Source organism: Staurois parvus, unplaced genomic scaffold (assembly GCF_062004578.1).
Source record: "Staurois parvus isolate SC_StPar_1 unplaced genomic scaffold, SC_StPar_1.0 ptg000549l, whole genome shotgun sequence".
NCBI classification, from domain to species: Eukaryota; Metazoa; Chordata; class Amphibia; order Anura; family Ranidae; genus Staurois; species Staurois parvus.
In genome coordinates, this window is record NW_028318345.1 from 461,789 (window position 1) to 533,877 (window position 72,089).

Here is a 72,089-nt window from a genome sequence, read left to right on the forward strand (position 1 = left end):
TCATCATGCGATTGTAAAATCTCTGCAACCTAGGAACAGGGTCGGGTACGCCTGATCTTAGCAGGGACCTCTTCTCCATCATCTGGGCTATCTGTCAGGGTGCCGCTGCTATCTACAGGTCCGTATTCTGAGGCAGATTCTGTCAGTGAGGCTTCCCTTTCGCTATTATCTGACATGCTCAGAATCCTGTAGGCCTCTTCACTAGAGTACCTTTCATTGGACATTTTGGACTCTAAATTTACAGGTACCTAGTGCGTCTCACGGGAAAAAGAGCACTTGGCTGTCAGGGACTGCTTGAACCACTACAAAAAACCTGCAAACATTAGTAGAGATCAGGCCTGATTCTGTGAACACTGAGGTTTTGTGTGCAATGTATCAAGTGACAGTGATCTACTGACACTGCAGTTGCTGGGGGAGAAGCAGGGGTGGGTAAGCGTAGGGACTAAATGCAGGTGCTGAGTTTTTGGGGTCACTATACTATTGTGAACACTGGTATAGTTCTGATCCGATCAAAGATATTGATCTGTTCAGACAGTATACTAGCAATGGAGGTTTATTGTGTATGTGAGTGTGTTTCTGGCAATCAAAGGGTTAAATGTGATGACTAGTGTAGTGGTGGGCAATCTGACGGTATCTGGGAGGGATGCTAACTGACATTAACGCTGGCTGAAGTCGCCTATGACGCTAATACAGTGATCAGTAAAAAATGTGTACGCTGTACTAATGACACTGGTGACAGGGCAGTTAAGGGGTAACTGAGGGGGGCGGGGCGATCAGGGGGCTAAATGTGACCTATCAGTGCTTTTACTGTAAATGTGTGCTGTTTTTACTCACCTGGATCTGCTTTCTTCTCTTTCTGGGACGGAATGTGCCCAGAGAGAGAGAAGATTGCATAATTTCATGTACCTGTGTAAATGTAAAGACACGTACAGGAAGATCTGTGATAGGGCAGGGATCAATCAGCAGATCCAGTCCGAACATCACTGGCCTGAATCTGCTGATTGATCAGTCGGGCACCAAATAACGGCCCTGCTGGGCCGGCGTGCACCCCAGGCCTGTGATCACAGCGGGAGCGCGAATCACGTATATATATGTGATTTTGCACAGGGAGTCCGCCCTGTAGCAGTAATCCTGCTATAGTGAGGAGTTAAAGTGGTTAATTAAAATAATTACAGTGCCATCATCCACCCATAGAAAGAGAAGGGATAATGTCAATTAAACAATGGGGTTGATTTAATAAAGGCAAATAGTCTGTGCACTGCAAGTGCAGTTGCCCTAGATCTGAGGGGAACCTCTGCTGATTTCTATCATCCAATCTGTGCAAGCAAAAATTATTTTTTTATTCTCCTTGCATGTTCCCTCAAATCTAGAACAACCATCTGTAGTGAATCAACCCTTGTGTGTGCATAGTATCACTTTAAGAGTTTTCACCACAAATGTGTTTTTTTTTCTTTCTTAAAATTAGTGGACCTATACAATAAAAGGTAGTAGCCCCAGCTGTCCTGTGCAGATGATCAAATCTCTCAGTTACAAATAGAACATTGCTTATACGTTCAGAGAACTAAGAGCTATATTCAAGGAAAGTGAAACTTTTCCGCTCTACCTCTAGATGGCAGCAAAGACACGTCTCAAAGTTTGCACTTAGACGTGAAGAGTTGAATACAGAGATGCTGTCACAGCGATAGACTCGGGCAATCTATCCCCGATGTATCAGAGAGGGACACCAGTGAGGACATGTGACACGGTGTGCTCCGGAGACAATGTGGGCTGTGTGCAGGGCATTGAGAGCTCTCACTGGTGTTAGGCTGTCTGCAACTCAGCTGAGAGCCGTGAGCAGTGATTCCAGGCTGTGTGTAGCAGCGTGTGTGAGAGCCACATCCACAGTGAGTACATGACATGCCATACCTGCTCCATGATCTACAGGGGGCTTACAGGCTGACGATGTGCCACCGTATTAGGGTCACATGACTGGGCAGAGCCTGACTGCACTACATAGACCTCCTGTACTCTCTACTGCTGTTTCTATTCACCCCCACGACTCCTTTTATATTGTTTCTTCAAAATCTATCACACTCCTCCAAAAAGGATCACTTTGAAGACACATCAGATCTCGATGGGGAAAATCTCATGCTGGATATCTATACTGATATGGACTGGGTAATGTGTTAGGAATGTGAGGATGCCCCATCGTTTGATGGAAATGAAAATGATCAACCTACAGAGGACTGAATTCAAAGACACCCTGAAAATCAAAGTGAAAAAATGATGCATCAGGCTAGTCCATTTTACTGAAATTTCATTGCAGCAACTCAAAATGGTACTCAGTAGTTTGTATGGCCCCCATGTGCTTGTATACATGCCTGACAACATCAGGGCATACTCCTAATGGGATGACGGATGGTGTCCTGGGGTATTTCCTCCCAGATCTGGACCAGGGCATCACTGAGCTCCTGGACAGTCTGAGGTACGACCTGGCAGTGTCGGATGGATTGAAACATAATATCCCAGAGGTGTTCTTTTGGATTTAGGTCAGGCGAGTGTGGGGGCCATTCAATGGTATCAATTCCTTCATCATCCAGGAACTGCCTGCATACTCTCACCACATGAGGCCAGGCATTGTCGCTCACCAGGAGGAACCCAGGACCCACTGCACCAGTGTAGGGTCTGAAAATGGGTCCAAGGATTTCATCCTGATACCTAATGGCAGTTAGGGTGCCATTGTCTAGCCTTAGAGGTCTGTGCGTCCCTCCATGGATATGCCTCCACAGACCATCACTGACCCACCACCAAAACGGTCATGCGGAATGATGTTACAGGCAACATAACATTCTCCACAGCTTCTCCAGACCCTTTCACTTCGGTCACATGTGCTCAGGGTGAATCTGCTCTCATCTGTGAAAAGCACAGGGTGCCAGTGGCGGACCCGACAATTCTGGTGTTCAATGGAAAATGCCAATCGAGCTCTATGGTGCTGGGCAGTGAGCACAGGGCCTACTAGAGGACGTCAGGCCACCCTCATGAAGTCTGTTTCTGATTGTTTGGTCAGAGACATTCACACCAGTGGCCTGCTGGAGGTCATTGTGTAGGGCTCAGGCAGTGCTCATCCTGTTCCTCCTTGCACAAAGGAGTAGATACCGGTCCTGCTGATGGGTTAAGGACCTTCTACAGCTGTCCAGCTCTCCTAGAGTAACTGCCTGTCTCCTGGAATCTCCTCCATGCTCTGAAGACTGTGCTGGGAGACACAGCCAACCTTCTGCCAATGGCACGTATTGATGTGCCATCCTGGAGGAGTTGAAAGAAATGTCAGTGGCCTCCACCTGTAAAACCATTCCTGTTTTGGGGGTCGTCTCATTGTTGTCCATCTAGTGCACCTGTTGTTAATTTCATTAACACCAAAGCAGCTGAAATTGATTAAGAACCCCCTCTGCTACTTAACTGACCAGATCAATATCCCAGGAGTTTAATTGACTTAATGCTATTCTCTGACTAAAAAGTGTTCCTTTAACTCTTTTGAGCAGTGTATAGAATAGATATAAATCCTAAAGGGACAGTCATATCTCCCATTGCAATGTAAAAGTGTGTCCAGCAGCGATAACCACAGGTAATTGCAGACTGCGCGGCCACCACTGACCTGTCATTGAAGTGTACAGTGCTCAGCGGTCACAGCTAGTTGCTCACAGTTGGCAAAAACAGCTGCACAAATCAGATTTCTGCCACTGCCTTTCACAACGGCACTAGTCACCCATGAGATTTAGCTTTTAAAGCTCATTCACACTTGTGTGACATGTCATGCAACTTTGGGGTCCTGAGTCGCATCCCATGTTTCCCAATGAATACCATTCATATCTGTGCGATTTCAGAGTAGTTCCTGTACTACTTTGGTCCGACTTTCATGCAATTTGAGGGTCATAGACTTCAATGTAAACAATCCAAAGTCATATGAAAGTTGCACCTGAATGATATACATGCGACTTGTGTGTGACTTTGTAGAGCACAAACAGTCATCCTTGGTCAAAGCCAAAGTTACACTCATCCAAAGTCGCATCGACAATCACAAGATTTTGAAGTTTGAATGGAGCATAAAACGGAACTAAACCCATAGTCCCACACCAATCCGACTTTGAAATCATGCGACTTCCAGTGATGTCATTCCAACTTGAGGTGCGACTTGCAAAATAGCTGCGGCTTGCAAGACACAGATGCATGCACTACTTTAGAAATTAGTACGGCTCCAACCGAGTCGGAATCACCCCGATATGACCGCTTTAATTGTGGACAATAGGGTGCAACTTGACATGCGATTTGAAACTCGCATGGCAAGTCGCACACGGTATGACCGGGCACAAATTTAACTGTTTCCCAAAATGCATTCAAGGCATTTTTTTTTTTTTTTTTTTTTAAATCAAATATTTTATGGGGTATAATTTACCCTGTACTGCAACCCAGTGCAAAAAAAAATAGACCACATAACAATACAATCCAATTATACAATAAATCGCATTCACTCAGTGGGATGATGCGAAATGTGCAAATTAGGGAAAAATTATTTTTTTTGGTGACGGGTTCTCTTTAATGAGACACGCAGGGTTTAAAAAACCCTTCATGTCTCCCCTATCCACTGAATGTAATGGAGTGTGATCATATCACACTGCATTACATTCTTTCCTGGCCATGTTGGCCAGGGAAACTGTTAACAGGGACCCGAAAGTGATGTCATACACGTTGCCTCCGGTCCAGTCCAGTCTCCTCCCTCCCCTCTACTCTGCAGCACCCGCTATGCCGATAGGGGGCGTGCGCGGTAGGGGGGGAACATTACCCAACTGTGTGGAAGCACGGGTATGCTTTTGCCTAACAAGTGTAGAAAAAAACTACATGCCCGACGCCCAGAACTTAATTTCCTTGACATTGGGCAATACAAACTGCACATCCCTACAACAGTGAACAGACTGACAAAAGCCCAAGCTCCAAGATGCAATTTCTAGTCGCCATGACAACCTGGCCCCTGGCATTTGTTGAGCCCTGCTTTAGGATGTATATCTAGTTTATATTATATTTTGAATAAGTAATAGAAAAGGAGTAATGGGAAAACCCCGGGGTGAACAGAAGAGAAATCCAACTCAAATCAATATTTGGTGTGACCACCCTTTGCCTTCAAAACAGAATCAATTCTTCTAGGTACACTTGCAGACACTTTTGGAAAGAACTTGGCAGGTAGGTTGTTCTAAACATCTTGGAGAACTAACCAGAGATCGTCTGTGTATGTAGAGGCTGCCTCAAATCCTTCTGTTTGTTCATGTAATCCCAGACAGACTCCATGATGTTGAGATCAGGGCTCTGTGGGGGCCAGACCGTTACTTACAGGACTCCTTGGACTTTTTAACACAGAAGATAACTATCTTAATGACCTTGGTTGTATGTTTGGGGTCGCTATCCTGCTGCAGAATAAATTTGGGACCATTCACTCGACTCCCTGATGGTATGGCATGATGGATAAGTATCTGCCTGTATTTTTCAGCATTGAGGAGGGGGAGGAATTAATTATAGGAAGTTCAAGAAGGGGGTAAAGGTCCGCTTTAAGTATCTGTGTTGTCTAAAGCACCCAGTTGGATTACTTAATAACTTTTCAGGCTGCAGCAAAAAAGACAGCTGGAATCTGATTGGATGCTTTGAAAAGTCATATTACTTTCAGATACATTGTGCAGTTCTCCTTCCTTCCAAGATGCAAAGTTTTGACGTTTCCATTTATTGATGCCATACAAACAATTTCAAAATGTGTGCACTTCTGTTTTTCAGTTATTATAATGATACAGTTTGTTTATGTGGACACATGAAATCTGAATTGCACAGTTTATACATTTTTTACATTTGCAAAAGATGACAATTAAGAATATATAATTTACCATATGTATTTTTTTTTATTTCTAGGATAGATGTATATTGCCAAATCAACTAATAAAGAATATCTGCAGAAACATTCTATTATGCACTAGCAGGCGAGCAGGAACTTTGTCAAGCAGTAGGTAATATTTTCATACTGCTGTTTTTGTTTTTTATGTTTTTTCTTTTTACAAGATTTGTTTTACTTAAAATGGAAGTAGACCCAATTTTTTATCTTTTACCTACAGGTAAGTCTTTAATAAGGCTTACCTGTAGGTACTGTAAATATCTCCTAAACATGCACTCCTTAGCAGATATTTACCGTAGAGGTGCCGGTGATGTCACCAGGACATGCACACTGCGCTCTCAATGGATGGCCATCCATTAAGAGAGCTGTGCCGTGGCCGAAACTCCTGCACACATGCATGGGAGTGACAACATTGCTGCTCAGCCAGTCAGATGGCCGCAGCTCGCAAACCTGGAAGGAAAACCGGGTGAAGATGGAAGCTTCGGGGAGCCGTGACAGTGCTCCACTGGAGGGCTTCGTTTTTAGGTAAGTCTTTCATAATGTGATAGTATGCAATGCATACTAGCACATTATGTTCTTAATTTTCAGGGTGATTTTTTGGGGGGCAGTTTACTACCGCTTTAAAGCAGAGTTCCAATCGCTTTTGTGTTTACTAAAAGTCAGCAGGATCCAGCGATGTGCTCACCTGCTCCGTCCCTTCTCTCCCTGGCGCCAGCATCTCAGTGTGGGCACCCGGATGTGATAGCTTGCGGCTTCACAGCCAGGTGCCCACTGCACATGCGCGTGTCATGCTGCGCCTCCTGAATGGTCCTGCAGTCCAGAAAACTCAAGGGGGGTAAAGTTCCGGCTCAGTTCGCCTCAGTGAACTGAGCCTGAAGTGGGAAAAGGTACCTGTCAAACTCAAGTGTCCAATCATCCCTCTCCCCTAAAAAGTGCCAAATGTGGCACTAGAGGTGGAAAGGCGGCAGACAAGCCTCCCCTTTTGGGTGGAGCTCCCCTTTAGCTCTGCATGGCATCAGTGTAAAGAAATGACTGGAGAATGTAAATATGATTGCTTTTCCTATTTCAGAATGTCATGTCAAACTACTATTTATTTGTCTGGCAACTGAGCATATTTTTCATTTTATTTCATAGTGCATTAGATGAAACAACGTATGAAAGATTGGTAGCAGATACACTATATGCCCTTGCTGAGTTCTTTGAGGACCTGGCTGATCAACCTTTTACACCTGTTGATTATGATGTCTCTTTTGGGGTATGTTTCTTCTGTTCATTAAACATTTTCACGATATCCAAAATGTAGAGCATCTAAGAAGAAATCCTCAATAATGCTAAGAAAGTATTGTTCTTTGATAGTTAAAGGATACATGCTCATTAACCACTTCACCAAAGCATTTTTTTTAATTTTGTTTTGAATTTTTCAACATTATTTGGCTATAAAAGTATTTAACCCCCCCCCCCATACCACGGGAACATTTTAATATTTTCTGAAAGCAGAAGCCTTGTAGAATTAAAGATGGTAATTGTAGTTTTGTATGCTGCACGATATTTTGCAGCTCTTCAGTTTAGAGTTACCTGTATATGAGGGACCTAGTATTGTTGCTCTCGCTATGGCGTGTGCAACAATCACACATGTGGCGCAATCATTTGCATAAAATGGGGTGCTTTTACATTTGTTGTTGTTAAATGTTTCTATTCATTTTATTATATTTTGAATATTTTTATGTATTTATTTTACATCTACTTTCATTGCTGTCGGACGAGGGCTAATATGCCTCACATTTGATTGCACTGGGCAGGTGACAATATCTCTTTGTGGAGACAACAGGGGTGTATGAGATCCCTCTGCCCTCCACTCTAACCAATCCAGCACACACTGTTGCTTGATCTGATGTGTACCTGGCTTTCTAACCAGGGTTTTGGCAGCTTTGAGAGTGGACATTCCCAAAGCAAATAGCTTATGTGTTCACACTGCACAGAGGAGATTGGGGAATGGAGCAGTAGAGCCCAGGAACCACTGAGTGGGGGTTTTCAGGCTGTTCTGTTCTACAGCCATTCAGATCAGTGTTACAGATTAGCGCTGAGACAGCAGCACAATGTGGAAACAAGCTCACAGCTTCTATGTATGTCCAACCGATGCCGAACCAATTAACCTACTTACTACAACTACACCATATTGTTCAAATAAAAAGCAATAGAGTGGCGAATGTCTATTTTATCTCAGAAGATTGTTTTGAAAAAGAGAGCTGGGTGAATTCCTAAATGTACAAAATGTGACTGGTTAATAATATTTGTTTTTTATAACATCAGAGTCTCTTGACCCTGCCAAATCAAGCTCTGGTGTCCACTTCATTAGCCACTTTAAGACCAAGCCTTCTTCTGACACTTTTTGTGTACAAGTTAAAATCAGTATTTTTTGCTAAAAAAGTTACTGTGATCCCCCAAACATTATATATTATATTATAATATTTTTTTTCAGAGATCCTAGAGAATAAAATGCCAATCATTGCAGTTTTTTTTATGTCACATGGTATTTGCACAGCAGTTTTTCAAACACAATTTTTTGGGGGTAATTACTGTCAGCTCTCCCCACAAACCCAGATCTTTGATCATAAGTGATTGGCAAAATTCGTCCACAGCCAATTGCTATTTGCACCTCATCAGTGAAAACCTGACTACAGTCAAAATGTAAAGTCAGACAAGTTGTCACTAGGACAGGAAGTGAGTGTAAATCTGCCTTATGAGGAAACAGCAATATAAGCCCTTCCACCTTCTACTGGAAAATCTGTAGAGGTGATTTCTCCTCACTTCCTGTTCTATGCGTGTGAAGAGAAATCTTCCAAATGGGGATACTGATACCATTGGTGCAATGGGGCATCATTTTTCTCAGCTCACACAGGCTGGCCTCGTGTGACAAAACCTGGTGGTTGAAGCACATTTTTAAAGTGGTTGTAAACCCTTCCATATACCCAGTGAAGTGATTGGCCTCAGGTGATACACAGAGATTAAACAAATCCTTCTATATAAGTTGTACCTGTTTTCTGTAGCCCTCTTTCCCCTACATCCTTTCAAAGTGCAGAATTTACATAGAATCTCTCAGCTCTGAAAAGCAGGGGCTGAAGTTAAACTCTACGGAGATTAGTGAGGAGAGCTGCTCACAGGAACAGAGCTGAGGCTGTCAATCACAAGCTGTGTGCGGGGGGGACCCTCCCCTGTCACCATTTTTCTCTTGGTGTCAGGAAAACTTGTCAGAAGTGATTCATGCTCATAGTGTCATTTCTGTCTGTTGCCTCATTCCTCTGCTAAGTGCTCTGCATAGAAATAAGTATACACTATGCATTTTGCATTTGACAGGTGATACTGTCTGCCAGCGTCCTTCATAGACATGCATGGGGCTGCACTGCAACTGCGTCTAATAGACACCACTAGGGCATGGGTGTGTGGGAGGCGACATATTGCCTCCTGATCGCCTAACTGCGGGCCAGCCGCTGCTGACAAAGCTATCCACAGCAAATCTTGAATCAGCAGTGTTTCCCATTTGAAAGAAGCCTTAGGCTAAGTTCACACTTGCAAATAAATCTAGCGCTGACACTAAAGCGAACCAACACACCTATTGCATTAATGCGTGTTTTTGGTGCATTTAACGTGCATCAGAAACACAACCCAGACACCCTCCAAGTGATTTTTTTTTCCACTTCAGTTATCAAATGCTGCAGTTGCAATCCCATAGACTTGAATGAAAGGATTTGACAAGCTCCTACCAGACTCAACACACAGTTTCTTTTTTTTCAATGTAAAGCAACACAAGCGCTTTTTTTTTTTTTTTTCAAATGTGAACAGCTCTTTCTGCTATCTATATTTATCCATGGTATTTTAGGCATTCAGGGAGTGGCAAAAATATGCCTGTAATTCAATGTGAACTGGGCCTTAGCCCTGGTTCACATTGCTGTGACTTCAGGTGCGACATGCGGTTTACATTTTGCACCTGAAGTCTCACCTAATGTATTTCTATGGCACTGTCTTAATAGGTGCAATTTAGCGCAATTTGAAAAATAGTTCCTGCATTACTTTTTCACCACTTAATTTAACTCTCATAGCCTGTAAGGTAAATGGCACTGAAATTGCACCGGTGTCTATATCAGCGTTACTTTGAAATCGGTCTTTAAATGGGACCAAATTGCACCACTTTGAAATCACATTCGGTGTGAATCAGGGCTTAGTGTGTTAATGTATATTGTGTTGCAGCATATTGTGTTGCAGCACCCGTCTCTTCACAGGTGCGTTGGGGTACCATTTAGAATGAGGCCTTGTGCACACAAATGTGTTACAAATGCTGCTTTTAGAGGCAGCTAGCATTTTTTTTTGCCTTTTAAGGCAACATATGCGTTTTTGCCTCATTTCTGTGACAAAGGACATGTGACTCATAAAATGCACCAGACCACAGACACATTTTTTTGTGTTTTATGGGCTGGTTCACACCATGCCCACAGCTGAATTGCACAGGATTGCACTGTGCTCTCCTTTGTGATTCATATATGGTTCTGTGTGGTGCGATTTCAAACCCATTCATTTTGAATGGGCTAAAATCGCAGTGCACCAAAAGTAGGGGTGTTGTTAACTTTTTATTGGCACCCTCTGCAGATCACATATGTACTGTGTTTTGCATGTGGTTTGAATCACACACGGATGCACAGCACGTTCCTGTGTGATTCAGCTGCAGGCACGGTGTGAACATACCATTCATTCCAATGGGGAGGTACGCTATTGGTGCATTTTATTGGTTTGTTTTTATTTTGCTTGATTATTTTTACTGCATCAAATGTGCACCAAAATGCAGCTTGCAGGACTTTGAAAAATGCAACTGACCCACAACTGTTCAACGTGTAGAGTTCCATAGGATTTAACGGTCATGCGGTTTTCTTCCACTTTTTTAACACAAAAACGGAAAAAAGCTAATTCGTATGAAAGCATCCTAAATGCCTCTCCATGTTATCCTATGTGTCCAAGCAGACATAGGTGTTTAGAGGCAGAAAAAGCGTTTTAGCAGAAAAAAATGCTTGACGCATGTAAAGACGCGTTAATGCTAGGCGTGTCAAGTGCTTGACTGTTAATTATTTTCAATGGCCAGAATAAATTAATTCTGGCCATTGAAATGAATTAATGCTCTAGTGCTTGATGAGCCTAAATGTGTCTAGACACATTTACACACGTCAAGAGTTTTTCTGTAAAAAAGCTGCTGCCAGGGGGAAGGCATTTAGGAGAGCTGGGCAAACACCCTGTGTGCATAGGGCCTTAATCGTATCACACCAATGCATTTAACCTGCATTAATGCTGGTTTATCAGGACCCGTTCACATGGGGCGTATCACTGTGGGCAAGGATTGTCTTTGCCCACTTGGGATGCATCACCCCATTCATGTCAATTGGCACACAGTGACATCTCTCAAATGGGGAGATGGACAGCAATAAAAACACTTTTTTCAGACCACTGGTGTCCCAGAGGCCCACATTCCCCTCATATCCTGTTCTGGTGTCACTGAATCATACTACCCAATTATGTCACAGACAGCAATACAACTTCAGAAGTTCTAATCCTTTCCCACTGTTTCCAAAACTAAAAAATCCATTCTGTCTGGAGTTGGATACTGTTCAGAAAATTAACACCTTAGTCAGGTCTTTGTCCAGCATGATGTATGGAGTGCAGGGGTTAGGAGTAAGTAAAAAAACAAAACATGGAGTGCAGCAGTCAGGATGAGCATCACATTCGAGTCCTCACTTGCATCAAAGTCCCCAGCATTTCCCATATACTTATCAGAGTCCCCCCTTGCGTCAGGTCCAGCATACAGGCTGGGTTGATGTGAACGGAGTTTGTTTCTAAGATGCTATGGGCAAAGTGCACATTGTATAAACTCCAGTCTACCCCACTGACTGATATTACTAGAGTAATAGATTAAAGATTAGCAGTGGGACACTCGGACACTCCAGGGACACGCTCGGGAGAAGTGCTGTGTGGGGTCTGAGCTGAGGCCAGATCCCACAGCCAGGACTCCCGCTGAGTCCCTGTAGGCCTGCTGGAAAGCTGATCATTGTTGGTCCCCTGCTCGAGAAGAGAACGGCTGTGTGGGGTCTGAGTTGAGGCCAGATCTCACAGCTCAGACCACGCTGAGGGTCCCTGTCTGCTGATCGCTGTGTCCCTGGGAAGCTGCCTCTGCCTGCTGACCACTGTGTCCCTATAAGGGTGAGCACCGTGAGGGTCCCTGCCTGCTGACCGCTGTGTCCCTAGAAGGGTGAGCACCGTGAGGGTCCCTGTCTGCTGATCGCTGTGTCCCTGGGAAGCTGCCCCCTGCCTGCTGACCGCTGTGTCCCTAGAAGGGTAAGCACCGTGAGGGTCCCTGTCTGCTGATCGCTGTGTCCCTGGGAAGCTGCCCCTGCCTGCTGACCGCTGTATCCCTAGAAAACTGAACACCGTGAGGGTCCCTGTCTGCTGATCGCTGTGTCCCTGGGGAGCTGCCTGCTGCTGAGTGTCTGCAAGCCACCTATCGTGAGTGTTCCTGGAAGCTGCCTGCTGCTGAGTGTCTGCAAGCTGCCTATCGTGAGTGTCCCTGGAAGCCGCCTGCTGCTGAGTGTCCCTGGAAGCCGCCTGCTGCTGAGTGTCTGCAAGCCGCCTATCGTGAGTGTCCCTGGAAGCCTCCTGCTGCTGAGTGTCTGCAAGCCACCTACTGTGAGTGTCCCTGGAAGCCACCTGCCGTGAGTGTCCCTACAAGCCGCATGTTGTGGAGTGCCCTGAACTGCCCCTATTGTGTGCCCAGATTATTGCTGCCTGAACTGCCCCTATTGTGTGCCGGGACTAATAATTGCTCGGACTGCCTATTGCATGTCTGGAGTATCGTAGCTACCTGGACTGCCCCCCTGAGTGCTCGGGCCATCGCTACCCAAATCGCGTGGGCCAGATTATAACTGTTTGGACTCCTCCCCCGTCTTACCCCCTTTTTTGGGTACCTGGACACTATATTCCTACCCTGATTAAGTGCTTTCCATAGTTCAATAAAGCTTTGTGTGTTTACCATCTTCCGCGTGCGTTCTGTCCTGCCTACTCTTCCATCACAGGAGGATTTATTAGTCCTGCAAGGCTTGTGCAAACCAAGAGTTGTGACAGATTATAGTATGAGATTAATTCATAAACTCCCATTTATTGCTCTATGATGTAGAATCTGGAGGAAAGAAGGGAAAGGGGAAACATGATTTAAACCTTTTAATACATCAAGGGCGTAAATAAGGTTCAGGAGGGCAATATTTTGAACATGAAACCAAAATCAAGAACACGGGGACATGACTTTAAACTAACTGGAGGAAAGTTCAAAACTAATCTCAGAAAGTACTATTTTACTGAAAGAGTAGTTGATGCTTGGAATAAACTTCCAGTAGAGGTAGTGAGCCAGTCAACAGTAAATAGGGCAGCACAGTGGCTAAATGGTTAGCACTTCTGCCTGGCAGTACTAGGGTTGTTAGTTTGAATCCCAGCCATGGCACCACCTTCCTGGAGTTTGCATGTTCTCCCTGTGCCTGCGTGGGTTTCCTTCGGGTACTCCGGTTTCCTCCCAGACTCCAAAGACATGCTGGTAGGTAAATTGGCTCCTGTCGAAGTTGTCCCTAGTATGTGTATGTATGAATGTGAGTTAAGGGACCTTAGATTGTACACCCCTTGAGGGTTAGGGACTGATGTGAATGTACAATATATATGTAAAGCGCTGCGTAAAATTAACGGCACAATATAAGTACCTGAGACAAATAAATAAATAGCCTCAAACATGCTTGGGACAAGCAAAAATCTCTACTCAGACAAAAAAGTTAACAAAGAAAAAAAAAAGAAAAAAAACATACACCCCCCCCCCCCCCCAAATAAAAAACAACAACAAACGGGCAAACTCGATGGACCACTCGGTCTTTTTCTGCCGTCACTTTTCTATGTTTCTATGACAGCATTGCACCAACATAAAATATGACCCTGTCAACTTCTTAATTTTGTGTGTTTTAAGTGAAAATATATTCCATCTTTATTAGACTGTCACTGGTGGCTGCCTGGTGTTGCAAGTACAGTCATAGAAAATACACTCATGTCCTTAGAGAAATCAGATGTTTGCTGATTCGCATTAGATAAATGATCTCTGTAGGGGCAAGTGACCAGAAGGAATTTGTATGTCAATGACTTAAATAAATCTGGATATAAAGCAGTGAGCTTGGCTTGCTCTACAATATTCGTCTTTCAGTGACAGTTTTTTTTGTAAATCCTGTGCTTGAGACCGGATACTTTGTAGTGTAGCGATAAGCTCATTGAGGTGTCAGTGTATTGTAAGACATTTCATATAGCTGCAGTTCCAGAATTCACCAAGTGGAGGCACTCTTACATAGTGTTGCAGAGTTGCAAAATGTTCTTTATTTTTACATTTCTGTGTAACTTGTGTTTATGTTTTCGCACAGATATTTTGGAATTGTTTAATTTGTACAGATAGTTTACTGCTATATTAAGATAAATGCCCTTATAATGGAAATGCTGTTATTTGTCCTTGTAACCTCTTTTCTATGACATTGACTTGTCATTTTTTCCATTCTACAAAACAATGAGGCTGATTATTACTAAATTGGATATACTGTTGTATTTCATTCAGTTCAGTCCACTGTTGGTTCAGTGAGCAAATGAAACAATAAAGATAACTGACCTTGGAATACTCCTTCATGGATATTCTAACATAGTTGTTCAGTAGTATCCAATATTACAGGAGTGCAGAGGGATGGGGGGAACAGTTCTGAATGTTATAACATTCTAGATAAGTAGAAGATACATGTTCAGTATATATTTGGAAAGTACATTTTGCCATTTAACCCCTTCATGACTAGGGTCAAAACAAACCTTAAAGTGATTCTAAAGGTTATGTTTCGTTTATTTGTTTTTTTTCTGTTAAATAAACCTGTTATACTTACCTGCTGTGTGCTCTTCTCGGATCCCCCGCAGGCTCTCCTGTCTCCTCCTTCCCGTCAGGTGCCCCACAGCAAGCAGCTTTCTATGGGGGTACCCACTGCTCTGTGTGTCTATTCACACATGAATCCGCAGCTTTGTGCTGCCCCTTGCCCACTTGGTGCTGCCCCTCTCCTCATTGGCTGACTGGCTGTGATTGATAGCAGCAGGAGCTGTCTCAGCCAATGAGGAGGCAGAGACACGGGGTAGCCAAGGTTGTCATGCACATCGCTGGATCTTGATGGGGCTCAGGTAAGTATTGAGGGTGCTGGGGGGGGGGCACTGCTGTACACAGAAGGTTTTTTACCTTTATGCATTGAATACAGGAAAATAAACAAAACCAGTGCTCAAATCTTCATGCAGACTAGGATAACTGCAATTGCTATGCGTTGAGGTGCAACCCTTAGAAGATCGGGAAATCTTGGTACTGGTAAACAAAAGCAAAACAGGGCGCACTCTCTTCGTGCATTACCGTGGTGAAACATAAATTTATTTAAAAGCATATACATGCATACGCACAAACCAAAGGGGGATAACAACAGAGAAGAAGAGTCCGTAATAACAGTCCAAAGTAATGCGTTTCGGGAGACATACGCCCTTCTTCAGAGCTATGAAGAAGGGAGTACGTCTCCTGAAACGCGTTGCCTACCTCACCAAGGGTCTACTGTCACTTTGGACTGTTATTACGGACTCTTCTCTGTTTGTTTTTATCCCTCTTTGGTTTGTGAGTATGCGGTAATGCACCAAGAGAGTGCGCCCTGTTATGCTTTTGTTTAATAGAAATACATGAAGGTAAAAAACCTTGAGCCTTTACAACCACTTTAAGGCCCAAGCCCAATTTTTAAACTTGGACATGTGTTAGTAAAACTGTACATATCATCACAAATACTTAGTGTATCCAAGTGGATTATGCGTTCTCTTTTTTCAGGACAGAATGGGCTTTCATTTGGGGCAAATGATAATGCCTCGGGTAACCATTATTACTGGTTGGTGTTACCAATGTAGGGGACTTTGTCTGGAGTTATTGTCTCTTATTGCATTATAGAAAAAAAAGAGCAACACAGGCAAATCAATCTAAAGTTTGTGAAACCCACAAGCAGATGTTTATTTGCTTTAGTGATTTTCATATTAATCTAGTTACAGCCATTTCTGTTTTTGTTTTTTTTCACTTCTAACATGGCAACTAAGTGCACAGTGATTTGTACTGGGTTAGCTGGGGTCCCAGAGACTTGCAACAAGCTAGCAATGATCAATCTGACTATCTCCCTAATACATCATTATTATGATTGTGTGCTATTAGTTTTGCTTGGTACTGAAATCAATACCTTCCTTTGTTTTGTTTATAGCATCAGATGGTCTTTAACTGTGTTACTGTAAGGATGTGTGTTTTGCCAATTGCATTATAAGCCTTGAGTCATAGAACAGAAGCGTTGTGTTTAGCTGGTTATTACTAGCCTCAGATTACTTTATGGAAATATTAGATCATCAACAGAGAGGATATTGTGTTCTTAAGTTGTATACTTCTGGGCTACCTTTCCAGTCTTGCTTCAGATACAAGGAACTCTGTCATACTGAATAAAGTCAATGAGTACATTATACTTGACATATTAGCTTTTTCTGCATATTCTGATCTAGTGTTCTACACTTTTTGGGGTTTGGATGCTACAGAAAATAATGTTCTTGGTACAATTTTTCTGTTGGAGCAGAAAATGCAAGAATAGGAAGTCAGTTTTCCCATTAATATTTTACATTTTTACTAAATTGACCTAAAAGTCTGCCCTGAGGGCCAAGTTCTTGCTGAGAAATAATTTTAAATGGGGCAGCACAGTGGCTAAATGGTTAGCACTTCTGCCTGGCAGTACTAGGGTCGTTGGTTGAAATCCCAACCACGGCACCACCTGCCTGGAGTTTGCATGTTCTCCCTGTGCCTGCGTGGGTTTCCTCCGGGTACTCCTTTTTCCTCCCACACTCCAAAGACATGCTGGTAGGTTAATTGGATCCTGTCTAAATTGGCGTATGTATGGATGTAAGTTAGGGACCTTAGATTGTACACCCCTTGAGGGTTAGGGACTGATGTGAATGTACAATATATATGTAAAAGTGCTGCGTAAATTGACGGCGATATATAAGTACCTGAAATAAATAAAATAAATAAATAGGAACTGAACTCTTGAAGCTGTGCCCAAAAAAAGGCAAGCCAAGGGCAATGGACCAGTCACCAGTATTGTATGTAGTCTCCCTATGCTGTCAATTCCAAGCTCTGTGCCATGGCTATGACTCCTCAATGCAGGTGCTGGAGTAATCGCGGCCCGGCTATTCAAACTTCCGAAGCCTGTGAACCTGGAAGACTGGGTGAAGGTGGAAGCCTCGTCCTAGTGTCTTACTGAATTGTATGACAATACTGTAAATGTATAGCACAGTTGGTCCAGTATAGAGTAGTATATACTGTATAACATAATTCAGCAATGATCTGCTTACAATTATAATAGGAAAGATTAACTAATACAGTTCTCCTGCTTGTGCACCCCCTATAGACCCAAGCAATTTTTACAATTCTGTCTTGTTGTTTTGGCAATAACTGTGTCATTACTTGAGATAACAAAATAATACATATATCATTTTTTGGGAAGAAATAGGCATTCCTGTGGTGGTATTGTCTTGCAACAATGTTTACATTTTTATGCAATTGATAGACAAAATAGTAGATTTTGTTTCATTTTTTTTTTTTATTGCAACACAAAAAATGCTAAAAAGAAAAATTGAAATGAAAAAAGACTTCTTTTTTTCACACCTCAGGTTGCTTTAACTGACATCATGTGCAGGTGGAAGCTCATCCCTTTGATCCTCAGTGGAAACTAATAAAGAATCAGAATGAAACTAATTAAATACAAAAGTAATAATGTTACTTTGTAGCTCTGTTCCTCATGCCTGAATAGTTTTTACAAGCAGTGTGCTGGAATGTTTTGTTTTAACAGTGGTAAGGGTGTAATAGCCTTTGTATTTACACAGCAACTCCTGACTGTCAAAAAGACAGCTGGGGATTGGAGGCAAGTGTGATGAGGGAGTGGCAGTGGGGCAGAAGGACAAGGTACACTACACTCATTCTGTCTAGTTTAACCGCTTCCACTCCGCCCTAGAGCAAAAATACTGCTACAGGGCAGCAGGGGTGCGCAAAATCACGTATATATACATGATTTTGCATTTCCGGGTATGGGACACGTGCAAGCCCTACCCGCGCCACTATTCGCGGCCTCGGCTGTCAACCACCAGGTCCCAGCCAAAGATTACTCGCCGGCACCCAGTGATCACTGAGCATTACAATAACAATACAGTTATCTCTCCTGTCGGCTCCTGCACACTGCTTTGTATGGCTTTGCATAGCACAGCCATACAAATCAGTGTGCTTACAGCTGAAAGCACTAACACAGCACACAGTTAACCCTTTGAGCGCCCCACATGTTTGCCCCTTCCTGCCCAGTGCCATTAGTACAGTGTCAGTGCTTTTTATTAGCACTGATCATTGATCACTGTATTGGTGTCACTGGGGATATCAGTGACACCAAATCAGTTCCCCCCAGTGTCAGAATGCCCACCATTACTAGTAAAAAAAAAAATTCCAGTATCTATACCGCCATTTGTAAATGCTACAACTTTCACATAAACCAATTAATTTATGTGTATTGGGATTTTTTTTACTGGACATGTTTAATAGCAAAAAGTCAAAAATATAGTTTTTTTTTCTCAGACTTGTTCTTTTTTTTTTTTTTTTTTTTTTTTATAGCGCAAAAAAAAAACGCACAGGTGATGAAATCCCTCCAAAAGAAGCTTTATTTGTAGGAAAAAAATAATTTCATTTGGGTACAGCGTTGCATGACCGCGCAATTGTCAGTTAAATTGACGCAGTGCCGTATCGCAAAAAATGGCCTGGTCAAGAAGGGGGGTAAATCCTCTGGAGGGCAAGTGGTTAATTCATTTTTTTGAAGCATGTGTGATGAGCATGTTTGATGCTCCTTAAATGTCAGACACCTCTGGCACCAAAAGATCTGTCTTTTCTTGTGTATATACTACAAAAAAACAAGTGGGATAATGTGAAGTAAGTTTTCTCTGGTTTTATCCTGTGTTTCTAAGCCTCGAGTTGTCAGTAAAATCAAGAACAGCATTGTCATCTTTTAATTTACAGTAAATATTATTACAGTGTTATATTTTGGCAGTTTATTCAGGTATACAACCATATTTTGTTTTTGTAATTTTATCACTAGAATGGTGTTCTTACAGTAAAAGTCGGCAGTGACGTTGGAACCTATGTGATCAATAAACAGACACCAAACAGACAGATCTGGCTATCATCTCCCTCAAGGTATGTTAAAGATCAGCTGTCTGTATTAATGACAGTCTGCAGTGTGTTTTAACCACTACCCGTCCAGCCCATGTATATAAACAGCCAGACAGGAGCAGTGCAGGAGTGGGTGGCCGTTTATAAATGTCCTCCCACTTCCCTGTCTGTGCGCGCTCCCTGGGAGTGTGGGTGGCACCACGATCCGGTGCCCGCTGTGTCCGGAGGACACAGCGGAACACCAATTGCTTTACAGGACCTCTGTGTGAGGTCCTGATCATGTGATCACCGATTGGCCAATCAGTGATCACATGAATAGTAGTAAGCAAGATGTCACTTCTGACATCATTGCTTACTACGTGTGAAATCTGTGAATGATCACACAGGTCACATGGTACAAGGCTATTCACCACAGCCTTGTACCATGTGACAAGCTGTGACCAATCACAGCTCTCACAGTATTTCTCAATGGCTGCAAGAATGCAGCCAGAGAGAAGGAGAAATTATTGCTTTTGCAGCCTTTATGGGTGTAAAAGCAATCAGTGTAAAAAAAAAAATGTTCATCACCCCGCACAAGTAGTACAGTGTGGTGACACTGTACTGCTAGGGTGACAGTATGTTGAAAAAACAAAACATTATAAACAAGATTGACACAATTCGCAAGGACATCACCGCAGCTCCCTCAACACAATCTGCAGAGACTCCTTCGATGCTCAAACTCCCTTTAACTCCGTCCCCTCTCACACAGCTACCCCCTCATCACCCCTCTCCACGGCCCCACCACTGCTCTGACCTCCACCCCACCCAACAATCCTCACACTGAAGCCCCCTCAACACTCCACACCTTTGACCTTACTACCACTGAGGAGGTCTCCAAGGTCTTCTCTGATGCCCGCCTCACCACCTGCCCCCTCGACCCCATCCCCTCACAACTCCTACGACCTCCCTCCCTCTCCATCCTACGCTCCCTCACCCACATCTTTAATCTCTCCCTCTCTTCCGGCACATTCCCCTCCCCTCTGAAGCATGCACACATCACCCCCATACTTAAAAAGCCCTCTCTGGACCCCAATGACCCGAACAACCTCAGACCCATCTCCCTGCTCCCATTCACATCCAAACTCCTCGAGCACTTAGTCTACACTCGTCTAAGCTCTCACCTCAACGACAACAACTTCCTTGATCCCCTACAGTCCGGCTTCCGTCCCCTACATTCCACTGAAACCGCCTTACTCAAACTCTCCAACGACCTTCTAACCGCCAAAGCTAATGACCTCTACTCAGTGCTCCTACTCCTTGACCTCTCCACAGCCTTCGACACAGTCGACCACCCCCTCCTCAAAAAAAACTACACTCCCTCGGCCTCCGAGACTCCGCTGTCTCCTGGCTCTCATCCTACCTGCCACAACGCTCTTTCAGCGTTACCTATAATGCTGCCACCTCCCCCTCACTCCCCCTCTCTGTTGGGGTCCCTCAAGGCTCTGTCCTCGGGCCCCTTCTCCTCTTCTCCATCTACACCTCCTCCCTTGGCGAACTCATACACTTTCACGGCTTCAACTATCACCTCTATGCCGATGACACACAAATCTATCTCTCAAACCCTCGCCTCACCCCCTCAGTCTCCGCCCGAATCACAAACCTACTAAATTACATATCAGACTGGATGTCGCTCCACTTCCTTAAACTGAACCTCTCCAAAACCAAGCTCCTAGTCTTCCCCCCAGCCCACACACCACCCCCCATTGATTTCTCCATCACGTCCAACAATGCCACTATCAGGCCCGCCCCACAGGCCAGAGTACTTGGTGTCATTTTGGACTCCAACCTATCCTTCCAGCCCCATGTCCAATCATTAACAAACTCATGCAGACTCCACCTCCACAACATCACCAAAATCTGCATGTTCCTAACCCCAGAAACCACTAAACAGCTCATCCACGCCCTCATCATATCACGACTCGATTACTGCAACTCCCTCCTCACTGGCTTGCCTCACCACAGACTATCCCCGCTTCAGTTGATCCTGAATACGGCAGCCAGACTCATTCACCTTACCAACTGCTCCGTTTCCACCACCCCCCTCTGCCAATCCCTCCACTGGCTTCCGATTGCACTACGGATCAAATTCAAAATCTTAACGCTGACGTACAAAGCTGTCCACCATACTGCCCCAAACTACATCACTGACCTTATATCCAAGTACCGCCCAGCACGCACACTCCGCTCCTCACAAGACCTCCTTCTCTCTAGTTCCCTGGTCTCCTCCTCCCATGCCCGCCTCCAGGATTTCTCCAGGGTGTCACCCATCCTCTGGAATTCCCTGCCCCAACCCATCAGACTATCACCTACTCTCCTCTTCTTCAGGCGCACCCAGAAAACCCACCTCTTCAGGGAAGCCTACCCCACCCCCTGCTAATTTCCGACCTCCTCCACTCTTCCTACCACTCCATCCCCCACAGCTATCTCCTCCTGTACCACTCTCCCCTCCCTCCTAGATTGTTGTTTTTTTTGGGGGGTTTTTTGTACTAAAAAGATAGCTGAAAACATATTGGCCAAGATTTATGAAGAAAGATTATTTGTTTAGGAAAAACACTTTTTTTTTTTTTTTTCAAAATGTTTGGACTTTTTCATTTATATAGCAAAAAAATAAATACCAGTGGTGAATAAATACCATCAAAATAAAGTTGTATCTGTCTCAAAAAAATGCTAAAAAATTCATATGGGTACAGTGTTGCATGACCGTGCAATTCTCATTCAAAGTGTGATAGCACTGAAAGCTGAAAATTGGCCTGGACAGGAAGGGGGTGAAAGTGTCCGGACTTGAAGTGGTTAATATCTTAAGAAAAAATAAAGACTTTAAATGCATATTCCAGGTAAATATGAACCTCATATGAATAGTTCACATTTACCACTTTGAGAATTTTTTGATCTCAGCTTTATTTAAATATGAATGAGAAAGAAAGATATGCGGTAGATTTATTAAAACTGGTGCACTCAGAATCTGGTGCAGCTGTTCATCGTAGCAAACCAACCTCTAACTTCAGTTTATTGAGTTAAGCGTTGGCAACAAAACCTGGAAGCTGATTAGTTTCTGTACAGAGTGGTGCCAGAGTTTGCACTCTCCAGTTTTACTAAATAACTCCATAATGTAAAAAGAGGTAGTTTATGTATTATGGAAGGGATTTAAAATGGAGGTATTATGTATCAGTAATATTTGTATATTTACAATGTGCTAGATCATTAAAGCCATGCGTTGCTGAATAACATACTTTGCTTGTATTTTATGTCCAGCTGACTGGTTATTTTCAAGTGTGTGTGTTTGTCTGTGTATATATTGTACATATATAATGATTGTGTAAAGGACAGCACACTCAATTCATGTTAGTAAGCATCCTTATCCTGGTGTATTATTGTTGTCAAATGAGCCTCTTGCAACATATTTCACTTCATTTGGAAAGTAGGAAGTGTACTTCGGACTCCACCCGGTATTCATTCTGTAGAAACACAAGAATCACACGCAAAATTTAGAAAAGTTCAAAGAACTTTTTTTTCACATGAAATTTGATGATCACACATTACTTATGAGGGGAAAACGGGAGGTGTCACCCACAGCTACCCATTATATTTCCTTGTCTTTACTACAATATACATGTCTGTTTTATTTTACCTTCCCATTTTTAGAATATTCTTGTAGAAAATAAAATAAAATATGTACATGCTGTATATGATTAATTATATCACACAATACTGGTAGTTTGGAGGAACAAGGCCATCAAGATAAACATACAAATGCTTAAAGCGGAACATCACTCTCTCAGTCAACATTGACAATTGTAATCCTTATGCTGCTAGCATTAGCAAATAGGAAAGTATATCATATTTACTTGTTTTTAAACTTTTTTTTTTACATTTCTTCAGTTACTTCCTGGTTTTCATGCCTAGGCAAATGATGTAATGCATCCCAGCAGTCTTCAGGTGGGAAGGGAGGGTTCTTAGCTCAGCCTATGCCTGAGCTAAGGGCAGATGGCTTCCAGGAAGTAAATGACACATGAATCATCTACCCTTACTCAAGATGGCCACTGCCAGAAAAGCTAGAGAGTGTTTTGTAAAGTGATTTCTCAACAAAATAAAACATGGAGATATAGATGGATAGGGGAGCTTGCTTTGAATATTAAAAATGAATTAAATAGCATTTTTGGTTTGTGGTGCTCAGATGCAGGGCACTTCCACTTTAAAATGTATCTAAAGCCAAATATTTAATTTTGGACCAAGTATTGAATGGTTAAACCCTGTTGTCAGTTTTATCTTGCTTGTGTCCAGTTTGAGACACAAGAGGAAGTGAGAGGAAATCTCCACAAAGTGAGGTGTATTATCTTTTATACAGCTGTCACCAGAACAAGTGTCCTCTATGGAAACTTCCCTCTTTGTTTGGATTTTTTCCTCATACTCTGTCTTGGGTGAATCTCTCTAGTGGAAACAACAGCAGCTTTAAAAATAGTGACAGAGCTCCTAACCCCTCGCCAGTCTTCCAAAATTAAAAACGTGTTTAATCTTAAATATAGTAAAATTTAACTATGCTTATCTAGTGGAAGACAACCCTTCACTCCCTCAGTAAAGCACCTATTAAAGAAAATATGTCATGGGAGAAATCTGGAGGCTAACATTCCAGGTTTTCTGAAATTGCAAGTTGGTCAGCTTCAATACTGTGCTACTGACCTAGCACAAGAATGCATATAAGGGAAAGGTCTAGGGGCCCTTGTCTGGATACTTATTCTAGGTCAGTGACTTAAGGTATTGAGTCCAAGGGATTAATATGACAGCTAGGCAACTAGCATTTTTAGCTAATAGTGAGAGGCTTCTTGCATGACATGTTTTCTTTAAAGGTACACCTTATTCAAACAGGAAAACTTTGCATTTATTTGCATGTTCTGCCTGTGCCTGTGTGGGTTTCCTCTGGGTACTCCAGTTTCCTCACACACTCCAAAGACATGTTGGTAGGTGAATTGGCTCCTGTCTAAATTAGTATGTATATGTATGAATGTGAATTAGGGACCTTAGATTGTATGCCCCTTGAGGGTTAGGGACTGATGTAGATATACAATATATATGTAAAGCACTGTGTAAATTGACGGTGCTATATAAGTACCTGTAATAAATGTGTGTGAAAATAGAGATCATTGTGTCTTTTGGTATAAGCACTACAGCCCAACCCGCCCACACATTGGAGCATGTGAGAAATTTCCACATTATCAACAGGCTGGAACTGTTATCAGAAATTAACTTCTAAAATTCATATCAATGCTCTGGTCATAGGAAAACTGGATAGTTTACCCTGTTTTTTCTGCACATGAGAGAGTGTAAGCTTTTGAAAGGGTCAGAGTCCAAACACACTCACTAGATCAGACATCACTAAATTGTGGACTGTGGTCTGGACCAAGTCACTGTCCCATCCGGACTGGCCGCATTTCCACCATTTAGGAGTCAGTTCTTCTGCTCAGCCGCCGTCACCTCTGTTATCCTCATCCAGCAGACAGAGGCAGGACAGTTCCAGATGGATGGCAGGAAGGATGGCAGCTTGTGATTGGTTGCTAGCAACCAATAACCTGTCGATTAAGTTAAAAAGTTAACATGGCAGCTTCCGCCCTCCATCTGGAGCTGTCCTGCCTCCGATGTTGGCTCTAGACTGATGTGCTTCCCGCCACCCATCTGGAACTGTCCTGCCTCCGATGTTGGCTCTAGACTGATGTGCTTCCTGTCTTCTGTGCTGTGTAGGTAGGACATAGAAGAGAGCTATGTCACTGCTATGACACATGTGGGGGAAGCTGAGGATGATGTGAATGGAGGCCATGGCAAGAATCTAGAGGAAGGGGTAATATTAAGTGTGAAGGAAGCTAAAGACAGGAATGTGAAAGGGGGGTGAGGACAGGAATGTGAAGGGGGTGATCTAAAGGGGCGGCTGAAGACAGGAATCTGAAGGAGGAGGGAGGTGATATAAGAAGGGGATGAGGTAGGAATGTAAAGGAGGGAGAGAACAGGAATGTGAATTAAGTGATATGAAGGGGGACTGACGACAGTAATGTGAAAGAGGAGGGAGCTGATATAAAGGGGGCAGAGAACAGGAATGTGAAAGGGAGGTGATATTCACGTGGGGAGTACTGTGAAGTGGGTAAGGACGCTGCTGTGAAAGGAGGGGCTGTGATATGAAGGAGGGCTGTGATGTAAAGGGAGGACTGAGAACACTGTTGTAATGACAGGATTGTGATGTGAAGGACCTAAGGCTAGGTTTACATCACTGCTACCTGTGTTCTGCATGTAGGCAGCCTATTCATTTCAATGGGCTGTCTTACATGCAGAAACACAGAAAAATAAGTCCCTGACCCTTTTTTATAATTGCGCTGCACCAAACCAGTTTAGCGCTCACAAAAACGTGCTGATGCTTTAAGGTGCCATTAAGAATCAAACATGTGATTTGGACCTCTGCTGCAAGAAATTTTTAGTGACTGAATTTTAATTTTTGTACCCCTGCATTAGATCTTTACCAGAGCACCCAGCAAGGAATGATGGACTTTACTGGTGGGGGTACAGACACACCTGAGAAGAATGACTAGGCATAGAACCAGGCAATAGTACACAGTTGAGGGTAAAGCCCCCTATATGAGACAAGTGGTTAATCCAACAGCAAACAAGACTTGTATCAGGAATTGTAGTATAAAAGATTCTTATTTATTCATGGCAGAAAAATTGCAATACATAAAAAGTAGTGAGGCAGAGTGCTCAATATCCACAGTGTATACATAAACACACAAACAATACTATAAAAACAATGTCAATCTAAGGGCGTCCAGACGTCATATACAGTGTATGTATATATCCCCTGCAAAGCACGCATCATGTGAATTCACACTTATGACTGACAATAGTTCAATGCAAGCGGTACTGCTGGACATACATACACAAGTGCCCCATCTAATACTAAGTAGGGAGAGAACTCCCCCTGTGAGATGAATACCACAAGGGATGGCACAAGCGGTCCCAAAATCACCAACAGCATTCCAAAGATAGGAACTGGAGGGGATAAAGGTGGCTAGAGGAATAGTGGTTGACATATAGTCCATATATAGCATAGCCGGTAATCCCAATCTAGTTCAACCTGGTATGCAGTCACTATTTGACCCGGCAATATATACTCACATGGATAGCACTGGCTTGGTCGATGGAAAATAAATCGGCCAACTCTGAAATTACAAATTGCCTAGTCAGTAACACAGCAATGGCTATACCAGATCAGTCTGTAAGTCCGTAGCCAGTCCACATTGAAGTAGGGGGCACAACAACTCAGCCCCACTGTCCATCCAGCAATTGAACAGGACCAGTGACTAAACGTGGAGTTTTCAAGCTCACCTTTGGTGCTAGTTCATCACGGGAGCTGAAACAGTCATGTCCACATAGTCAGCAATAGATAAGCAGGGATGTGGAAATGTTTTAAAAAACTGCTTGTCCAGGGACTAAATCGGGGTCCCAAACTACTTGTCCCTTATGACAATCTACTTGTCCTGATAAAAAAATATTAATTTTAACCAAAACCGGTCTTTATTTTTATACTATTAGTGAATGAGACAGTTTTATCACTAGGGATGTTCAATGGATGTATGTCCCTTTAAACCATGAAATGACTTTGCCAAGATGGAAAATATGAAGGGTTGATTTTTTTTATTAGGCAGTGATATGGGGAGGTGATATTAGGAATATCTGGGGCTTTTAAAAAAAAAAAGGGGGCTTTATGACGACCTACATTTTTTAATATTTTCAATATTGCACTGAAGGGATGTTGGTTTCCTATTGCCCGACACCCGGGATATGTAGTTCCAGGCGCTGGGGAGATAGTTTCTTTCTTTCTTTTAGCCCTGCTGCGAACCAATTGCTTCAAACAGTGCCAGCCTCTCCGCGACCCCCCCCCCCTTCCCCCTGAGGTTTCTCAGGCTCCGCTTGCCCATTTGCGGGCCCAGCTCACTGTTGGCTAGGGGGAAAGGAGAAGAGTGGACAAGTCCGCTCCCCTTCTTGTGCTGACCCAGAAGTGATGTTACAATGTCACTTCCGGGTCCCAGCTGAGAGATGGTAATGCAATCCCCAGGTAAGAATGTATCATGGGCATTGAAGATGAAACGTGGCTGGGTCTTGCAACATGACAATGATCCCAAACATACCGCCCGGGCAACGAAGGAGTGGCTTCGTAAGAAGCATTTCAAGGTCCTGGAGTGGCCTAGCTAGTCTCCAGATCTCAACCCCATAGAAAACCATTGGAGGGAGTTGAAAGTCTGTGTTGCCCAGCGGCAGCCCCAAAACAATCACTGCTCTAGAGGAGATCTGCATGGAGGAATGGGCCAACATACCAGCAACAGTGTGTGCCAACCTTGTGAAGACTTACAGGAAACGTTTGACCTCTGTCATTGCCAACAAAGTATTGAGATGAACTTTTGATATTGACCAAATACTTATTTTCCCAAATAATTTGCAAATAAATTCTTTTCAAATCAGCCAATGTGATTGTCTGGATTTTTTTTCTCATTTTGTCTCTCATAGTTGAGGTCTACCTATGATGCCAATTACAGGCCTCTCTCATCTTTTTAAGTGGGAGAACTTGCACAATTGGTGGCTGACTAAATACTTTTTTGCCCCACTGTACATACATTGTATATGACGTCCGGACGTCCTTAGATTGACATTGTTTTTATAGTATTGTTTGTGTCTTTATGTATACACTGGGGGTATTGAGCACTGTTCCTCACTACTTTTTATGTATTGCAATTTTTCTGCCATGAATAAATAATCTTTTATACTACAATTCCTGATGCAAGTCTTGTTTGCTGTCGGATTAACCACTTGTCTCATATAGGGGGCTTTACCCTCAGTATGCGACTTTGTTTTTTCTGCTTTGATTACGGTTTAGATGGCAACACTAATATAGTGATAAGACAGTCAGTGTTTTGACTATTCCCTCTTTTTTGTATATTTCTAATAGTACACAGCTGACAGGCAATATCTGGAACAGTTAGAGGCTAGAAGTCAAGGTGGGGAGGGAACAAGTGCAGTCAAACAAAAGGTGAGGTTCAAGCCAGAGAAATAGGAATGCAGGAGCTATTACAGACTGGTGCCTAGAGCTTGGAAATAAACCCATTGCTCAGGCACTAAATAGTGTGGTTTATTGATAGGCTGGGCAGCCACTGGCTGTGTAAGTGCTATATTAACTAACCGGTGAATTTCAGTGATTCCTATACCTGTCAGTCCTGGAACAAAGCAAACTGTAGAGGAGAGATTATATGGTGAAAGAACCAAAAGTAGCAGATCAGCTTTTCTGCTGGTATGTGATCACTATATTAAGTTGATAAAAATATGTATCTCAATAATTCTCTGACTGTTTCTGTGATGCTCTATGCACTCTGGAAACTCTGTTCTCATTTGGTTCTTTGTTTATTTTCCAGCGGACCAAAGCGGTATGACTGGACAGGAACAATGTGGGTTTATTCACATGATGGAGTGTCCCTTCATCAATTACTGGAGCAAGAACTTTCCCTCGCGCTGAATACCAAATTAGATCTATCGACTTTATTATATGCAGGATGACACAAAGTCAGCAGTCTATGTGACGTTTCTGTTGTGAATGACTACCACATACATTTTCTGTGTGAAATTCTTCAATATTCTCAACATGCTGTTTATTTCTATATAGTTTGTATCTCCACTGACGTATTCTCTGTTTTAGCAAAATGAGGAGGGCATCCTATATTTCTGTCTGGATGAAATGACTGGTCTTGCTATAAAAAGAAAAATAAAGAATTATTCTTTTTGAGGTTTTTGATCAAAGAAATCTTTAGCATTTCTCATGTGGCAAATATGGCATGGCACAAAACTTTGATGGCCAAAAAAATATCTGATATGAAAAATGTTCTTATTTAATCTTTCAAAGAAAGGAATAGTTGTTAAGGCCAAGGCTAGCTTCAGATGACATCACAACATCCAACTGGTAGAAGAACCAGGTTGCAACCATGCAAATCTGAGAAACAGATGCTTGATTATGCTTAGAGGCCCAAGAAGCATTTACAGGTTTCAAAGAGTGTTCCTTGACAGGAAAGCTAAGAACCCAATCCTAGAAACTATAAGCTTGGATGATGGCCTGCCAGAGCCACCTAGTAATGATGGAACAAGAAGCCAGGGCATCCTTCTAAGGTTTATCCAGGATGACAACGAAAGAAGCAGTAGCTGAGAGAGAACTTCTCATAGCCAGAACCACATCCAAATGATGAAGGAAAATTTCCTTTTGGGTGAACTGTAACCAGAGGGACATTAAAACCAGCAACTGTGTAGCAGGGTGGTAAATCAGTCCTGAAACAGAAGATCCTTACTAAGTGGGCCAGCCCATGGAACATCTTTCAGGAGTCCTAGCAGGTCAGTGTACCACTGGACCATTCTAGAACAATAAACATTACTGGAATGCTCTTCTCGATCCTGCAAAGCAGGTGAGAAAGAATTTTCAGTTAAGACAGAGATCAGGGTGCACTGATCTCATAGAGTCACATGAGCATTCACTGCTTGCACTAGAGGATCCCTATACTTGGAGGCAAACCGGTCCTGTTTGTTCTTGGGCCTGGAGGTCCATATTTTGCTTTGTATTGAAACACCTTCAAGTTTAAAGATCAGCCTCTCAGGCCCAGGCATTGCCAGCGGAAGAAGTCTGCCTTCCAATTGTCCATGCCTGAGAGACGTACACAGGGAACAAGGCGAGATTGTGAAGTTCTGCCCATGAAAGGGTGGAATCTATCTCTCCTGCTGTAGCAAGACTTCCATTGTGGCTTTGTCACACTGAATTCAGTTTAGGTGTTTTTTCAATAGGCTGATTTAACACTGAAGAGAGACAGAATCTCACAAAGCTCTGACATGTTAATTGGTAAAGGAGACTGCTCCTTTGACCAGGTCCCTTGCAGTAACAGGCTGCCTAGAACTCTTCCCAGACTAAAAGTCTGTCATCCATCGTAAGGTTCCTCCAAAGGAAGGACTTCCCCAATTCTAGAGTTATTAGTTATAGAATCCTGAGCTAGGGGCAACATGGTCCAAGGTGTCAAATTAATTCATCTATCCAGGGACCTGGTTGACTAGTCCCATGTTGGCAGAATATTGTGTTGTAGAGGCCTGGAGAGAAAGTAGGCAAATTGAATAGTCTCAAAGTAGTCTATTAGGCCCAGAACTCATGCAAAAGTGGAGGGTTGGGCAAATTCTGGACTGGAGAGCTTTAAAATATGATCAGAGAACCTGGAGTTTTTCCTATAGAATAGAACACTCTGCTCTGATCTCTATCCAGGAGAAGTCCTGCAAATGATGAGACCGTTCCAGCATTCATTTTTAAAGGCTCAGGATCCACCCAAACCACTGTAAGTTCTGGACAGTCAAAGCCACATTGCCTGACAGAGCCTGTACTAACGTTTTTTTTTAACAGGAAGTCATCACAATAGGGATACTAGAAGAGCACAGCAGGGCTAATACAGTCATCTCAGTGAACAACTGAGGTGGGGAAGAGTGGCTGAAGGGTAGGTTCATGCACTGGTAGTGTAGAGGCCCCACGGCAAAATGTAGAATGTAGGAAACATAGATGTGCTGGAAATATGCAACATGCAGGTATGTATCCTTGATAAGCAGTCAGTCTCTCTGGTTAAGGAGGAAGATGACAGATAGTGAATTCCATGCAGAATTGCTAGAATCAAATGAAGTCATTCAAAAATCTAATGTTAGACAGGGTAAATGCCCCTTTTTAGCACTGGGACCATTCACAAATAAAACACCTCAAACAGTTCTTTCAGATGAGCTGGGCCCATGACAACTTAATCCAAAAGACCGAGAGGGTTCAGTGGAGATCTCTTAATCTGTGTGGTGGCACAGGAGGTTTAGAGGTCAGAAACCAAGCATACTACCTACTGTTTTCAAGCATTGGAAGTGTAAAGCCAGCCATACATGGACTGAAATTCAGCTGCTTCAATAGGGGCCAGCCGCATTTCAATCCATGTATGGGCAGAGTGGTTGTAAAAAAATGTATCTACCGATTGCTGGCTATGGTCAATAGTACTGATCATTATATTCTGATAATGGAAAAGTCTCCCTATCGTCGGATGGAAAAAAAATTAATCAGCTATGACCAGCCTAAATTATCCCATTCTGGAATGTAGGGGTGCACTTGCACTTTCAAAATCTGGATCAAAAATTCCATAGAGAATCCCCTGACATACTGGCCTGACCTAAATACCAGAGTCCTGTGTGAACTGGATTTAACATGTCTGGCATCAATTTACCAGCAGCTGTTGAGAGCAGAAAAATCTTCCAAATGCACATAGAACAGCAGAGGTGAAGAAAATATGTCCATTCCTGTGGACAGTTTACACTCATTACCAGGTTCCCCAGTTGTAACAAGTACAGGCATAACTTAATATGGGATATCAAGATTCTCAGCATACAGGTGGTAACTGATGGAAATTTGAGTGGCTGTTGCTTAACGGCTTCCCTTCCGGACTATAGTAGAATGAAGTGCGGGCAGGACCGGTTCTATCCAGGGGCACGCAGGGCGGTGATCTGTAGAGAGCTGTGTCCCCTGGACACATCGCATCACCAATGACAGCGGCTTTTTACCACACGTGATCACTGTGTCCAAATACAGCTGATCAGTAAAATGTAAACAAACATCGGTAACTTGCTGTCACTGGATTCTCCTTCACACACAGATCCTGTGTGAGAAGTAGGAGAGACTGGAACAGTGAGTTACAGATTTATCCTATTGGGGAAACAATTCGTACAAAGTGATGTGTGTTACAACACATAATCACAGCAAAACAAACAATAGGTGATACATAAATATTGTTCAGTCCATAAAAAAAGTCCACTCTGACAAACTCTTGTGAACACGAATGAAACAGCAAATCGTGATAATAATCCTTAACTGGCCTAAGTGCCTCCTCACCTCCTTATAGTGACCACACGGGCCAGTTTGCTTAATGGATCAACCACGTTCCGCATAGGAACTACCACGTCATTAGAAAGATGACCGCACTGGATACCTCAGTAGAGCTAATATTCCTCCTGAACTCCCTCCAACCACGGGATAATCTTGTAAAGCCGCTCACATCAAAGGATCATAATAGAAACAAAAAAGATCCTCCATAGTGTAAATCAGTAATTTATTAAAGCAAAAAATGCCAGAGAATGCCCACTCTCATAATAAAGGATTCCAATCAGTCTTTCACCTCATATAATGGGTGTACTGCATAGTTTCCTGGTGTCCCAATATGGCGTCCGCGCCGGAAGTGACGTCACCGCGCACTGGAAGTCCTGTCACAGCGTACCAACGCGTTACGTCTAAGAAGACAACCCCCAAGGCCATTTTCTCGGATCCACTTACAGCTAAAAATGGCTGCTTAAGCAAAAATAGACGGGTGAACAAATACAGATACAGATAGATTTTGCTGTAAGTGGATCAAGTGATAAATATAGATCCATGCCAGCAGTGTTTACAATGCACCAGACTCTGAGAAAATGGCCGCTGGGGGTTGTCTTCTTAGAAGATTGACGCCCAGGCCGCCTATATAAGGCATCCATGTCACTATGGGTGTATACCCTGAAGAAGTCACGTGATCACCGTGACGTAACACGTTGGTACGCCGTGACAGGACTTCCAGTGCGCGGTGACGTCACTTCCGGCGTGGGCGCCATATTGGGACACCAGGAAACCATGCAGTACACCCATTATATGAGGTGAAAGGCTGATTGGAGTCCTGTATTATGTGAGTGGGCATTCTCTGGCGTTTTTTGCTTTAATAAATTACTGATTTACACTATGGAGGATCTTTTTTGTTTCTATTATGATCCTTTGATGTGAGCGGCATTACAAGATTATCCAGTGGTTGGAGGGAGTTCAGGAGGAATATTGGCTCTACTGAGGTAACCAGTGTGGTCATCTTTCTAATGACGTGGTAGTTCCTATGCGGAACGTGGTTGATCCATTAAGCGAGCTGGCCCGTGTGGTCACTGTAAGGAGGTGAGGGGGCACTCAGGCCACTTAAGGATTATTATCACGATTGTTGCACAAGTTTCACTTTCACAATTTGCTGTTTCATTCGTGTTCACAAGTGTTTGTCAGAGTGGACTTTTTTATGGACTGAACAATATTTATGTACCCCTCCCTCCTAGATTGTAAGCTCCAAGGAGCAGGGCCCTCCTTTCCCTTTTGTATTGAACTTTATTGTTGCTGTATTGTCTCCCTTTATATTGAAAAGCGCTGAGCAAACTGTTGGCGCTATATAAATCCTATATAATAATAACGTATCACCTATTGTTTGTTTTGCTGTGATTAAGTGTTGTAACACACATCACTTTGTACGAATTGTTTCCCCAATAGGGGTGCACCTTTAACTTGTATGTGTATTGCATTCCCCAGAGGAAGGAGTCACGTTATTCACTGACATTATATTTGTCATTTGATCCCCCAGTTGGGGATAAGGGGGGTTTTGCCTGTGTATTTGCTTTACAGGTTTGTGGCATTATTCACTTGTGTGTCACGTGTGATTTATTATTTATAATATTTTATTTACTTATCCAAATTTGTATGTTTGTGTTATGCACTAGTATTAGTTATTTATTAGCGCTACACCATTTAGTTATCTATCTGTGTTCACTTTGTGGTATAAAAGGTGGGTGTGAGCAGTTTAGTTTAGGGATTATCCATTGAAACGCAGGAGGATTTTTTCTTTATTTTGTCACAGTGTAGGAATTCAAATTATTTTTGGTCAATTAACATGGGACTTACAAAAAAAGAATGAAGTACATGCTTACTGGTCCACCCACCCCATTCATCGCATGCCCAGGTATTCAGCTATTATATCAAGGTCACACTATGACATGATCATGCACTTTCTCCGTTTCAGAGATAATGCTCAGTGCCTTCCTCAAAATCAGCCTGGCTATGATCAGCTTTACAAAATTCGACCACTAATTAATTTTGTTTCCCATAAATTTGCTGAATTGTATATCCCTGAGAAACACATCTGTAATGACGAGTCCCTTGTTTATTTCATTATCCGGCTGGGATTCAAGTAGTGCCCATCCCAGTAAAAAGACCAGGTATCAAGTGAAGCTCTACAACCTCTGTGAAAGAGCCACAGGGTGTTTGTATGCCTTCTGTTTGTACGAAGGCAAAGAGTCCAAGCTCCAGCCCCTTGAGTGCCCAGCCTACATTGGCACCTTGCATTTTCACTATTCAGAAAGGGGTATCACATCTACCTGGATAACTTCTACTCGAGTCTGCCTCTTGTCTACCACCTGGACCTCCAGAAAACTTTGGCCTGCAGTATAGCACAAACAAACAGGAAGTGCTTCCCACAATGCCTGATGACCACAAAGCTGCAAACGGGGAATCAGCAAGTTTGAAGAACAAGGAAGTGTTGAGTGTGAAGTGGAGGGATAAGCAAAATATCCTGCCCTCCATCCACAATGAAACCTTGGTGGAAATTCACAGACAACACTGTCCCTTCCAAAAGCCTGAGTACTTCCATGATTATAATATGTACAGTCATGGCCAAAAATATTGGCACCCCTGCATTTCTGTCAGATAATGCACTCCTTCGCCCAGAAAATTGTTGCAATTACAAATGTTTAGTTTTCATGTTTATTTCTTTTGTTTGTATTGGTATGACACAGAAAAGTGAGAAACAAAAAGCCAAATTTGACACATTCCACACAAAACCCCAAAAATGGATTGGAGAACATTTTTGGAACCCTCAATTTAATATTTGGTAGAACACCCCTTGGAAAAAATAAATCAATTGCTTCCTATAACCATCAATGAGTTTCTTACACCTCTCTACTGGAATTTTGGACCACTCTTCTTTTGCCAACTGCTCCAAGTCTCTCAGATTGGAAGGGTTCCTTTTCCCAACTGCTGTTTTGAGATCTCTCCACAGGTGCTCTATTGGATTGAGATCTGGGCTCATTGCTGGCCAGTTCAGTACTCTCCAGCGCGTTGTCTGAAACCATTTCTGGGTGCTTTTTTGATGTGTTCTTTGGGTCATTGTCCTGCTGTAAGACCCATGACCTCTGACAGAGATCCAACTTTCTGACACGGGGTCCTACATTGCACCCTAGAATTCTTTGTTAGTCTTTAGATTTCATAATGCCATGCACATGGTCAAGAGATTCAGTGCCTGAAGCAGCAAAGCAACCCCAAAACATCAGTGGACCTCCACCATGTTTGACTGTAGGGGCTGTATTCTTCTTTAAAGGCCTAATTTCTATTACTGAAAACAGTAGAATGATGGGCTCTACCAAAAAGCTGTAATTTTGTTTCATCTGTCCACAGCACATTCTTCCAAGAGGATTTTGGCTTTCTCAAGTATGTTTTTGCAAACTCCAGTCTGGCCTTTTTTATGTTTCTGTGTCAACAGTGGGGTCCTGCTGGGTCTCTTACCATAGCATCCCTTTTCATTTAGGTGGCAATGTATAGTGTGAGCTGACACAGTTGTTCCCTGTGCCTGAAGGTCAGCTAGAATTTGAAAGTTGATTGATGTTCTTTAGCCACTATTCAAACAATCCTTCAATGCAATCTTCGATCAATTTTTCTCTTTGTTCCACATCCAGCAGATTAGCTACAGTGCCATGGGCTGTAAACTTCTTGACAATGTTGTGCACAGTGGACACAGGAACATTAAGATCTCTGGAGATGTAACCTTGGGATTGTCCATGCTTTTCCACAATTTTTGTTCACAAATTCTCAGACAATTCTTTGCTGCCCCTTTTCGTCTCCATGCTCCAAGTGGCACACAGAGACACACAACAGAAAGGATGAGTCAATTTTTCACCATTTTAACTGCTTGCTAGTGTGGTTTCTACATTGTCAGCACCTGTTAATTGATAATTGTGATGAGTTTAATTAAAATTACAGGAGCATCACAAACTCAGAATGCAATTATTTCTTACAATTTTGAGAAGGTACCAATAATTTTGTTCAAACCATTTTTGGGGTTTTGTGTGCAATGTGTCAGATTTGGCTTGTTTCTCCACTTTTTTGTGTCATACCGATACAAACAAAAGAAATAAACATGAGAATGCCTAAACATTTGTAACTGCAACAATTTTCTGGGCGAGGTGGTGCGTTATCTGACAGAAACACAGGGGTGCCAATATTTTTGGCCATTACTGTACATGGGGGAAGGGGGGATTTCAACTATCAGATGGTACAGCCCTAGTTAGCAACAAGAAGGTCCCGCTACTTTACCTTTTTAATTTGCCAATTTATAATTCATATGTCACCCGCCTCCTTTCTCAACTTTATAGAACATATTGTCACTGTCCTTCTCTACTAGCAAGGCTGTCTATCAGAAAACGAGTAGACAAAACTAGTTTTTGGTTGTCTACGAGGTTTGTAATTCCCGAATCAGGGTCTGGAGTCCGGAGGTTTCAAAGTGATTTGGTCGGAAATAGTCTGTAACCCTGTGCCCAGGTCTTACGTGGCCAAGGCCCTAAGCCTGATTTTTCTGTCTGCTGCTGTCTGACCCTGACCTGTTAATAGACCATGCCTTTGCTTGCTGCCTGTACTGACCCTGGCCTGTTTGTGGACCATGTTCCTGCCTGTAACATGGACCAGTACTTTGGCTGTGCTAACCATGTCTCTGCCTGCTTCCTGTACTGACACTACACTGAGTATGGACCATGTTCCCGCCTGCTGCCAGGATCAATACTTCGGCTGTGCTGACCATATCTCTACGTGATGTCTGTACTGATCCTGAACTGTTTATGGACACATACTCCTGCCTGCTACCTGGATGATTCCTCTGACTTTTGGTGACCATGTCTTTGCCTGTTACTTGGACCAGTGCTCTCTTCTGTGGACAACTACACTACTAAAACCAAAAATAATCTTTTGTTTATCCTTTGTTTTGCTTCCTGTACTTCCTGGCCAGTGAAGAGACCATTGTGTTTTGGGGCAGCCACGTACCAGTAGGTTAGGCTTACTTGGCTTTTAGGAAAAGGAACTGCTGTAGGTGAAGCCAAGCTATGTTGTATTCACTGACCACTCTTACAGAGGCAACCATTACAGTACATTTACAGTGTTGGTTGATTTTTGTGTTACACAGGTTGCAATGCTGGGTACATAATCAGTCCAGACATCGAAAAGGTCTTGCACATGTGGTATCCCCTTACACGGGAGGAGTAGCAGAATGTATTTTGGGGTGTAATTCTAAGTATGTCCATGCTGTTTATTAGAAAAATCTTATGGATTGAAACTATCCTTAATCTGTCTCTACTGACAAAGTAGGGGCAGACTGAGTTTCCTCTCTCTTTTTTTTTTTCCAATCATGTGACCACTGTGACGGCGTTGTGCACAAGTCGATCTATTGTTCAACTTGTGTACAACCAGCCTCTCAGGTTTTTCCCAAACAATTATTGCCGCTGGCTATAGCCGGCTACACTAATCATTGTGTTCTGCTGGCAGGGAAGGCTTCCTTGACTCATGATTGCAATTTAGTTTACAACTGATAACAAGATCTGCGAACAGAATACGGCAAAAACTTGGAAGCGTGGTTGCTGTGTCATGCGGTTTCCCGCAGTCAGCGGTCAAAATGTTCCTATCTTGAATGTGATTCTTTCGCATTCAGGAGAGGGAGGTTTAACCTCACCTAAACGCGGCAGCTCCTAAACTCTGCTAAACGCCTATGTGTACATGGACAGATAGGCTTTTATGGAGTTGAGTTTAGGAGCTTTGGCAAAAAAATACCAAAAGCTCCTAAACTCGAGTTTAGCAGCTACTCGTGTACATGAAGCCTAATATTGCATACCAGGAGGGTTTTGAAGTTTTCCAAAAAGAGCTAGTAAAACTGCATGCAGCATCTGTTATTTGTTTAAGTTATATGACTTGACTGGAAAAATATATATATATATATACATATTCTTCTACTCAATATACTGTATATTCCTTACAATATGTATGTATTTTATAAGAAAGGTGCTATATAGATATGTAAGCTTTGATATCTTTGGATGCTATATTCAAATGCAGAGCTTTGGCTGTAGACAATCATATTGGCTTTTAAATCAATTCTCTGTACATTATAGTTCCATTGGCTCTCAAAAGCAGAACTGCTGCCAGAGGAAGCTGTAAGCATTAGTGTAAGTCAATAATTGCTATTAGTATCCACCAATGAAGAGAACTTGTCAGGACCTCCCTATCCTTTAATGCTGGATGCTAATGGCAGATATTCATTGTACTCATGGTAGCCTTTGTCCTAAAGGCAAACACAACCAAGTGGTCCTTTCATGGTAAGGACAGTGAAAGGAACTGCCATTATACTATACCTTTCCTGTCTCCTTTTCAAATCTGCTGGCCTTGCCTTTCAGAAATGTCTGCCTAAATCAGGCCCCTGCATATACAGTCATGGCCGAAATTGTTGGCACCCTTGATATTTTTCCTGAAAATCAAGTATTTCACACAAAAAAGGTATTGCATTAACACATGTTTTGCTATACACATGTTTATTCCCTTTGTATGTATTGGAACAAATATAAAACAGAGGCAGAAAAGCAAATATGACATAATGTCACACAAAACCCCAAAAATGGGCTGGACAAAAGTATTGGCACCCTTAACTTAATATTTGGTTGCACACCCTTTGGAAAACATAACTGAAATCAGTCGCTTCCTATAACCATCAATAAGCTTCTGACACCTCTCACCCGGAATTTTGGACCACTCTTCCTTTGCAAACAGCTCCAGGTCTCTCTTATTGGAAGGACACCTTTTCCCAACAGCAATTTTAAGATCTCTCCACAGGTGTTCAATGGCATTTAGATCTGGGCTCATTGCTGGCCACTTCAGAACTCTCCAGCGCTTCTTTGCCATCCATTTCTGAGTGCTTTTTGACGTATGTTTGGGGTCATTGTCCTGCTGGAAGACCCAGGATCTTGGACGCAAACCCAGCTTTCTGACACTGGGCCCTACAGTGCGACCCAAAATCCTTTGGTAATCCTCAGATTTCATGATGCCTTGCACACAGTCAAGGCACCCAGTGCCAGAGGCAGCAAAACAACCCCAAAACATCATTGAACCTCCACCATATTTTACCGTAGGTACTGTGTTTTGTTCTTTGTAGGCCTCATTCCGTTTTCGGTAAACAGTAGAATGATGTGCTTTACCGAAAAGCTCTATCTTGGTCTCATCTGTCCACAAGACGTTTTCCCAGAAGGCTTTTGGCTTACTCAAGTACATTTTGGCAAACTGTAGTCTTGCTTTTTTATGTCTCTGTGTCAGCAGTGGGTTCCTCCTGGGTCTCCTGCCATAGCGTTTCATTTCATTTAAATGTCGACGGATAGTTCGCGCTGACACTGATGCTCCCTGAGCCTGCAGGACAGCTTGAATGTCTTTGGAACATGTTTGGGGCTGCTTATCCACCATCCGGACTATTCTGCGTTGCAATCTTTCATCAATTTTCCTCATCCGTCCACGACCAGGGAGATTAGCTACAGTGCCATGGGTTGCAAACTTCTTGATAATGTTGCGCACTGTGGACAAAGGCAAATCTAGTTCTCTGGAGATGGACTTGTAACCTTGAGATTGTTGATATTTTGCCACAATTTTGGTTCTCAGGTCCTCAGACAGTTCTCGTCTCCTCTTTCTGTTGTCCATGCTTAGTGTGGCACAGACAGACACACAATGCAAAGGTTAAGTGAACGTCTCTCCTTTTTATCTGCTTTCAGGTGTGATTTCTATATTGCCCACACCTGTTACTTGCCCCAGGTGAGTTTACAGGAGCATCACATGCTTGTAACATTCTTATTTATCCGCAGTTGTGAAAGGGTGCCAATACTTTTGTCCAGCCCATTTTTGGAGGTTTGTGTGACATTATGTCGAATTTGCTTTCTTTCCTCCCTTTTTTTGTTTTGTCCCAATACACACAAAGGGAATAAACATGTGTATAGCAAAACATGTGTTAATGCAATACGTTTCGTGAGAAATACATGATTTCCTGGAGAAATATCAAGGGTGCCAACAATTTCGGCCATGACTGTAACACCCTTAGCTTGCTCTTCACTCCTTGCTTTAGCACCTTCCTATATTTTTACCTAGAGCATCAAGTTTATCCTAGGAAGGGAGGAGTACCCATTTCTGAGTGCTCTCAAGTCTTGGCTTAGCCTAAAGTTACGGAAGTTACAGTATTTTCCAGTAACAAACTGAAACCAGGATGACATAGGCTTACCTAGTTAACAAAGGTAATAGAATCTTGTGGTCCCTACTCTCAAGATCCTGGTTTCTATTCCCAAGATGTAATTCCTTAGGATCTGCACTCTGTTCATTAAGTTTGCAGTTACGCCACGCTCTGAGAGCCGGAGCCAGCTGTCAATCAGTAAGCTGGATGGATCCCGACAAAATGGTCAAGATCTTTGCAGAGACAGAAACAGCTCTGTGTGATGTTGGCCAACAGTGGACTTCAGCCTGTTGTCGGCTGATTCTAGGTCACAGGAGACCACAAGTATGTGAACTTCTGTGACTCAAAGGAGAAGTATGGCCAAAAAAACTTAGGCCATACTTCTCTTTTTAAAAAGCTGCCTAAATGCCACTTAAACACAAGGTATTGACACATTTTTGAAAGAGCCCCTTGGCATACGGTTCAGGACTGTAATTCCTGTAATGCTGCTTCAACTGTGTGATATAATGTATATATGGAATTTTCTCGATCCATTTAATAATAAAATACAGATTAAAAAAAAATGTTTAATCTGCTGGCAGGTTCCCTTTATTGTCAGTGTGAGTTAATTCATACTGCGTGCTCCATAAACCTTTCTCAAACCCAGCTCTCATAAAACTGGCTTATGTCACAGATGTAACTAAATGTGTTCATTTCTCATATTGGTTGGATACACCCAACCTTGCCCTTATGACTGTTCATTTATTGTTCTAGTATAGAAAATAACACAAGGTGACACTCAAGTACATGTCAAGGTTCATGCTGCATATTGTAATATTGTAATTCTAACAAAACATAAAGCTTGTTACAATCATTGACACATTGCCATATCAAGTCACATATCCAGAAATATGATACAAATAAAAGGAAACATGTAATTGTTTTAAATCATTTTACATCTAAAAGGTAAAAAATGGCCAACTTTATTTACATATTATTATTGTTTTTTGTAGAAGTCCTGTCTATAGATTTGGAGATATACTGTATATTGTAGATTAAAGCAGTTGTGATGATTACATATTCAGATTTGTGCTTCCTGCTTAGGCAGGCCACATATTGACCAATTTTCTTTCCTTCAAGCATTGTATTCTGACAGCAGGTGGCTTCCCAGCCATCAGAATACAATGATCACTGCTCCTGGCTATAGCTGCTGGCAGTGATTGAACAAAAAAAACTGACAGGCTGGTTGTACTTAAGTATATATATTGATACAACCATCCTGCCTATAAATGGATCAAAATTCGTCCGGTTCCTGCTTAACCGGCTGAATTAAAATCTGTCTATGGCCGGATTTAGTGATACTGCTGAGTGATTGTAGGTTACACATTCTCTCATTCAGTGAAAGTCAACCAGCTTGTTCAGATTAGTTGATATGAATGGAAGCTAAGCACTATTTTATGGGGTTTATATGTTCTGTGTTCTCCTTGCATTTTTTTGTGTTTTTTCCAGGTATTCCAGTTTCCCCTCACAACACAGACGTACTAGTAAACTAACTCATGTCCAACTAAATTGCTTGGGAACAGGAGCTAAAATAAATGTGTGCACCTTGTGTAATATGCAGCAGTTTAATTAGTTGTAGCCCTTAGGTGTGCTGCATATCCCCCCAAAGAGCTTTACAGAAGTACACAGGCTGTACGTGGCTTGCCCTGCTCAACACTTTCTGCCAAACTGAACAGCTACAGATGTCAAAATGTGAGGGTTTGAACAGTGTTTGTAAACATTGTTCAGGAACGATAGTCAGGAAATTCAATTTTACAATGTTACTACTTTGTATTTACTCCGAATCATTTATATGGAGATCAAATATGTAATCGTTGATCTGTTCATAGTGTCAGTTAAGAAAAAAAGTATTATTTCTATTAATATTTAAATGTTTTTATTTCATTCACTGGTTATTCTTTTAGTGGTGCATTTAAAATGCACAGAATTGAAAAAAAGTCTGTTCATTTGTAAATAACTTTTCAATACTTTGCACTGTAATTATAGTGTCATTATAAAGTGGAAAAAATTTAGAATACAATTTTATGCATTTTTTTATGAATTCACATTGAAGTAAAAACTGACACAGGTCCAATTAAGAAAAAATGTTTTTTATTAGTTTTTAAGCTTTCCTTTAGTTTTTGTATGATTGTTATTTATGGATTGCATAGGAAATAAAATAATTTTTCAAGACACTATCACCAAAGGAAACCCTTTTTATTTCCCTGAATAACACAACATACACTAGATTGCCAAAAGTATTAGGATGTCTGCCTTTACACGCACATGAACTTTAATGGCATCCCAGTCTTAGTCCATGGGATTCAATATTGAGTTGGCCAACCCTTTGCAGCTATAACAGCTTCAAATCTTCTGGGAAGGCTGTCCACAAGGTTTAGGAGAGTGTCTATGGGAATGTTTGACCATTCTTCCAGAAGTGCATTTGTGAAGTCAGGCACTGATGTTGGACGAGAAGGCCTGGCTCCCAGTCTCCACTCTAATTCATCCCAAAGGTGTTCTATCGGGTTGAGGTCAGGACTCTGTGCAGGCCAGTCAAGTTCCTCCACCCCAAACTTGCTCATCCATGTCTTTATGGACATTGCTTTGTGCATTGGTGCCAGTCATGTTGGCATAGGAAGGGGCCATTCCCAAACTGTTCCCACAAAGTTGGGAGCATGAAATTGTCCAAAATGTCTTGGTATGTTGACGCCTTAAGAGTTCCCTTCACTGGAACTAAGGGGCCAAGCCCATCTCATGAAAAACAAACTCCCACCATAATCCCCCCTCCACCAAACCTTACACTTAGTACAATGCAGTCAGGCAAGTACCGTTCTCCTGGAAACCGTCAAACACAGACAAGTCCATCGGATTGCCAGACAGAGAAGCATGATTTGTCACTCCAGAGAACACGTCTCCATTGCTCTATAGAATCCAGTGGCGGGGTGGTTTATACCACTGCATCCGAAGCTTCGCATTGCACTTGGTGATGTAAGACTTGGAATGCAGCTGCTCAGCCATGGAAACGCATTCCATGAAGCTCTCTATGCACTGTTGTTGTGCTAATCTGAAGGCCACATGAAGTTTGGAGGTCTTTAGCTATTGCCTCTGCAGACAGTTGGCAACTTCTGCGCACTGTGCCCTTCAGCATGTGCTGACCCCGCTCTGTCATTTTACGTGGCCTACCACTTAGTGGCTGAGTGGCTGTTGTACCCAGTTGCTTCCACTTTGTTATAATACCAATCACAGTTGGCCGTGGAATATTTAGTAGCAAGGAAATTTCACGGATGGACTTATTGCACAGGTGGCAACCTATCACAGTACCACGCTTGAATTCACTGAGCTCCTGAGAGCGACCCATTCTTTCACAAATGTTTGTAGAAGCAGTCTGCATGCCTAGGTGCTTGATTTTATACACCTGTGGCCATGGAGGTGATTGGAACACCTGAATCCAATGATTTGGAGGGTGTCCCAATACTTTTGGAAATATAGTGTATGTATCGCTATGATATCTTAAGTAATGACAAAGTTACCACAGAATAAACAGGCCCATGGTAGAAATGTAAAAACTGCTCTGGGTCTTGTAGGTGCAAGAGCTGTTAAAATAATAAATAATAAATTTCACTATTTATTGTTATTGGTTTAAAAAAACACATACAGGAGAATTCATAAAAAGTGTCTGCAAAACAAAATTCCATTGTGACATTCCGTCCTCAGTGCAGCTAAGCTTCCACCTGCTGCTGCAGCTGTCACACAGACAGTGCAGCAGTCAAGGCTTTTTTTGTATAATAATTATTAAGTGTTTTGTATAACACAAAGAACAATAAAGTAAATTTGGAAAAAGAAAATAGGTATAGCAATAGTCAATTATTCATATATAGCATACAGAGATATTCATTTTCCAACATACAATATGTATAACAGCAGTCATAACCACATGTCAAGACTACAGGTACAATAACACAAGATGGTTCCAAATGTATAGGTACAAACTAAAGTTGCATCTCAGAGTGTTATACCATACTGCAGATGGTAATACATATACCTGACAACAGGGGTGGACTGACAACTCATGGGGCCCCCGCCAATAGGGGATCATGGGGCCCCTGTGTCCTCGCCCACACTCAAACCACACCTAAAAAAGTCTATAAAAGGTACCAGGAGCAGTTAATGGGGCCCACTACTGACCCCGGGCCCTCGGGCAGTGCCCGAGTGCTTGAATGGTCAGTCCGCCCCTGCCTGACAACCATATGAGGTGAGTAACTCATTAGAAAACAAAATAAAAGATGTAACTGGAACATATCTTAGAGAACACATCCTGATATGTAGAGGTTAATGTGCCAATGTGTGTATTAGGCCCCATGCACACTAGGATTTTGTTTAGCTCAAAAAACGCTGGATAAAAACATGGTAATAGCGTTTTTAGTAGCATTTTATTAGTATTTAGGAGTGTGACGGAAGCGTAGGCAGGACACACAAAGAAGATGATGAACACTCAAAGATTTATTGAACTATGGAAGGCACTCAATCAAGGTAGGAAGGTAGCGTCCAGGTACCCAAAAAGGGGAAGAGAGGGAAGGAGCCCAAAATAATGATAATCCAGCCCGCGATAGTGCAATCTAGGTAGTGATGGCCCAAGCACTCGGTGGGTGGGGGGCAGTCCAGGCAGCAGTAGACCGGGCACTCAATGGGGGGCAGTTCAGGGCACTCCGCAACATGCGGCTTGTAGGGGCACTCACGGTAGGCAGCTTGCAGACAGAGATGACCAGCGATCAGCAGACAGGGACGACCAGCGATCAGCAGACAGGGACGACCAGGGATCAGCAGACAGGGACCCGATAGGCAGCTTGCAGACACTCAGCAGCATGCGGCTTCCAGGGACACTCATGATAGGCGGCTTGCAGACACTCAGCAGCAGGCGGCTTCCAGGGACACTCACGGTAGGTGGCTTGCAGACACTCAGCAGCAGGTGGCTTGCAGACAGGGATGACCAGCGTTCAGCAGACAGGGACGACCAGCGATCAGCAGAAAGGGACCCGATAGGCGGCTTGCAGACACTCAGCAGCAGGTGGCTTCCAGGGACACTCACGATAGGCGGCTTGCAGACACTCAGCAGCAGGCGGCTTGCAGACAGGGACGACCAGCGATCAGAAGTGAAGGACGACCAGCGATCAGCAGACAGGGAACAACACAGCGGTCAGCAGGGGACACAGCAAGCTTCAGCAGGTAGGGACACAGCAGGATTGCAGGGGCTCGGCAAGGTCTTGACTGTGGGGTCTGGCCTCAGCAGACCCTGCACAGTACTCTCTCCCGAGCGGGGGACAGACAGCATACAGCCATGGACGGGGGCACGTTGGGTCCTGCGCCAGCCTTTTTAAGCCGCCCAGGACGCTTCCTGGTTGCCCCGGCAATGGCCAGCCCAGTGTCAGGTTGCCAGGGCAACGAGGCACGCCCCCTCACTCGGGCCGTGCTGAGGGAGCGCGGTCTTTGTCTCCGGTGGGCGCAGAGAGTGGGAATTCACGTGCCCGCGCTGTGCCCCCCGGGGGGCACGCAGAGATGCCTTGGTGGCCCTTTGCTGGGGATACTTGGTGGGGGGCCCAAGACGTTTCCTCCCGTCCTGCACAGCCCTTTGATGTAGGCTGGCAGGACGCAAGGAATCTGCAAGGGGGGAGGGAGGGGTGAAGGGATACGTCAGAGGGACAGCAGGCAAAGGGGGGTGGGGAAGGCACGGGCACTTCATGACAAGGAGTGTCAGCATTTTATTAACATTTTTACAGTACTTGTAGGGAAAAAAAAGATTGGATAATTTTAGTAGAGTTTAGTAGCATTTCTGAGGTTCAGCATTTTTTTCTACTGGCAAATGGATACCAAAGATGCAAAAAAAAAAAGTGTTTTTTTTTTTCTGCTCCTAAAAGGTGAAGCTTGAAAAACGCTTCTAGCCTACAGTGTGTATGGACACATAGGATAACACTATTTTCTTCTACGAGCAGAAAAAAAATGCTTATAACTAGCAGTTAGGAGCTTAAAAATAAGCTAGTGTTCACCTTGCGGGTATGTCCCGTTGTATTGTTTGATTGGCTATTGTTTAGGATTTGCTTTTCTTCTTTGCCCCCCCTTTCCTCCCCCAACTCCCCCACCCTTCCCTCCCCTCCTCTTCCCCTTTCTCCCTCCCCCCCTTCTTCTTATTTTCTCTGCTCTTTTCTTTTTACGCTCCAGTTCCCGCCCTTAGATTTTCTTCCTTACTTTTATTTGGTGGGTAATAGCCATCTACATTGTAATATGTATATTTTACCGGACCTGACTCAGGATGACTGATTGAATCTGTATGATTGTTAGCCTTGGAATCTCACGTATATTATATTTCTACTGAATTCAATAAGCTTGATTTGTCATACTTTTGTACAATTTCAATAAACGCAACTGGTAAAAAAAAAAAAGCTAGTGTGCATGGAGCCTTACAAGTATTATATATCCATTTAGCAGAAGATGTTAGGTTCGGATCAAAGAAAAAATATCTTCCCAAGAGATGATATAAGGAGGTGAAGCTCAGATGGTCATCTATATTGTAACTACCATTAAATTTATCACTCTCAAATGAGTAATGCATCCAGCCAGACCAGATGTCACAGAACTTAACTTCTTTCTTTTTAGCTGCTAGAAATCCATCTCTTTGCTTCCATAATCCTTTCCACTTTCTGTTTCCCATCCAGTGAGATAGGGCAGTGGGTTTTTTTCCAGAATTTAGGTATGAGACTTTAGCAGCATTCAAAGATGTGGTGTGACACTATATTTATAAGATTTCAGAGAGAAGGGGGGCATGGATTAAATAGCGAAGGGGGGTCAGTCTAACAGGCTTGAGTGTACATTTTTGGATCTATGTCGAAATATCCATACAGAATTTTTGGATCTTAGGGCAATACCACCATAAATGTAAGTATGTGCCCTCTTGGGAGCACCCTCTCCAGCACTTGGGATCCAACCCAGGGAAAATCCTTGCTAATCACTTAGGTGTTTGAAAAAAATGTATAACAGATTCTTGGGTCTTAGAGCTTATTGAAGAGACATGAGAGAGTTGTATCATTTTTTTTTGCAAGTGAGGGTTGTGAGTAAGTACCTGTATGTTTCCGATAAGAGATATGTAGAATCATCACTAAGGGAGCATATAGATTCAAATGTAGTGAAGGAGTCAGAGACGTGTGAGTTTGGGACAAGTTTCTGAGGAAAGTCACTCGCTTGTCTGTGACTCCCAGCATTCATAGGGAATCTACTATATGTCTGTCTAATCTGCTCTAAAGGTAGAAGAAATGCTGTCAGAACTAGCTTGGAGCAACTCATATTTCCATTGCTAACCCATGTTTATAAAAAATGTATAGTTGTAACAATGTAGTGTAACCTATATAATACAACACAACAAGTGAAATAACTCAAAAGCTCAAACAAAAAAGTCCAAAACCAAATATCCTCGTGCTTCCCTTCACCAATACAGTCCACTATCTTTGACTTAGTCAACTGTGTCTGGCATGCAATCACCTCTTGTGAACAGTATGCTCACCTCCAGTATTGACTCCGATTGCAAGTCGAGGTTCAAATGTGCTTTTGACCGCTCAATGGCCACAAAACAGATGGCTCATGCAAAAAGAACAGGGACTAATAGCGCTCGCTATACATTTAAAAGCATTTAATCATATCTTTAAAAATGACTCACAAAAAAGTTCACACACAGAGCCTGGCACAGCGCATGACAAAATATAGGCAGCTCCCCTGTCACCACAGACTCTGCAGACCAGATCATTTTCTTCCCCAAAAATGTCTCATGGTTTCCTCCATATACAGCCAGTCCATCCTGTCAAAAGCCTTCTAGGCTTCCATGGTTAGTATTAAGGAGGGAGGTTGGTCTGGGCCATAGTGGGTCCAAAGAAGGATGTTAGGAGCACCAAGGGTACGTGCACACTGGACGGTTAAAACAACTGCTCCTGACGTTTGTTTCTGGAAGCACATATAGTGTTTGACACTGGTAAACGTGTTTACCCGCTCCAAGAACTTGGGCGTTTATTCATTTAATTGGTCAGAATAAACAATTTATTCTGAACATTGAAATGAAAAAATGCGTTTATCATTTTTCTGTCAAAACTCTCCTCTCCTGAACACGATTCTCCTGCGTTAAGGAAAGAAGAATTTTATTGCCTCTATGCGCTGCTGCGCCTAAACTCTGGTAGAAGCCTATGTGTGCATGGACACACAGGCTTTTACTGAGTTGAACTCAGGGCTTTTGGCAAAAAAACACCAAAACCTCCTAAATGTGAGTTTAGGAGTAGCAGTGTGCATGAGGCCTAATTGTGGTTTCCTGGGCCTCCCTGCTATAAAACCTGTCTGGTCAGAGTGTATCACACAGGGGAGAAAATCCTGTAGTCTAGCTGCTAAAAGTTTTGATAGAGTTTTTATGTCCATGTTTAAGAAGAATAATACTTAATTTTGGCAGAATGCTGGATCTTTCCCTGGTTTAGCTATAATCACTATGTGAGCTAAAAAGGCTTCTTTGGGAAGAAGGCTATTAGTGGATATGGAGTTTAAATAGTTACATAGTGGGTCTCTCAGGATATGTGATAGTTTTATACTGAGCATTGATAGCATCCGGTCCCAAACTTTTCCTGTTGGGAAGGCCTGAGATAACTGTGGCCAGTTCTAGTGGGGTGAACCAGGGGCGGACTGACAACTCATGGGGCCCCCGGGCAATAGGGGATCATGGGGCCCCTGTGTCCTTGCCCAAACTCAAAAAAGCCTATGAAAAAGGTACCAGGGGCATCTCATGGGGCCCCCTACTGACCCCGGGCCCTCAGGCAGTGCCCGAGTTTCCAAATGGTCAGTCCGCCCCTGGGGTGAACAGACGTTCCATCTCTCGAACTGCCTACCTGGGTAGGCTAGAGTATTCCACTACTTGTAAGTAGTTTCGTATCAGGTTCCATCTATGGTGCTCGGTCGTCCAATCCAGTGGGGATTTACGGTTATAAAAAGACTAGGTCTTAAATTCCTGTGTGATGTGTGTGGTGTCTGTGATGGGACTGTCATGTATCAGCAAAAAAATATGGAATGTTTATTGAATTTCCATGTCATTCTTGTACAAGGGCCATGCTAGTCTTTTCTGTATCTTACCTGCCAAAGTGAGGACAGCAGTCAAGGTTTTTTGAAGATGGATGAGCAGGGCCTGATGGAGATTTAGAGACACTTGTTCCCTATTAGGTCCACTCCCCTTGGGAATGACGACAGGCAGTGGGTGGGTAACCAATTGACTGTCTACTAATGGCTATAGACTCCACCCACTGCCTGCTGTCAATCACAGGAGAAAGTGGACATACCGGGGGGGACTGGTGTCTCAGCTTCCTAATCAGGCATTTTGAATCTGGAGAAGAACCTTTCAATTGGCAATACCACCAGAGAAGTAGATCAAAAGCTGTACTGAATTCCCCTGATATCAGCAGACATCAGCAATTACCTTTTGGCTGCTTCGAAACATTCTGTAGAAAATTCCTTTCTCTCAAGTTGCTGGTTTCAAGTGACTCTGTCCCTTTACAGGGACCCATGGAGCCACCTTTGCTTGTGCGCTTCTGGCAGGCACTGTGGATCAGCCTCCTTACATGCACAGAAGCCCAAAACCCTGATGGAAAACCACACCTCTGCTGCTCCCCCAGGTGCTGATTTACATTGGCTGGAGCCTGCGCTGTCCCTGCTGTACTATACCTATGTAGGGTATAAACAGCTCCTCTACTAAGTTTGGAGGAACACCAAAGAAAGAAGCTGTTGAGCAAGTGTGCTTAGCTATAGTTGTCAGACATACAAATAGCTTTCAGAGTTCTATTACTTTACTACACAACCGGCACATTATGTACCCAGTAACTTTTAGGTTGAATAAATAAAATGTTTACCAAAAAAAGTTAATTTTGATTTAAAAAAGATTATGAAACGTGTGCCCAAAATTACAACCTGCTTGGAGCTATATAGAACTTTCCAGCATATTCAGAAGTGTTTCCTACATCTAACCTTTTAAATACATGCATTGTTATTGACCCCATACATGAGATTTACTTTTGCTTTGTGGGGCTAGGTAGTTAGTATAGTTGTGCTTTCTGTGAAGCATTGTCTGTGCTCCCCTTTTCCCAGGATTTGGTACCATCCTGCAAACTTCTCCTTGGTGACCTCACTTTGGCAAACAACAGACTAGTCAGAGAATGCTGCAGCATTTCCTGCAGACCTAGGTCCGTTTATGAAATTGAGATCAGCAACGATCCTGAGGATTGCCGCTGATCTCAGTTCATTAGCAGTTTATGAAACAGAGATGATCAGTGGAGAACATGTTCTCCGCTAATCATCTCAGTGTTCTGAGAAGCTGCCATTGAGGTGCACAGAAACGGCCAGATTATGCAGATGCGCTGATAGCACTTCACAACAAGCCGCTGGGTTACTTTTACAGGCTGTGGAAGAGGGTACAGTGTTAAAAAAAAATTGAATTAAAGAAATAATATAACAAAAAAAAAATTAAAGTGCCCCTCATTCCCCCATGCTCATGTGCAAATGCAAACATGCACATAGGTCCCTCATGCATATGTAAATAGGGATCACACTACACAGGTATCACCACGAGTGAGCAAAAATTCTAGCACCAGACCTCCTGTGTAACTCTAAACTGGAAACTTGTAAAGATTTTTAAAGCATCGCCTATGCAGATTTCTAGGTACTGTCATTTGGCGCCGTTACACTGGCAGATGCACTTTTAAAGCATGAAATGTTTGGTATCTATTTACTCAGCGTAACTTCATCTTTTATATTTTACCAAAACAATTGAATATTATATTGTGTTTTTGTGCATTAAAATTCATTTAACTTCCCTGGAGGTATTCCCGAGTGTAGCTCGGGGTAAAGTTTCAGCACAAGTGGTAACCCCGAGCTCCACTCGGGAATACCCTGCAGCGTTGCTCCGGGATCCCTTCTACACTTACCTTGTCCTGCACTCCCGCGATGTCCCTCCTGCAACGTCCCCGGCAATGTCCTCCGGCGGATGCCGGCATCTGTCTTCCGGGTTCCATTCCCTGCGACATCAGGATGTATGGGGACAGAACTGACAGGAAGTTTAAAAATGTCAAAAAGTGACTCACTAAATACACTAAAATCACATAGTAAAACATTACTGTATCAAACCATTTCACATACATTTTGTCCCTAGTGCTTTGTCCTGTGCCCTGCCTGTACTTTTACTGTTCTTTCTGCCTGGAAACTGAGAAAAGTCCATGGCGTCCAAAAAGTGTTCCTTTAGGTCAAACCAGTTTTAGACCAGCTAGAGAACAGCGATAGTAAATTAGAACTACTTGCAGAATTGAGTGACAATGATTTGTGGGGAAATTCATCATCAGACACTGAAAACGATTTTGCGACTTTGCTCAGTGATGTGTGAACTTGGTGCAATATTTCAAATTTCAGTGTTTTTGGTTTAATTATATTATTGAATTAAATTTATTATTATATTATTATTTTTTATGATTATTTATTAAATTATATTCTATGATTTCGTGTTTCAAATTTTATCATACCCGGGATGTTTACTAGAATCTTGTTCGGACAGATTTCAGTGAGTTATTCCTAAACATTACAGGCCTACAATAAAAAAAATACATATTTCCATGCAAAAAAATGTACCGCTTTGAGCACAGAAATACTGACATAATCAGACCGCTAGGGAGGCTACGTGTATTTTTTACAAAAACTTTGATTTGTAAAACCGCTGCACAAATATCACGTGACATAAAAATATGCAATGCCCACCATTTTATTCTCTAGGGCCTCTTCTTAAAAAAAAAAAAAAAAAATATATATATATAATAATGTTTGGGGGTTCTAAGTCGTTTTCTAGCAAAAAAAAAATGTTTTTTACATGTAGGAGAGGAATGCCACAATCGGCAAGGCTGAAAGTAGGAGAGAATTTACCTGACCAGGTTGTTGCTGGTCTTTCATTGTCCAAGTGTTCAAGTGACTGAAGCAGGCTAAATGTAACTATAAGACATAGAGAAACCAGTAGTTGTCATTATTTGTCATTTGGTTTAAAAAGGAAAAAAAAAGGTATGTTCAGTCTAAAATACCTGGGCCTATTTTTGTCCCACTAAGGGCATGCTGAGGGGTTTGTACTGAAGGCATCCATCTACTGGAGGGGGTCAATGTGTGCTGAGAGGTCTGTACAGGGGGGATTGATCTGTGCTTGGAGGTCTGTGCTGGGGAAGTCGGTCCATGCTGAGGGGCATGCTGTGGTGGTGATGGGGGAATCTGTACTTCTGTGCTGAAGGGTTTGTACTAGGGTAGCTGGTCTGTGCTGAAGAATCTTAGTTGGGGGGGAGGTCTGTGCTAAGGGGTTTGTTTTGGGGGGCTCTTTACTGAAGGGTAGGCTGGGAGGGGGGATTTAGGGATGTTAGATCTGTACTGTGGGGGTTATGGGCTTTTACTGAGTGATTTGTACTGGGAAAAGGGGGTAATATTGGTTGTACTCTGTAAAGTGGCCTATCTGTTAACCCCAGCATTATTGACACTGAGGGGAATTTATCAGAATTAGAGCCAAAAGAATCTGGAGTAGCTGTGTATGGCAACCAATCAGCTGCTATCTTTTCTGCTATTTTTGAACTTTAACTGAACAAGCTGAAGATAGTTGCTGATTGGTTGCCATGCACAGCTACTCCAGATTTTTTCTGCTCTAATTCTGATAAATTCCCCTCGTGGTTTACATTTCATATTCCTGATAACTGTGCTGTTAGTACAGTATGTTACTGCTGTAAGTTCTTCTGTAAGATAGGGTGTGTATTGAGTGTATAGAATTACATTGTGTTAAATGAGGGTTCTGAGGTTTTAGGGCTTGTTCACACTAGTGTTTGGAGAGCGGTAAAACCCCATGATTGAGCTTAGTTTGTACCAACCCCCAACTACTCACCCTTTAGCTGAAGAGGCAGTTGCAGGGTGTGTACACATGCCACAGGCACAATGATTTTCTTTGTGGCAGGAATTATACCAGACTGCTCTGCAACTTCCTCACAGCCACATGCAATGCACGCGATTGCAGCCCACTAGTGTGGAGTTCATGGGGTTAAAGTAGGCAGTGAGGTGGTGATAAATGTGGACCCTTCTTCAGAGACCAACAGTGTGAATGAGCCCTTACACGCTTGCATGTGACACGGTCATTAAAGCATATATTTTTTCGTAATCATTTTTTTGTCTTACAAAGCAAGCAAGTTTACGAACCTGGATTTCAGTTAACAGAAAATGTCAAATATCGTGTTGTTGTCATTTATAAGTTCTCTCAAATAAAGTACTAAGCTCCTGTATTAGTGCCACTATGATGTCTGTAAAGCAATAATCAACAGTATCATTAAAATGTCCTTGGAGTCTGTCTGTTCTTCCATTCAAAAGAACAAAAATATTATTAGTGACACTTATGCAGTAAAGGTATAAATGCAAAATCAGAATAATAACACAGTAGAAAAGAACAAAAAAAAGTGAAGATTGTTGCCAGATGCCAATTATGTTCATAAAGAGCCCAATACCACACCATAACATACACTGAATTACCACATCAGAGTGTACCTTGGATTGTCCTGACAAAATGTATCAAGTAATGAGTGAGTCAGCTAATAGAGAAAGTCAGACATTGAATTGAATAAAGCTAATAGCATTAATCTCAGAGAAATAGTACTTCTAGCCCACATATATATCTTGGAATTGCTCTCAGCTAGGTTCCAACCATGGGAACTCACCCAGTGGGGCTAAGGGCAAACCTAATTGAATTCCCCTTTGCCATATAACCTGTCACAAGCTTTTAAAGTTGGTACTGGGATAATGGAAATCCAATTTGATAAACCATGGCGTGTTGCTGGAACCCATGGGGCACCTGCCATATTACGTGCCGCCATGTTTTTTTCTAGCATGTCCCATATTTTATCATTTTCATTGTGATGCCAATTCATGTTGCGAACCACTGTTATAGCTTTGTAGTATAGAGTCACATCAGATAGGCCTACACCTCCATCTGTTTTTCTTCTACACAATATAGCATAAGCTAATCTGTTTTTTTACCTCTCCAAAGGCTGTAATCAATTTCAACTTTGTCTGAAAAATGTCAAAGGGAGCTCTGTAACATATAACAGATACATGATATGTGGCAGTAATCATTTTGATTACTTTTATCCTATTAAAACATATTTTATAGATAACAAGACCGTGGCATGTGTCTGCTGAGTATAGGAGGAGTAGGCTCAGGTGTTTTTTTTTTTTTGTTTTTTGTTTTTAAAGATTTAATCATTAAAGCTTTTGCAAAAACAAACAGCACAAACACAAAAAACACTAACCATAAGTAGAACCCTTGCAGGAGTTGTAGGAGAAGAGTAACAACAACAGCTAGAGCACATGCAAGGGCACCATTTGCAATCACACAGGTGTAGTTCACAATAACTTGAGAAACAAGTATCATCCAAGTATATGAGATAAACAAATGACATTAGGAAAAGGAAAGATGTCTCTATACCAGAACAGACCATCCATCAGTTCACAATCCATCAATTAAAAAGGTATTTAACCAACCTAAAGGGTGAGGCTGTCTTGCGCTCCACCTGCCACTTGGATCATACCCTGGCATATTTCTTCGGGTAGCCTGATTAATGTAGATATGTTTGTATAATGGTAAGTTGGAATTTACTAGGTGTTTCCAAAAGGATAGGGATATGGGTGTCCTAATGCAATTTGACACCACCCTCAATTTGGCACGGCATGCTGCTACTGCCTCCCATTTTTTGGGAAGGGGAGTGTGTATAAAAAAATGACTGGCCCTCGGTGCCAGACAGAGGCGGTTCTCTAATTAGACAAATTAGGCAGTCGCCTAGGGTCTTGTGCTCACAGGGGCCTCGTGACTGCCTAACTTACCTAACGCAGCCACTGGAAAGTCAAAGTGATGCAGCAGCTCCATCCACCTCTCAGCTAGGTTCCAACCATGGGAACTCACCCAGTGGGGCTAAGGGCAAACACAATTGAACTTCCCTTTGCCATATAACCTGTCCCAAGATTTTAAAGTTGCTACTGGGATACTGGAATTCCAGCTTGATAAACCATGGTGTTGCTGGAACCCATGGGGCACTTGCCAGATTATGAGCTGCCATGTTTTTTTCTAGCATGTCCCATATTTTATCATTTGCATTGTGATGCCAATTCATGTTGCGAACCACTGTTATAGCTTTGTAGAATAGAGTCACATCAGACAGGCCTACACCTCCATCTGTTTTTCTTCTGCACAACATAGCTGCTGATCACTTACTGGAGCCGACAGAGTGGTGCCCCCTTCCACTAGCGGCCCCCCTCCTCCTGTGGTTTCCAGGATCTCTGCTCTTATCAGAGCCGGGAACACTACCACAGGCTAGGGGAGGGAGAGCAATGTGAGAGTCAAATCTATGCCTCAATCTCACATGCAAGCCAGGACAGCCAGAAGACACATCTAACAAGGCTGATCTGTGCTTGATTAGATGGTGTGAAGGGCAGGGGAGACATTGTGGTCTATTAGGCCCCTAATGTCTCCATAAAGAGTACATGTCACCCGCTGCTGTCACATAGGGGTTTATTAACCCCTTGTGATAGAATTCAAGTAAAAATAAATTAAGAAAAAAGTTTTAAAAATTTTAAAATATATAAAATTGTTAAAAACATTGCCGTGACCCCAGTTGCCCCGCACACCTGCATATACACAAACGCAAGCCCAGGATGTGAACCCATATTTAACCATGGTCGCACTACGCGTTTGACATATCACCGCAAATATCAGTGTGAGAACAATAATTAGCTCCTAGTTAATTCTAAACTGATGAGCTGTAAAAGCTTTTGAGGTGTCACATATGGTGATTTTTTTTTTTTTGGCGATATCACAGGCGCATGCAATTTTAAGACAAAGAAAGTTTGGTATCTATTTACTCAAAGGAACCTCATCTTTTATATTTTAACCAAAAATGGGTATTCTATTGTGTTTTTGCACTAAAATTAATTTTATTATATTTTTTCCTGCAAATTTGCATTTAATAAACAGTTGCGCAAATATCATCTTTTTATTCTACAGGGCCTCTGCTTTCAGAAAATATATAATGTTCTGGGGGTTTAAGTAAATTTATTGCCAAAAATTTTGATTGTTTTCGTGTATGTGAAAAATAAAAAAAAATGCTCTGGAGCCGAACTGGTTAACACTGCTGTGCTCAGGCAGAGTTAAGAGCCTTGTCTCACTTAAACGGGCCTAGCAGTGGCTGAACTGCTGTTTTGCAGCGTGACTTTATTTTAGGGGTGACAGGACATAGTTACATAGTTAGTCTGGCTGAAAAAAAGACGAACGTCCATCCAGTTCAGCCATAAAAAAAAAAAAGAGCCCTCTCACACCTCTCGCGTAGCCTAAGAATTCTGGAGCTCCGCTCATCAGCCAGTGAGGAGTGACGTTGTGCCTGCGCATGTCACCCCTCCCATCCGCTGCACGAGTATCTCAGTCTGGGAAGGCTTGCTGCGTAGCTGATGGATGGACAGACGGATGGACGTGAGGCCTTAAAAAGTCTAGAGCCGCCTTTGGTGCCAGATGTGCTACATACGCCACTGGTGGTAACGCAAAGCAACTAATCCAATTTAAAAAGCAAGTAGGTGAAAGCAGACCGTGAGTTATTAATGCTATCAAGTAAACATAACACTGGTAAAATCAGAAGATATTTGAGTTTTACTTCATCTGAGTTCTGAGTAATTCACTGTACATCATTGCTCTGCATAAATTCTTTCTATTTTTTTTTTCAGAAGTAAGAAGTAGTCCAGGAAAAATTATATTGCCATGCTGCATTTACGTCATCTGTTCCAGCAACAGCTACACATATGCTAATTGCTAATGGTAATTACAAATGGGTCCTTAGAGAAAATACATCTTTGATTACTTTTAAGCCAGAAGGTATAAGGCAAGTACTGAGCACCTGCCTAAAAGATGCTGGGGGCCACTTACTGTATGTCTGACAAACCGCTGGGTTGATCCGCCTCTCTAAAACATTTGCCCAAGAATAAAAAGGTTATATTTCTAAAAATATGTTTTAGAACAACACCAGAAAACAGTAGTTTACTTTTTAATTTAATTCAATATATGACAGTTCCACTCATGCAGAGGAGATATTTATATACATAGATATAGATTGTGGTATGGGGCTAAATCATCAGGACTGAACTTTTACTATGACCATATTATGTCAAGTAACAGGTTTGCTTTATAGATGATCCAGTATTAATGCTGTACTGCTCCCTCCTCCCCCTAATTTGTCACTGGAGCCCTGAAAATTACTCAGTACTTCTGTGTATGGAGGAACACGTAACACTCCACTGTTTTATCCCACAATACAGTGCTATGTGCCCTAGCAGATGATCACCAGATTCAAGGCGTGGATCATGCATAGAGATGTGTTTTTCAACAAAATATACTGTACACAGAAGTTTCTGGGCATTCTGGCAGTGGGAAGGCAAGTACTGGATGCCCAATGTACCTCTTGTGAAGCTAACCTCTTACTTTTTCTAGTAACTGCAAAGTATTGGTTTGATTTTGCAGTTTAAATAACACTACAGTTACAACAACAAGTGATTAATAACTTAGGCTATGTGTTTGAAGCTTTTACAAAGTTTTACTACAGTACCTATGTCCTCCCGAATGGGGACAAGTTCATAATCTAGACAATTTTGGATGTCACAAGGGTTCCCAGTTGGGTGTAATTGCTTTATGTGTAATGGCTTCATTGCCAAAGTGTGGAACCCATGGCACAAAGAAATTGTTGGAGGCCAGCTTCACTTCTCTTACTGTCTATAAAGATTATCAGAGCATGTAAAATGAATGCAAGCATGGGTACGTTAATTATTTTTGAATTTGTAGGTTTTGCTGAAGCATCAAGGTAATGTTTTATGCATTGTATTTCTCTTGCAGTCATACAATGGCAATTGTGTTGTTCACATTTGAACTTCCACATAGTTTAGTGGTTATTGGACACTTTTATGATACTGTAAAGGATTGTGAATATATATTGTGCTCCTCTTATAGATAAATTAACCCATTTTAGAATATGTATATATATTAAATGAGATGGGTAGGGGTGGAGACAAGGGTGGTACCGTGATAGGTTGCCACCTGTGCAATAAGTGCATCCGTGATATTTCCTTGCTACTAAATATTCCACAGTCAACTGGTAGTGCTATTATAACAAAGTGGAAGCAACTGGGAAAAACAGCAACTCAGCCACGAAGTGGTAGGCCATGTAAAATAATATAGCGGGGTCAGCACATGCTGAAGCGCACAATGCACAGAAGTCGCCAACTGGCTGCAGAGTCAATAGCTAAAGACCTCCAAACTTTGTGTGCTCTTTAGATTAGCACAACAATAGTGCATAGAGAGCTTCATGGAATGGGTTTCCCTGACCGAGCAGCTGCATCCAGCCTTACATCACCAAGTGCAATGCATAGTGTCGGATGCAGAGGTGTAAAGCATGCCACCACTGGACTCTAGAGCGGTGAAGACATGTTCTCTGGAGTGATGAATAACACTTTTCTGTGTGGCAACTCAATGGACGAGTCTGGGTTTGTCAGTTGCCGCAATTCAGCCGGAAGAGCTGTGATCCCCCCGCCAGGAAATCCCGGGTGGGGGCCGCTGGGAGGTCTCTGCGTGCCCCCGGCGGGCGCAGGGCTTCCCGCGCTCGGCGCCCCGCCGGGGCCAAAGACAGTGCTCCCTGCGCGTGGCTGGAGCGAGGGGGGCGTGCCTCATTGCCCCGGCAACGCGGCGCTGGGCCGGCCATTGCTGGGGCAACCCGGAAGCGTCCCGCACGGCTTTTCAAAGGCCAGAGCAAGACCAGGCTCTTTCTCTCCCTTCCTTCTGTGCTGTCCGGCCGCTCTCCCTTGGCCTGTCACTACCACTGTCGTGGGAGGTCTGGGTGGGGACCGGGCCTCCGCAGCCATCCCCGCTGAGCGCTCTGCATGAGCCACCCTCCTCAAAGGTCAGAACCCACAGGCATGACTCCCGCTGCTGTTCCTGGCAAGCTGGCCGTTGCGAGGGCCCCTGCCTGCTGATCACTGGGTCCCTGGAGAAGCTGGCCGCTGTGAGGGCCCCTGCCTGCTAATCTCTGGGCCCCTGGAGAAGCTGGCCGTGGTGAGGGCCCCTGCCTGCTAATCGCTGCTGTTAGCTGAAACACTGGCCGATGTGAGGGCCGCTATCCATTGCTGAGGGTCCGTGGGAAGCCGCCCTGTCTGCTGATTGCTGAGTCCCTGGAAGCTGCCTGCTGCTGAGCGTCCGCAAGTTGCCTACCTCCCTGGAAGCCGCCTGCTGCTGAGCGTCCGCAAGTCGCCTACCCCCCGCCTGGAAGCCGCCTGCTGCTGAGCATCTGCAAGACGCCTATCGTGAGTGTCCCTAGAAGCCATGAACTGCCCCTAGTGTGCGCACAGACCACCCGGGTTATGAACTGTCCCTGTTGTGCGCACAGACCACCCGGGTCATGAACTGTCCCTGTTGTGCGCACAGACCACCCGTGTCATGAACTGTCCCTATTGTGTGCACAGACCACCCTTGTCCTGAACTGCCCCTAGTGTGCGCAAAGACCAGCCGTGTCATGAACTGTCCCTATTGTGCACACAGAACACCCGTGTCATGAACTGTCCTTATTATACGCACAGACCACCCATGTCATGAACTGTCGCTATTGTGCGCTCAGACCACCCTTGTCCTGAACTGTCCCTATTGTGCGCTCAGACCACCCTTGTCATGAGCTGCCCCTATTGCACGCTTAGACTACCCTTACTCGAACCGCCCCATGGCGTACCTGGAGTATAGCTACCTGGGATGCCCCTGAGTGCTTGAGCCATCGCTACCTGCTGAGTCCCCGTGAGCCTGATGTCCCTAGAAAACTGGGTGGGAGCTGTACTGAGGTCAGCCCCCCTAGTCAAGGTCCTGCTGAGTCCCCGTGAGCCCCATGTCCCTAGAAAGCTGGGTGGGAGCTGTGCTGAGGTCAGCCCCCCACCAGTTAAGGTCCTGCTGAGTCCCCGTGAGCCTGATGTCATCCCTAGTACGCTGTGTGGGAGCTGTGTTGAGGCCAGACTCCACAGCCAAAGTCCCGTTGAGTCCCCGTGAGCCTTATGTCGTCCCTAGTACGCTGTGTGGGAGCTGTGTTGAGACCAGACTCCACAGCCAAAGTCCCGTTGAGTCCCCGTGAGCCTTATGTCGTCCCTAGTACGCTGTGTGGGAGCTGTGTTGAGGCCAGACTCCGCAGCCAAAGTCCCGTTATGTGCCCGTGAGCCTGATGTCGTCCCTAGTACGCTGTGTGGGAGCTGTGTTGAGACCAGACTCTGCAGCCAAAGTCCCGTTGAGTCTCCGTGAGCCTGATGTTGTCCCTAGAAAGCTGTGTGGGGGTTGTGCTGAGGTCAGACCCCCATCGCCAAGGTCCCGTTGAGTCCCCGTGAGTCCGCTTACCGTGGGTGTCCCTACAAGCCGCATGTCGTGGAGTGCCATGAACTGTCCTGATTGTGTCTTTATAGTTCAATAAAAGCTTTGTGTGTTCTGTCCTGCCTACGCTTCCGTCACAGGGGGAAATTATGGTGTGGGGTTGTTTTTCAGGGGTTGAGCTTGGCCCATTAGTTCCAGTGAAGGGAACTCCTAAGGCATCAGCATACTAAGACATTTTAGACAATTTCATGCCCCCAACTTTGTGGGAACAGTTTGGGGATGGCCCCTTCCTATTCCAACATGACTGCACACCAGTGCACAAAGCAAGGTTCATAAAGACATGGATTGGGGTGGAGGAACTTGACTGGCCTGCACAGAGCTCTGACCTCAACCCAATAGAATACCTTTGGGGAAAACATTTGAAAACTATTTATCATTTTCCTACCACTTCACAATTATGTGCCACTTTGTGTTGGTCTACCACATAAAATCCAGATAAAATACATTTTCAAGGCACTTTATATATATATATATATATATATATATATATGCCTTTAATAGTGTTGTTAATCTGATCTCATAATAGATATATAGTTGTTATCCATTGGGGGAACTTGCAGTACAAGTGTCTCTATGGTTAAATTGTTTCTACACTCTGGTATGTTAAAAGCCTGTAATGCTGCTGTTCAAATTACTTACTATTTTTGCTGTATGGTTTTAAGCCTGGGTCACTTTGCATTCTATTTACAAAAAAGGACTCTCCCCAAGTTCCTGCTTTAGGGTAGCTCCATTGACTGACAGGGTTCCATGGAGTCACCTCTGTGTGCTCCTGACTTGTACTGCAGCTGTGTCCACAGAATTAGTAGCCATGTCGGTGTTTCACTTCATCTGGGGCTCCAAGATGGACAGAGTGAAGCGGGCAGTCATGTTCAAGGAACCCCTCAAGGGCGGTAAGGACGTGCCCGACATCGCCACCCAGCTGAGGGTGTTCTTTGCTTGCAACTGCGTCCGCAGAACTTTGCCAAGACGGACTATGGACTCTGGCGGGAACGCAATGTCTCGCTTCTTCCTGTTGCCTCTCTGGAGGTCCCTGGGGTGGGACACCTGGGATAGTTCCATCCCCTACAACTGGGACACTCCTTGGTTCTACTTGGATACCTTCAAGTTCATCAGGGAGCAAGGGCTGCAGGGAGTCAAGCCGGACTTGTGGAAGCCAAAGACCATCTACAAGCTCATCCGAGCCAGCGACATTTTGGAGTCGGTTCCAGGCCTGCCTTCAGACACCTGCAAGGTGGTCTGGAGGAATGTTTCTTCTAACATCCTCACCAACAGGCACAAAGACCTGGCATGGATGGCTATCCAGGGGGGACTGCCTCTCAGGACATTTATGCATGCCAGGAACCTGAGCAGATACAGACACTGCCCCTTCTGCATCATCCATGAGGAAACGTCCTATCACGTTTTCTGGGAGTGCTCATTTGCTCAGGCCCTGTTGGGGGCCCTGGAACCTGAACTCAAGGACTTTGTGCCACAGACAGCCATCACTCACTTTGGGGTTTTGAATGGACTGTTCTGTGGAACTTTTTCTTTGGAGGACATTGACGGCGCCTGGCGGGTGCTGTGCTGTTTCAAGGACGCTTTATGGTGCGCCAGAAAGCGCCTCACCCTCCAGCGGGAGAGGATGTCCATTGAGGACTGCCGCAGACTGATCCTCAGTCTGCTCAGAGACTATTCCTTGTTGGACTTTAAGGAGGAAGAGGACGTCTGAAGATTTCCCCCTTCCCCCTACTCCCCCTTGCGTGTCTTTGTCCCTTCAATAAAGCTTCGGGCCTGTGTTTCCCCCTTTCCTCCCCTTCCCCCCCCACACACCCGATGCCTATTGTTGATAGTGTTTTTTTCAGTTATCGTTTTCGTGCATGACATAGTAACTAGGAAATGTATATCGTATTAGGATGCTACAGTTTTTGGGGTAAGCGGCGTCATGCATGACGTGGTGGTCCGGGGGATTCATCCTCTGTGCACATCACGTCAGGCATCATACCGCTGAGTGAATGTATTTATTTGCCTGAATGTATTTATCGTATGTTTGGAACTGTATTGCTATGTGGTGCGCTGCGTCGCAGTACAGGGTGAGATGTACCCCGATTACACGTAACATGTTGTTTTTGATGCTTCTGCAATAAAAGTATTAGTAGCCATGTGCGTCCACCATTCAAAAATAAAAAAACTCTACAGAGGCAAACCATTTCCAGCTCCTCCCACCTCCAGCAGCTTGAACCATTTGCTGTCCAAGGAACTTGTGTCCTGTGATGTGCTCAATGTGCGCACTTGCCTATCCGGACGTTTTGTGGAAACAAAGCACAGTGTCCTGGAGTAGGGGGGCAATGATGATTTAAAAATAATAAGTACTAGCTTTAACCGCTTCCCCACTGCCACTATAGTAAAAGTACTGCTACAGGGCGGCAGGGCTGCACAAAATCACGTATATATACGTGCGTGCTGCCCTACCTGCACCGCCATTGGCGGCTAGGAAAGTCAATCGCTGGTTTACAGCCGGAGATTCCCCGCTGGCAAGGTGGTCGCCGTGCAAAGCTGACAGGGGAGAGACCTGTGTGTAAACAGGTCTCTCTACTGTCAACATGGACATGCTGTTTTGTATCTCTCTGCACAGCAGAAAAATACAAAACAGCATACCTTCCTAGTAAATCACACACAGCACACAGTTAACCCTTTGATCACCCCACATGTTAACCCCTTACTGCCTAGTGTCATTAGTACAGTGTGCTCTTTATTAGCACTGATCACTGTATTAGTGTCACTGGGGATGTCAGTGGCTGTTAGTCAGTTCCCACCCAGTGTCAGAATGCCCGCCGCAGTTCCGCTATAAGTCGCTGATCACCGCCATTACTAGTATATATATACTGCCATTTGTAGACGCTATAACTTTCACGAAAACAAATTGATTTAAATGTATTGGGATTTTTGTTTAGCAAAGACATGTAGCAGAATATAATTTGGCCTAAATTTATGACAAAATTAGATTTTTTAAATTATTTTATTGGACATTCAAAAATATTGTTTTTTTTTTTTTCAAAATTGTCAGTCTTTTCTTGTTTATAGCGCAAAAAATAAAAACTGCAGAGGTGATCAAATATCACAGAAAGAAAGTTCTATTTGTGGGAAAAAAGGACATATATTTCATTTGTGTACAGTGTTGTATGACCGCGCAATTGTCAGTTAAAGTAACGCAGCGCCGTATCACAAAAAATGGCCTGGTCATGAAGGGGGTGTAAATCTTCTGGAGGGCAAGTGGTTAAACTATTATTATGAATTGTACAGTGCAATGTTTACCTCATTGACAAGAGTGAATTGAATAAAAATCAGTGTTTAATACTACTTTAATTAATAAATGACTGCTGCAGAATTGATAACAAGTTGGTTTAGGAAGAGAAGGTTGCAACTCCTTCTGTGTCCAGTCTGGTGCCCCTAAGTCTCTGTTCCCTTTTCATTAAATGTTTGTTCTCTTCCCAATTATTCTTAGACATACTTTGGACAATCAAAAATGTGCCAATACAGACTTAGCCTAAAATACTTCCTTAAAGACCAGTTTTATAAGTGAATTATTTTGCAGTTGCATAACATTTTATAGCCACTAGCTTCTGTTTATTTTCATTGCATATTTGAAATTTTTTTTTCACCAAGTGGACCCTCATTGCTCCTGCCAAAAACAACAGTCATGACAAAAGGAATTTAACCTTCCAGTCATCTACACATTCACAAAAACTGGTCATTAAGTCCAAGGAAGCCTTCTCGCTGTTAAAGGTCTGTGAATAAAGCATGAAATAACTGGAACAAGATCTTCATGCCCACATAGTTTCAAAGGGAGAAAAAATGAAAGAAATCACTTTAAATGAATGTTGTGTTCATGCATTCATTATAAAACTGGGTTAGAATGTGTTATTGATGTGTAAAGGAAAAACAAATTGTAGAAAGCCAAGAAGTAAATTGTCAGTTTGCTTTCACTAGCTACAGAAAGATTTGTTTCATGTTATTTTTACGTTTGAGGAATGAAGACCGCAAAAATAGGTATAACAGGGTGGCTTGACAGGCTAGCATACACTTATTAAAGACCTCTCATCAATGGGAACGATGTACCATTAAATCCTTTAAACATATTACTAATTATATATGAGACAATTAGGAACATCATTAACACTGCTCTGAACAAACTATTCATACTTACCCCATATACCAAACATACACTGTATTTAAAATGTATTGTTGTGTATATGTCTGTTTTCTGTATATACCACAATTAATTCTATACATTGTATTGGTAGGCAGACAGGCAAATTCCTAATAACTAACAGACAAATGTATGCCATACAAATTTCAACTGAATAATAGCGATTCCATGAGTATAGCTATTGCCTAGTACTATTATCTTCAGGCATGCGGGACAGCCAGCCTGGGGGGCACAAGTGACAAATGAAAGCTGAACATGTTCGGAATTTTAATGAGAGATTGGAGAGGGAGGTCGTGAATCAAAATTCAGCCAGTTTAGCAGGGACCGGACAAATTTTAATCCATGTATGGGCTAGCTTATTGTACACAAGTTGATCTATTGATCTAACAACCAGCCTGTTGTGTTTTTCCCAGACGATCAGTACCGCAAGCTATAGCTGGCAACAATGATCATTGTATCCTTCCTGCAGTGAGAGCTGTGGCAGAATGCATTAGCAGAGCAAGAGGATTTCCCCATCCACACTGAATTTGTGGGAGGGAGATTTGGATCTTTTTTATTTTTTTCTTTTAACCCACTGGTTGAACAAAAAACAAAATTCATGGCCTCCCTTACTATGAGCAACATATCTGTTTTCTTCCTATTTTTCTGCACTTCCTCATCATGAATTCCCAGCATCAAACTGCATCAGACAGAACAATAAGCTAATGAAGAATTAAACAGCTGAACTAGTACTGATAAGAGCAAAATAACAGTTTTAATCATTTAAATAAAAAATAAGAGCAGGAGAAGAAACACAAATACTATTTTTCACTCTTTAAACATTCTTTAATTTTTTTTTTTTACAGTGCTTGCTATTATATTCAGTGGTCATGCCATTTTATTTTTTCTGAATGCTTATGGGTCATTGCGTAAAACAAAAAAACAGGAAGAAGGGGCATACTATTTATCATTCGGATGGGTGGTAACTCCTATCTTCATTCTTTTGAAGGGCTAGGGTGGCTGAAAAATTCCCAGCATCTGATCCATCAAGGGTATTGGAAGCCTGTGTCCTCTGCATCCTTATATGAAACGTTATATGAAAGAGTAAGTGCACCTCGAAAAAAATTTGGCTTTTTTCACATATTTGAACAGGCAAGAATTAGATTTTTATTCCACCAATGCATACAGATAAAGGGGATATACAGTACTTGAACAAATAACAGAAAATAAACTCAGTGCTTTAAGTCTCTTATTCTAAATGATTAAAAATGCAGATTTGTCAAATAAAAAAGTAACTGAATCCCACATTTACCACCACTTCAAATCCAAAATTTAGAATTCGGTGTTCTAAAATAGGTACCAATAATCAGAACTCCCTTAAACAGTATATAGATGGAACCTGTCTTATCTAAACCTTAGATATCCAGGGTCTGATATTCTCTTTGTTGTTGATGTGTGTGTGGTATCTTCATGCTAAGATCAAAAGAGTTCTTTAGGACCCTCAGAAAGAAGATTGTAGATGTCTTTGAGTCTGGCAAGGGATTTGAAAAGACAAGTTATTTAAAAGCAATCATTCCGCAGCAAGGAAAATAATCTATAACTGACATATAGTTCAAACAAGTATTAATTTGCCCTGGAGTGGCCAGCCCAGCAAATTCAGAAAAAAAAACAGACGGTTTCGTGCTAAAAGAAGCTTCCAAGAACAAAATAATATCATCCCGTTGCAAGTACGTAACATTTGATGTCAAAGTGCATGCATCTACAATCAGAAAAAGATTGCACCAATCTCATCTGTATGGGAGGTGTCCCAGAACAAATATGCCATTAAACATATAGACAAATACAAGGCCTTCTGGAATAATGTGCTGTGAACTGATGAATCAAAGATAGAGTTATTTGGCCACAGTAACAGTAGATATATTTGGCAAAAACTGAAGACAGCATTTCAGGAGACGAACCTCATATCAACTGTGAAGCATGTTGATGGAAATGTTATGGTTTTGGGTTGCTTTACTTCTTCAGTGCCCTGGCAACTTGCAGTTATAAAGTCAGCTATGAATTCAGAATCATATCAAAATGTGCTTGATGAGAAGGTGAGGCCATCTGTTCAAAAATTAAAATTGAGCCAAAAATTGATTTTTCACCACAATAATCATCTGAAACATACTAGTAAATCCACCATGGAATGGCTCAAAAAGAACAAATGGAAGGTTATAGGTTATAGACCAATCTACTCAAAGCTCTGATCTGAAACAATTCTGATTCAAATTCTGTGTATGGATTTTATACAGACAGTTCCTGCAGGTAAACTCAAAAACATCTTGCAAATTAAAGTATAACTATAGGCATCTTTTTTTTCATTTTGAATAGAGTAAGGGAGGGTTATAACCCCTGTCAGATGTTTTTTTTTGCCATCTGTGTCCCATTACAATGATTTCCCTTCACTTCCTGTCCCACATCCAAACAGGAAGTGTGATTAAATCCCTGCAAATTAAAACAAATCATTGGTTACCCCCAGGTCACCAGAACTAGTGTCCCCATTGGAAAATTTCTTTTGTATTTTCTGGGAACAACCCAAAATGTGGGACTTTCTTTTACTTTCACAATCAATGACAATGGTAAACAGGACAAATAGAGGATGAATCTCTTCACCGGGGGCACAGACAGCAATTACAGGCATACTTTGGTTTACGAATGCCTCAGTTAACGTAATTTTCAGTTTACAAATAAAAATCCATTGAAAATAATGCCTCGGTTTACGATTTGTTTGCAATACGAACGGATTCATTGGTTTTCAATGCATTTACAAATTTTTTTTTAATCATGTCCCTGTACAGTATTTATGCCTTTAAAGTGCACTTCATAAAGAGTTTTGAACAGATAAAACTTTTTTGACTTTTTTCTGACCTTCAGAATGGATTAATTGGTTTTCAATGCATTTACGAATTAATTTTTAACCATGTCCCTATACAGTATTTATGCCTTTAAAAAGCACTTTATTAAGAGTTTTGAACAGATAAAATACTTTTTTTAAACTTTTTTCTCCAGAATGGATTAATTGGTTTTCAGTGCATTCCTATGGGAAACTGCGTTTTGGTTTACAAATTTTTCACAATAAGAAAAGTCCCACAGAACGCATTCAATTTGTAAACTGAAGTACGCCTGTAGTTTCTGCTAAAGAGGGCAATATCAGCTTCTGAAGCCAAGGGTGTACTTATTTTTCAATAGTACACTATTACATATATTGGGTTTTTTAACAAATGGCTGAAAATTAATTTTATTTTTCGAATTCAAATACAGTGGGATATCACCTTTATCTGGAGGCACTGTTTGAATAAAGAGGTAATGTTTGCCTGTCCAAAAATGTTTGAAATGTCAGCAACCTCTATGGTGTTTTTCATGATACATAGATGAGTAAATGCTGTGTTAGGAATTCCTAAATCTGAACAACTTTTATGTTGTAACATCACCAAGCTCTGTGTATGATTTACGAACATTTTCTTGGCAGGAAAACAGATGCTAAACCAAACTGCAGAGAGGAACATATGTGCAAGCATAGACATGTCTGCTACCTACTATGTTAATCCAGGGACAGCCTGTGGCAAACTCGTGGGGATTATAATATACCATTCTCACTTTCTAATCAGTGTGAAGACGCTCATATTACACGCTGCTGTTTTTCTCCAAAATGTAACAAGAGAGATATCTTTAGAGAATTGTAGCCTATAGACATCCTTAAATGTGTGATTTCTCATAAGTATCGTGAAAACCAGAATGCACAGAAAAAATGCTATACACGGGCAGCTAGCTAAAGCAAGATTTAAAGTGTAGCTTTAACAAAAACTTTTTAGAGATTTTAATTTTTAGATTGTATTTGTATTGCTTTCCTGTCTCTTTATAAATTCCCTCTAACATCCTGTCATTCTGACACCCTGGGGTTGTTTTGCTAAAACTGGAGAGTGCAAAATGTGGTGCAGCCAAAGGGGGTCAACTACGATATATATATCTTTTATGCGTGCAATATTGGGTGCAATGGAGCACGACAACCATGTGAGTGTCTTATGTATATTTTAATAAAATGAAAGTTTTTAAATGATAAAGCACTATTGGTTTGCCTATACATTTCCTACATGTGTGCTGAGTGGAGGAGAAGGAGTTAGAAGAAAGAGCTGAATCAACAGTGAAGGAGAATCTTGATAGAAGTCACACCATCACTATAAGTCCACATAAAGGACAGAAGCCATTTTTGACCAAACTTATTTGTGAGGTCAAAAATTTCAGGTGAGAGCACAACTGGTGTCATTGATGGTGGAGGTGCACTAACAGACATGCTGGTAGGTTTATTGGATCCTGTCTAAATTGGCACCAGTATGTATATGTACAGGGGTGGACTGACAACTCATGGGGCCCCTGGGCAATAGGGGATCATGGGGCCCCTGTGTCCTTGCCCAAACTAAAAAAAAAACGATAAAAAGGTACCTGGGGCATCTCATGGGGCCCCCTACTGACCCCGGGCCCTCAGGCAGCGCCCGAGTTTCCAAATGGTCAGTCCGCCCCTGTGTATGTATGAATGTGAGTTATGGACTGTACACCCCTTGAGGTTTAGGGACTAATGTAAATGTACAATATATATGTAAATTGATGGTGCTATATAAGTATCTGAAGTAAATAAATAAATACGAAAAAAGGAAGATTTTTGATGGCATACGTTTTTTGAGTTGAAAGAACTACACTGTGGAGTAGGACTGTATTAGTTCATAGTTTTTGTGCAGATTGTTTATTACATCCTTTCACTATCTAGTTAACATTGGGATTATTTTAATGCCACTATTTTCATATCACTATTTGTATTTGAAGGAAGCACAGCACTGTTATTTTATAATTTTGTTATTTAGCACATTTATACGAGTGTGTTGGTGTGGATGGCTTTTCATTTTTTAACTGATTTTCTAATTTTGAGGTAAGATATAATTGCTCATGGATTCTCATTTATACCAAAATCCGGTGCAGCTGTGCATGGTAACCAATCAGCTTCTAACTTCAACTTGTTCAATTAAGCTTTGACAAAAAAACTGGAAGCTGATTGGTTTCTGTGCAGAGCTGCACCAGATTTTGCACCATGCAATTTTAGTAAATCAACCCCTCTGTGTGTTGCTTTGAGTTGAACTTCCTGTTTCCCCATCTCCTGATTTCCATGTATTCCATTATCAATCTCACTCTTTGGTATCATTATTTGGTTGATTCTTCATAGCACTATACAGAAAATACACTTCTCAAAGGAAAAAAGGAAGTTCAGTTCAGAGAAATGTTGTGGAAGTTACCAGGAGAGAAAATAAGGGAGACCTCCCTAGCACAGTCATAGAAGAAAAAAAGAGTTGTATTTAAAGGATAAAATTAAAAATTAGTGAAGCGCTTGTATCACATGAATACAATCATGTATCTCCATATAGTGTAATTATAAATCAAAGTGACCACTATATATAATAAATGTGTGTTGACTCCCTCTAGTGAAAAGAAAAAATAGTGTCAACCAAAATAGCTAAATAACACACATTAGGAAACTAAATATATAGTGCATAAATCAAATATAATGAACAGAATATATATATACGTGAAAACAGAATATTGGCCACATACAATGGTGTCTAAATTATACATAAATGATATATGCCATAGGTGAACAAGACAATATCAAAGGTGAAAAAAATATTCCATGCATGTGACTGTGCTTTAAGCTGGAACACACACGTGATCTCCACTTCTAAGTGCAAGTACTCTCCTTCAAATGGCAGCAATGCCTGCTCACCTCCCTTCCTCGACCCACACAGGGCCTCAAAGCAGTTACCACCTCAGTGGTGTATTCCTCTGGCAGACTCCTTATTCCTCCTCCTCTCTTATGCAACTCATAAAAAGACAAGAAAGCCTTCCATAGTGTAGTAAATTTAATAGGCAAAGTTAAAAATTACAAAGTTTTCCACTCACATGCTCCTTTCCATAAAAAAGCGTTTTTCCCAGCCTGTGGGTAGATATGCATGCACCTGGGGGAATCCAATATGGCCACTGTGTCCGGACATACGTCACCAGGAAGTAGACAAACCGACGCGTAGCGTCACGTGCGTCGTGACTTCATCAGAACCCTGATGAAGTCACGACGCACGTGACGCTACGCGTCGGTTTGTCTACTTCCTGGTGACGTATGTCCGGACACAGTGGCCATATTGGATTCCCCCAGGTGCATGCATATCTACCCACAGGCTGGGAAAAACGCTTTTTTATGGAAAGGAGCATGTGAGTGGAAAACTTTGTAATTTTTAACTTTGCCTATTAAATTTACTACACTATGGAAGGCTTTCTTGTCTTTTTATGAGTTGCATAAGAGAGGAGGAGGAATAAGGAGTCTGCCAGAGGAATACACCACTGAGGTGGTAACTGCTTTGAGGCCCTGTGTGGGTCGAGGAAGGGAGGTGAGCAGGCATTGCTGCCATTTGAAGGAGAGTACTTGCACTTAGAAGTGGAGATCACGTGTGTGTTCCAGCTTAAAGCACAGTCACATGCATGGAATATTTTTTTCACCTTTGATATTGTCTTGTTCACCTATGGCATATATCATTTATGTATAATTTAGACACCATTGTATGTGGCCAATATTCTGTTTTCACGTATATATATATTCTGTTCATTATATTTGATTTATGCACTATATATTTAGTTTCCTAATGTGTGTTATTTAGCTATTTTGGTTGACACTATTTTTTCTTTTCACTAGAGGGAGTCAACACACATTTATTATATATAGTGGTCACTTTGATTTATAATTACACTATATGGAGATACATGATTGTATTCATGTGATACAAGCGCTTCACTAATTTTTAATTTTATTT

The 72,089-nt window shown here is 42.5% G+C and overlaps 1 protein-coding gene and 1 non-coding gene across 2 annotated transcripts; one reads left to right on the forward strand and one right to left on the reverse strand.

The window, feature by feature from the left end:
* The first annotated feature begins 1,686 nt into the window (after positions 1–1,686).
* FXN (frataxin) lies at positions 1,687–29,097 on the forward strand. The gene is made up of 5 exons (XM_089691044.1): positions 1,687–1,883; positions 5,926–6,020; positions 7,040–7,160; positions 19,177–19,274; positions 28,730–29,097. The coding sequence occupies exons 1-5, from the start codon at positions 1,761–1,763 to the stop codon at positions 28,869–28,871; spliced, it is 579 nt and encodes a 192-aa protein (XP_089547170.1). The 5' UTR covers positions 1,687–1,760; the 3' UTR covers positions 28,872–29,097.
* Positions 29,098–49,568: 20,471 nt separating this feature from the next.
* LOC149451049 (U6 spliceosomal RNA) lies at positions 49,569–49,673 on the reverse strand. The gene has a single exon (XR_016315160.1). It is a non-coding gene; the product is annotated as a U6 spliceosomal RNA (small nuclear RNA).
* Positions 49,674–72,089: the final 22,416 nt, after the last annotated feature.

Excerpts from the sequence above, each read along its gene's own strand:
- FXN (XM_089691044.1), top strand. The coding sequence starts at position 1,761 with ATGTGGGCTGTGTGCAGGGCATTGAGAGCTCTCACTGGTGTTAGGCTG. Across the intron at positions 1,884-5,925 it reads GTGTGAGAGCCACATCCACA|GATAGATGTATATTGCCAAA; the intron begins GTGAGTACATGA and ends TTTTATTTCTAG. Across the intron at positions 6,021-7,039 it reads GGAACTTTGTCAAGCAGTAG|TGCATTAGATGAAACAACGT; the intron begins GTAATATTTTCA and ends TTTATTTCATAG.